Here is a 62,391-nt window from a genome sequence, read left to right on the forward strand (position 1 = left end):
TACAATGCTGGTGGTGGATGATCAGCGGAGGTTTGGGGACGATCCACTTTTGCAGGGTTGCTGTTGGCAGTCTTTTTGTGAAGTTCCGACGTACAGTCGGAAGGCAGGGACTGTGTCGTTGATGAGGCTGTACAATGCTGGTGATGGATGATCAGCGGAGGTTTGGGGACGATCCACTTTTGCAGGGTTGCTGTTGGCAGTCTTTTTATGAAGTTCCGACGTACTTAAAAACTGTTTAATCTATTATCTTTTTTGTTCCTATTATGTCTGGGTTGTAATAGGAATTGAACTTCTCCTGTTAGGATAGTGTTGCTAGGTTTTCGTCTCGCAGTGGCTGTTTCGATGGCGAAACGGTTACAGTGGGTTTCTTAGCAATGCTTGAACTCGCTCTCTCTCCTTTCCCTCACCCCGGTGAACTTTGGGATTTGCTGTATTTTCGTTATTCAAGTAATGGAAACTGGGTTAGCCCGGTTAAAAAAAAGTTGGTATGCTTGGAACGATGGATGTACGTGCAGCAACTTGAAACGATGAAAGGGAGTACGAAGAATGTTTAGTTGGATTATTGCACACAAGCTTACCCTTAATTGCTCACAGACATGCCCCACGTAGTAGTACATGTATAGTACTTGGCACTGTCATGTGTCCATCATTATTGTGCTCTCTGAACAGAGAATGTGTTTGGTAGATAACAGTGCAATTTCATCAGTGGAGTGTGTAGTACTCTGCGTTCCCTTAAGTGGTTCGATTAATGTATTCTACTCCCTCCATACCATAACGTAAGATGTTTTCTGACACTACACTAGGTTCGTGGTCGGTGGTTTTGTGTGGCCAATATGAGAGTGTTTGTCAGTTTTCGGGCTCAGTAAAGTCTAGGTTTAATACTTAACACAGTATAAATGCAAATACTCACATAAGCGTACATATACTCTTATAGACGTGCACATTTCTATCTATGTGCTCATTCAAGATACTGAACTGACATATCATGTTGAAATGTGAAATAAATCCAGAGAACTGCAACCATTTATGTTCAGTCCCATCAGTCAAATATACACTACATACTTCAGGTTTCGTCGATTGTTTTGGGGGGGGGGGGGGGGCAGGCGTTTACAGTTCGACGAAACAGGGTTTTGCGGGGAGAAATCGTGCGCCGCAGAATAGGACCCGTATATGAAACTGTATAATTTAAAAAACACTTTCGCAGGAAAAATTGCAACCCCACTAATCATTCATAGTTCATCACATACTACATGATCATATATACTACATTCTACTACTACTACTAGAGGGGGGTTGGGATCTCGCGACGGCGAGGCCGAGGTCGACCGAAGCTATCGCACAACGCAAAATAGAGCTCATCGGAGCTTGTGCGGTGGTTGTCCAGCGGCAATGCTCAGTCGTCGTCATCGTCGGAGGAGAGATCGGCGTAGATGCGTTCCTGCTCAATGGCTTCGCTGCGCCACTTCTTCCCCTTGTCGGCCATGTCAAGGGCCGACGTGACACCCTTCACGTAGAGCACGGTGTCGATCCCCTCGTTCCTTCGGCGGCGCTGTCGATCCTCTTCCGCCTCCCGCACACTACGCACTAGCAGCGCGGGCAAAAGGGTGTCTGCCTCCGCCGGGGGAGGAAGCCCTTCGGCCCGACGACGCCTCCGGCACGTCGCTTCGGTCCCGCCTCTGTGTCTGGTTCCATCTTCACCGAGGGGGGCTCCTCTAGCTCCCTCTTCAGCAGGGTGAGGGAGGAGCGTGAGCTCGACGCCTCAGAGGAGTTGCCGCTGTCGGAGAAGTGACGGTTGTGCGCGCTCGTACTCCTATATCTCACGGAGGAGGAACGACGACGGCGGCGACCGGCCCCAGCGCGTGTACTGCAGGGCGGCGCGCTTTCGTGTCGCGTCGGATCTGACGCAATGCGCCTTCTCGAGGTTGTCGTTGCCACGGTGACCGGAGTTGGCCATCTCGGGCGGTGGATTGGAGGGGCGAGGCGGCGGACCGGAGGCACGCGTGGCGGATCTAAGGCGTCGGCGGTGAGGGGTGGGGAGTTTTCACGTCGACGGAGGGATAGGGTTCGGACCCATATTCAGCAGCCGAACCCGCATATATAGTGGTCGCGGGGTCTCGTTTCGGGGCGACTGTAAAATATTTACGGCCCGGTCTTCATTTGCGGTGTTTTTTCTCGCAGGTAAAACGGCTCAAACCCGTATAATTGCCAGAGTTTTACTGTTCCAACAATTTTACGGGGTCTGCTAGAGATGCTCTAACTATCCACATTGTTCATGTTTTTACAGAAAAAAAAAAGAAATCAACCAATAGAAGATGTGGGGACATGTATGAATTCAATGACTTGAGACTACGAAGCACAACATGTAGTGTACATGTCAATTCTCTCCATGCAATGATATTAATTAGTAAATCAACATCAAGTTCTCTCGTTTTCTTTTTATCATGGTATGAAGGTAGTACTTTGCTTATCTCCTAATCCATCCAGCAACTAATTGACCTTTATTCAGCTTAGCAACGAATTAACCTTTTTTGGGAAAAGCAAAACCATTTTTCACGTTGTGTAGTACTAGCATTTTTAATTTCAAATTCTAACTTTTGTCATTTTGTAGTTTATACGTTGCTTGGTCCCAAGTTCCGAACATGTAATTGAACCTCTAGATGCTCAAAGTAGTCTTGAGGCAAAAAAAAATTTATTGCAGTCCTAATTAGAAGAAGAAAATGCAAAGAATGAACGAGAACCTTTCCCTAGCTAGCTTCCAAGTCATTGGGGAGAGACCCTGCCTCCACTGTCGCTCCCTTGGCGGGCGACAGGAGAGGCGCAACCCTAGCCGCCAGCCGCCTCGACTCCTCCTCCTCCACCTCTGTTGTCGTTTGGGGATAGCGTCGGGCAAAGACCGTGCGTACGATGGCGACATCGGAGGGCTGCTCCTCCTTTCTAGGTTGTAGGACGGCGAGGGCACTAGATTCGCGGGGTTGTGACTTCTTCCTCAATCACAGTCGCTCCCTGCGGAGGCGCTTGCGGGTGGAGATCGGGCAGAGGATGGAGGTGGGGCTGGGTATAGCTGGTGGCGGCCGGCCCAGATCCGATCTTGGTGGTGGTGGTGGCGACCACTCCGGTCCGGATCCGAACATGATGGTTGTAGCATCACCTTTGTCAGGGATGACGGACACGGACCAGGTGGTGCGTCCTTGTGACGACGAATCTTTGGATCCTGCTCCTACGGACGTCGCTGGATGCATGAGGCGGCCGAAGCTTTATTCGGCCGGCGTTGACAACGCTTGATGCTGGATCGCGGCACAAGTTGCCGATGTAGGGTTGGATGCATGGCAACCCATATCTACCATGTGTAAATGTTTAGGGTGTCCTTTTTAGTGCACGGAGTTGAAATGCCCTTACCGACTAAATGTTGGAATCAAACAACGTCGTACGCACACACTCCCATAGCCATAGGGTATGAACAAGCTGTCAGAGAAATAGGAAAAAATCGTCACGTACTACTCTAGTAAGTCTCAAAGTGTATGATGCTGCCGTACGTATATGTGGTTTCAAAACTAGGAAAAAAGTCCAAAACAAACCTTAAAGTTGTAGATGGAAGTTAGATGAAAACCGGAATACTCTGCTATTCTCACGTATGAGAATTTGGGCTGGCCAACTATGCCATAACGAGCATTCGTGAAGTTTCAAAAATGTTCGCAGATTTTTTTTAAATGTTACTGCTTTTTTAATTTGGCACAAATTCAATTTCCTTTTGTGTTCTCAAAAAATATTTGGAATTTTCAAATTATTTCCACTTTTTTAAAAAAACTGTCTGTTATTTACTAAATCCCATTTGTAAAAATGTCCAGAAATCCAATAACTTTTCACATGATATGAATAATGATTCGGATTTTTAAAAAATTGTGACACATTTTGAAGTAATATTTTTTGCAATTTTTTTAAATTATTTGTCTTTTGGAAAACACTGAAGCGTTGAACTCCAAGAACATTTTATTGGGGCAAACAAATATTGAAAACATAAATAATATTGGAAATGTCTGCACATTTTATAAAGTATATAATATTTGTGTGATTGAAACAAATGTTTCGTCCATTCAAAAAAGTGTAAAATTTCAAGCATGTTCATGATTTTCAAAAAAATGTGCTTGTGACATTGTCAGAAAGAAGTGTATGCAATGTAAAAAAATGTGTCATACCCTTAACAAAATATACGTGACATGTGTTTGAAAAAATGTTTAGAATTTAAAGAATGTGTAACAATGTAAAAAATCTTTATGTGGTTTTACAATATTTTATTGTCATTAAGAAATGTAAAATGTGTATTTGAAAAAATTCTACCATGTAAATGAAATAATATGACGAATTAAAACAATATGAAGAAAATCAAGAAAGAAAATAAAGTAAAAAAAAGTATAACAAAGAAAGAAAAAACAGATAAAACAAATGAAAAACCAAAGTATAATGAAGGAAAAAACCAAAGAACAAAACCCAAAAAAAATACCAGGGCAAGAGACTAAGCTAATGGGCCAGCCCAATTCACATATACCGACTAGATTCTTTAAAGGTTAAAAAGACCGACATCACAAAGTTAGATGTGTTGATTTCAGAGATTGAGAGTTTCACGATTGATTTAGCTTTCATCTATAAATTTAAGGTTTGTTTAAACTTTTTTCCAAAACGCCGCTTGATTTAGTCATTTCTCATTATATCGATCAGGGCCCTCGGTTACTTACTTACTTTGATTGTTTTATTTCGTGTTGGGTAACCAGCTTGTAGTACGTCGTGTACCGATGTCCATATATGATTTAACGTGCATTTTATTTATCGTGACTGGGCACTATGTAACTTGCATTAGAGCAACTCTAGCAGACCCCGCATCCGTCCGGCCCGCAAAACGTGTTTGCAGTTCGCGGAAAAACGTCTTTACGTGCCGGCGCGCACGGCCGCGGATGCAGACCCTGCATAACGGACCCGTAAAAAAAATATTCGTGGAATATGCTTTTTCTGAACCCGCACGGGCTGAAATATCCCTCCCATCAACCGTTTCCGCTTATATTCAGGGCACCGCAACGGCGAGAGGGAAACCCGTGAATACGCGGGTTGGGGCCGAGATTTTGCCGCGCCCCGAAAAATATTTACGGACCAGGATGGATGCGGGGTCTGATCGGGCAGGTTTTTCCGTCCCGACACGCATTTTGAAGGTTATTTTCCGGATCGAGACGGGATGCGGGGTCTCCTAGAGTTGTTCTTATTGCGTGCAAGCTTACCCTTAATCTCCCACACACATAGCACACCTAGTACTGGGTGTAGTACTTGGCACTGTCACGCGTCCATGATTGTTGTGCCATATCTATAGTGCACGGGTCTGGTAGTACTGTGTTGTATTCCAGGATATTTATAACAAGTGACGTAAACACATCCTCTCTTCTCTCGTGTACCACGCACAAAAACACTAATATGCGCACATTCGTTACTTTGGTGGGTAAATTTTAGATTCGCAAGATGTTTGGTCGGTAAGCCAAGGCCTTTCGACGCACGTGCGCCCACCTATAAAAGAAGTCGAAAAATGAACTGATCCTGCATCCACCAGACAAACGTCCACGCCAACAACGATAGAGGAACCATCTTCTTTACCATCCATAATATCCATTGACCCCTTCCCTTCGTCTTACCGCAATGCTTACCTTCCGATCAATCAACCAATTAGGCCCTGTTTGATAACAAAGAATTTTCGTAGTATTTTTAGAATACTGCAGTTTTAGAGATTATCATAGTTTTATTTACAATGAGGTGTTTGGTTGTCTCTAAGAATTGTGATTTTAAAACTGCAGTATTGAAAAAACTGTGGTTTTTTCTCTGCATAAAAAAAAGAACCCCATACCTCTTTTTAAAAAACAGAGAATGCGACAAGAAGGGGTGGGACGTCGTTATCTTCTTCCCGTGTACTTGCTCAATCTAAACTGCAGTAATATGTGGCGTAATCAAACAGTTTCTCTACATTGTGAATACTGTAAAAAAATGTTGTTATATTAAAACCATGGTATTTTCTATCTACACACTGCAGTTTTTAATACTTTAGTTTTTTTACTACTTTGTTATCAAACAGGGCCTTAATCTTCTTATTAATCCAACAACGCCAGGCCAGCAGAGACGGGCAACGCAAGCCAGGAAAGCCGGCTGTGTTGTGCATCGTGTTGAGTATCATACTAATGTGCCTTGTGTTGTACCCGACGAAACGTACTAGAGGCTGGATCATAATGTTTTTTTTTGCGGTAGGGATCATAATGTTGTTTTGCTACAGAGCTGGAGTATTTTGGATCCGAGTGAGTGCTTGAATAACTTTTCGCTCGCTTTTTGCTGTCATTTACACATTTTTCTTGTTGCAAGCTCATTATGCATCAAGTTGTGATCCATGATGTGCACTGCTCCTTTTAACAAAAATGATGTGCACTGCTTGATTCAGTCACCAATTTAATACCTCTGGCGGAGGAACCAAACTTATTTTCCAGTTTTCATTAATTATGTCCAGAGCATAATTGCTATTAGATCGTAACGGGTAGTATCATATAATAATATCATGCATATGATAGTAGTGTATGATAGCACACCGTACTGCATAGTATCATATGTTATTATCATATATTAGTTTATTTATTGTCATGCAAGATACATAATAACACATCATTTTATATGATACGGTATCATGATATGATACTCAACCCTCTTTTTTTCATTTAATTCGATATCACTTTATCGAAATTATTAAGTTGACATGGATGATAGTATCTATGATTCTTCCATTACGGACAGCCTTAAGTGTTTGGGTGAGATGCAGGCTAAAAAAAGGAATTTAGGACTCGTTAGGCTTTGTTTAATTAATTGTTTTTTTAATAGGTGAGATCTATCCTGTTAGGAACTGGGCAGGAAAGGTCGCTCGCTCCTTTCCGGCCAGCTCAGCTCAAGTTTAAGTGCATGGACTCCACTGAAATACTCTCCCTGATGCATTTATGAAAATAAAGAATGAATGGGAAGATAGCCTTTCCTAGCTTCAAAGTCATTGCTAGCAAATTTATTGACCAACACTGCAAGTCTCAAGACTAGTCAAAGGTAGAGGGAATTCTGTGTGTATCAAACGTCGCGACATAACTGAATGACTATAAAGATGATTTATAGGTATCTTCAAAGGTGTGTGTTGAGTTGACATGAATCAAGACTGGAATTTATCACTTTGTGTGATGAAGAGGTATCTCAAAACCTTGTCAAAAGTAGTGTAGATGGATAACTGATAAATATAAAAAAGAAAATAAATAAAAAGTAAATAATGACAACAATGTTTTTGGAGTTTTTGTATTTTTATTTATGAATAGACCCGGGGGCATAATTTTAGTTTTCGTTAGAGACTTCTCTCGTAGAAAGCATACAATAGATAAAAACAAATTAATGTCAGGCAATTAAAAAAAAGCGCATAGCTGTGTAATATTTATTCATGACAATGATTATTATATATAGGCATCATGACCATAAGTAAGTAAATTGACTTCTGTCTGTATTTACTACTATTATTTTACCTATTGACTGCTATCCAACATGCATCTTAAGTATTAAATAAAAATAAAATAATATTTAAAAAACAATGGCACGACGTAGACAGAATAAATCCAAATAATATGAATCAACCTCATCGTTTTTCCTTAGGTTGCCCGTAATGGTAATATCATGCATGTCAACTAGACAATTTTAATGAGGTGTTATAGAATTAAATGAAGAAAGAGAGGGTTGAGATGTACTACTATGTGTCTTGAATGACAATAAATGAATCATCCTATGATACTAACATATGATACTATGCATTACGGTTGTGATATAAAACACTAGTATCATATGCATGATACTACCCATTACAATCAGCCTTAGTGATAACAATACAAGTCTTTTTCAGTCATTGGAATTGACTTCTTTCCGCGTAAACCAATCCAATCCACCTGCGTTGTGTGGTCTCTGGCGATGTGCCTGGCGGAGAACATCGTTTTCGACCCATTTGGCCTCAGCAGCTCGGTCACTGGCGGTAGCAGTGCCACACCGGCAGGCTTGGAGATGCATGCGTACCGGCCGCCTGCTCGTGACATGCGTGCGCATGTCCTGCTTGTGCCGTGAGTCTTCTTTTTCATGCTAAACATATTTCTTCTATTTTAAAATATGTGTTTTAATTTTGTATTTAATCTAATACAATGATCTTGTTTGGATCCTAGGATTAGAGTTAGAGTGGGTTAGATTTGGATCATCTAACTCTTAAAAATCCAAACATGTGGGTTAGAGTTGGTTAGATGTATCTAATCCACCCAAAAACTCTAACTCATTCAGGAGGTGTTTTTTTGGGTTAGAGTAGGTGGGGTCCAGATAAAAAGAGAGGTCCAAAGTACCCAAATGATTGAGAAAGAGCATTTATTGTCCATCTAACCCTCTCATCCAAACACCTTTAGAGTTAGAGCTAGTTCAGGTTAGTTCAAGGGTTAGAATCTAACTTTAAATCTAATCAGGTTAGAGTATTCAAACAGGATCAATGCTATATGAAAGGTTGAAACGTTTATTTTAATATGAAAAAAGTACTAGCCGGCCGGCCAATCGACCCTGCAAAAACAAAACGCGGCTCCACTGCATTTTCCGTCATATTATATCGTTTGCAGATTGTTAGACGGTAATTCTATTGAATCAACGGTTGATTGCCTCCCTCGCAAAAAATAAAAAAGGGTTTATTTGTCTACCGCACGAGAGGTGCAAAGCTACATAGCCGCTTCGCGAGTGCAGCAAATGGACAAGCTTCAAGAGGGAGGAGGGAGGGTGGCAAGAAGCCGAGAACCATGCTTTCAGAGAAGTACAGGACCGAATACATTCTAGAAAAAAAATGACAACAAAGCTATATCATCTCTGCTGGCCAGTTTTAGCTGTGCTTGTGCTTGGCTTGGGCGTTACTTCCTCTGTTCCTAAATATAAGTCTTTAAAGAGGTTTTATTAGTGGACTACATACAGATGTATATAGACATACTTTACAGTGTAGATTCATTCATTTTGCTCCGTATGTGAACTATTAATAAAATATCTTAAAAGACTTATATTTAGAAACGAAAGGAGTACATCTGATCACAGAAGGATGGCACCTGGAAAGGACGAAGCAATGCCTACATACGACTATACGAGGGCAACATGTGTCGTACTATGTTTAATGCAGGCATCGGGCCTTGAGATCTGGTCCACAGGTGTCCGCACATCTAATCTTATCTTTGATATTGTTATGCATGCTTTCTTTGTTTCCCGGTGTGGAGAATCTGTGTCCAAAGCAATATTTTTTTATTGGACATTGTATAGAGGCTTTACCTATCAATTCGGATCAGAAAGAGTAAGAAAAATTACAGCGTGCAAAGGGTGGATACGACAATGACGCTCTGAACCAGCAGACAAACGACAAGAACGGTATTTCTTCTGTCCGTTTGACCATGCCAGAGGGCTGGAACAGGTCCAGTGCAAACGCATGCCCAACTACCATGCGCGTGCAGCTCGACTTTTCTTTGTTGACCGTCGTCTTCCATGATGCATCATACTCTTTCTATATCTAACTAATTGTAGTTACAGAAACTAAACTATAATTATTGTTAAGAAAAGTAGTCTAGTCTTTTAACTACAATTATTTAGGCACAGAAATGATATATCTATTTTGATATAGAAATGATCCTTGTATAGGACGCGCCGTTTCGGCTCTTGGATGCATATGCACCAGCGTCGACGAAAAAAATCAAAATAAATACTAAAAAAATAAAAAAAAATAGATATTTTGATGCGTGACGTTCGCTTTAAATTTTAAGTTATTTGGACATCTGAACAGCTCTCGGCAAAAAGATAAATTGGGGTCTGTAAAAAAGGTTTACTGTTCATGAACTTTTTTAACCCAATTTTTCTTTTTTACTGAGAGCTACTTAGATAGCCAAATAACTTGAAATTTGAAGCGAGCCTCACGCATCAAAATATCTATCACACCATTTTTTTTGAATTTGTTTAGTATTTATTTTGATTTTTTTTGTGAGAGGGAGCATCTGAGCTCGGGCTTAAAAGAGGATTTGCCTCCTTGTATATTCTTATTCTTCCACTCCTGGCCAGATGGTAATTGTCCGTATGGCTGCAGATTAATTTGGGCAGCTAGGTCCTTCAACTGATGATCTCAATATGAAATGAGAACCGTCGGCCTTAATCGGTTCGTCGTCTAGGCGTCTTTCTGGGGGGATTGTAAATGTCCAGTACGGCTGGACCGGACATGGGCAAACAAGGCGTGGATAAACATCTTGTTAGATAAAACGAGATCAACGAGACACGAGAGACACGGATTTTTTACGTGGAAACCCTTCCGGGAGAAAACCACGGACGTACGATGACGCAATCACTATGAGGGTGGAGTATTACAAGCACGAGACGACAGACCGTCTTTAGGTGCGACTACATGGAGTATATATGAGGGGCAATACATGAGAGTCCTTGGTGGACAAGTAAACGAGTTGTACTCGTACGCGTCGGTACCAACGCAAAGGCCCACACCGTTTGTACTACGTCTAGTCCAATACGGTAGAATTTGGATCACAATTTAACAATCTCCACCTTGAGCCAAATTCCCTCCAGTAGTCGAAGAAAGTGAATAACTCCATCCAGATCAACTTAAACACCTTGTGCGTCAAAGTCCATAGGACTAGTGAGAAATACCAACTAAGCCTGAGCAAAGCTCAAACTTATTGGTAGGAACTGGCTTTGTCATCATATCAGCTGGATTATCATGAGTACTTATCTTGCATACCTTCAAATCACATTTAGCAACAACATCTCGAACATAGTGAAATCTGACATCAATGTGATTTGTTCTCTCGTGATACATTGGATTCTTTGTAAGATATATAGCACTTTGACTGTCAGAAAACATGGTAGGGCAAGATGAATCTCCACAAAGCTCAGTGTACAAACCTCTCAACCAGATAGCTTCTTTGCATGCCTCAGAAATAGCCATATACTCGGCATCAGTAGTGGAACAAGCCACAATAGACTACAAAGTTGCTCTCCAACTCACAGCATAACCACCAATGGTGAAAACATAACCTGTGAGCTATCTTCTCTTATCCAAATCACCAGCAAAATCAGAATCAACAAAACCAACAAGTCCATCTCCAGTTTTCCCAAATTGTAAATAAGCATTAGAAGTACCTCGTAGGTATCTGAAAATCCACTGAACTGCATTCCAATGCTCTTTTCTAGGATTAGCAATGTATCTACTAACAACACTCAGTGCATAAGATAAATCCGGACGAGAACAAACCATGGCATACATAAGTGAACCAACTGCAGTTGAATAGGGAACTCTAGACATGTACTCAATATCTTCATCTGAATCAGGACATAAGGCTGATGATAATTTGAAGTGTGCAGCTAATGGAGTACTTACAGGCTTGGCATTATGCATATTAAAACGACGAAGAACTTTATCAATATATCCCTTCTGACTGAGATATAATTCGGTCTATCTCTGGATATTTCCATGCCAAGTATTTTCTTTGCTGCACCCAAATCCTTCATCTCAAATTCATTACTCAATTGCTTCTTTAGTTCATCAATCTCTGACATGCTCTTTGTAGCAATTAACATATCATCAACATAAAGGAGCAAATAAATAGCTGAACCATTGACAGTTTTCAAGTAAACACAGCTATCATAATTAGACCGTTTGAAACCTTGAGAGAGCATAAAGGTGTCAAATCTCTTGTGCCACTGTCGAGGGGATTGCTTCAATCCATAAAGAGATTTCCTTAACTTACAGACAAGCTTTTCTTTTCCAGGAATAACAAAACCTTCAGGTTGTTCCATATAAATATCCTCTTCCAATTCTCCATGTAAGAACGCAGTTTTAACATCCAATTGTTCAAGCTCAAAATCATTCATGGCAACAATACTAAGTAAAGTGCGAATAGAGCTATGCTTCACGACAGGAGAAAAGACTTCGTTATAGTCAATACCTGGAATTTGGCTATAACCTTTAGCAACCAACCTTGCTTTATATCTTGCCTCATCATTTTGAGAAACACCTTCCTTTATTTTGAAAACCCACTTGCAACGAATAGGTTTCTTCTCTCTAGGTAATCTTAACAAATCCCAAGTGCCATTCTTTTCAAGTGATTCCATCTCATCATGCATAGCAGTCATCCACTTATTACTATCACCGAAAATAATAGCCTCGGAATATGAAGAAGGCTCAACATTACCTTCAATTTCTTCTGCAACAGATAAAGCAAAAGAAACAATATTGCACTCCTCAATTAACCTCTCAGGTGCATTAATACTCCGCCTAACTCTGTCACGTGCGAGATTCCAACTGGGTGGAACAATAGGCTGATTTGGAGTGACATGTTCATCATAAAAGACGGGTTCATCATGTGCATCAACATTTTCCTTATCAGAAATATCACCTGAATCGATAACATGCTCCACCTGAACAGTAGGCTGCTGAACAGTAGGCTGCTGTTCACTCTCAATTGGAATATTAGTAGATGCAACATCATGTAACATAGCAGATTCATTAAAGATAACGTTCCTGCTAATAACAATCTTTTGTGTTTCAGGATTCCACAATTTAAAACCTTTAACACCAGATTTGTAACCAAGAAAGATGCACTTAACAGCCCTAGGCTCCAACTTTCCATTATCAACATGAGCATAAGTAGTGCAACCAAAAACTATCAACTGTGAATAATCAGCAGGTGAACTAGACCATACCTCAATTGGAGTTTTCTTATTAAGAGGAATAGATGGTGAACGGTTGATGAGATAACAAGGAGTGGAAGCGTCCTCAGCCCAAAAACGCCTATGCAAACCTGCATTGGACAACATGCAACGGGCTCAGGAAATAATGGTCCTGTTCATACGCTCAGCAACACCGTTGCGTTGAGGAGTATAAGGAACGGTGTGGTGTCTGACAATGCCTTCAAACTTGCAATAATTTCCAAATTGCTTAGAACAGAATTCCATACCATTATCAGTGCGAAGTATTTTTACCTTCTTTTCAGTTTGTCTCTCAATCATAATCTTCCACTCCTTAAAAGCTGAGAAAGCTTGCCATTTATGCTTCAAGAAATAAGGCCAAACCTTTCTTGAATAATCATCAACAATAGTCAACATGTAACGAGCACCACCTAATGACCTTTTGCGAGACGGTCCCCATAAATCAGAATGCACATAATCAAGAATACCTTCAGTTGTATGAGTCGAAGTGTTGAACTTCACCCTCTTGTGCTTGCCGAAGATACAATGCTCACAAAATTTCAATTTACCAGTTTGGTATCCTTTAAGAAGACCTCTCTTATTTAACTTTGCCAAACCAAGTTCACTCATATGTCCAAGACGCATATGCCAAAGGTTAGAAGCATCACAACCAGAATTCTTTGAAATAACCGGAGTAGCGTTACCTGAAACGGTAGAACCTCGAAGGTAATAAAGACCATTGGTCGAACTTAAGTCACCTTTCATCACAATGAGAGAACCTTTGGTGACCTTCAAAACGCTATCTCCACCTGAATACTTGTACCCCTTTGCATCAAGGGCACTCACAGAGATAAGATTTCTCTTCATCTTTGGAATATATCGAACATCTGCCAAAGTTCTGATTGTGCCATCAAACATCTTGATTCGAATGGAACCTATGCCTTCAATCTTGCATGATGAATTATCAAAACCCAAAACGGAACCAGCAGCAGTAATAGAATCAAAAGTAGTAAACCAATCTCTATGCGGGCACATATGAAAAGTACACGCAGTGTCAAGTACCCACTCATCATTGGTCTCAGCACATCCAGCAATAACAAGAGCATCATCGGAACTTTCATCACGAGCAACATTAGCAGAATTTTCACCTTGTTTGTTACCTTTCGGTTTGTATGTGCCATTCCTCTTTTCCTTGTTCTGCAACTTGAAACATTCTGAGATGTCATGCCCGTCTCTCTTGCAATACCTGCAAGACTGCTTCTTGTCTCTAGATTGCGACCGGCCCCTCTGGCCGTTCTTACTTTTGCCATGGTTTCCATTATGTGAGTTCTTCTCCTTTGTCCTACCACGAACAGATAATCCCTCGGCTTGGGATGAACTTGAACCATCATGAGGCACCATTAATTTCATCTTCTCCTTAGAGTTCAAAGCTTCATAAACTTCATTAAGCATGAGAGTATCACGACTGTATAATATGGTGTCTCGAAAATTGGTATAAGAACTTGGCAGCGAACAAAGTAACATTAAAGCAGTATCTTCTTCATCATACGTAACCTCCATTGCAGCTAGATCGGCTATGATCTCTTTAAATTCTGAAATATGATTCAAAACGTTACGTCCCTCGGGTAACCTGTGCATGAATTATTTTTGCTTCAGATGCATCTTGCTGGTGAAATCTTTAGTCATGCAAATTCCTTCCAGCTTTAACCATAGAGCGGCGGCAGTTGTCTCGCTCAAAACTTCCTGCAAAATATTATTATGCAAATGGAGTTGAATTTGTGACAAAGCCTTACGATCCCTTCTTTTCTCCTCAGCAGTCCAATCCTCAATTCTATTATTTCCAAAACTATCCAGTGCATTAATCATAGTCGGCCTGCGCCAACAACGCCCGCATCTTCACTTGCCATAGGGTAAACCTTGTGTCACGGTCCAGCAGTGGAAGGTCGTACTTCATCGATGCCATGAGTAGATAAATCTGTGTACACAAAGTAGTACAAGCCGGCAGGAAATTCTTGACAGAATTAATATGCGGATGAAACGAAATAGGATAAATAGCACCTGGTAGCTCTTCGGGTAGATATAGCAACCGGATGTAGCAATTGGAGAAAAAACCAAATCTGAACTTGTAGCTCAGATTAACCTTCACGTGAGGGAGAGATTAGATCTCGATTCCTGTGCGTGTGCGTGCAGGCAGCGGATGCTTCGCGTAGCTCTTCACGTAGCACAAATACGCAGTAGCTCCCGTATGCAGCCACGTCAAGGACCACGCGCTGGAACTTCTGCCGTCTTGAAGTACAAACGCGTAAATAAATCGTGGGTGCAGCAGACCTCGTCTCGGACTCGGCGGATAGCCCGACCGGCAGCAGCGGAACGCTAGCAGCGATTGAATCCCTGTCGAACTCGGGTTCGGCTTCTCGATCTGGCTTCGGATGGCCAGGTCACGTCGGTTGCGGCAGGATGTCGAACCCTAAATCTCTCGTCTCGATCTCGTATACGGTAGAACCTCAGCTCTGTATACCACTTGTTAGATAAAACAAGATCAACGAGACACGAGAGACACGGATTTTTACTTAGAAATCCTTGCGGGAGAAAACCACGGACGCACGAAGGCGCAATCACTATGAGGGTGGAGTATTACAAGCACGAGACGACAGGCCGTCTTTAGGTGCGACTACATGGAGTATATATCTGGGCTTTGGCGGGAGCCAAGCACTTGAGTCGCCTAATGTCGCGGGAGTAGTTCTTTTCTTTTTCGCCGCTTGCCGGCTATTGTCTAAACCTTCTCCTTAATTAATGAAATTGGCAAATCTTTTGCCTCGTTTAAAAAAAATACATGGAGTATATATGAGGGGCAATACATGAGAGTACTTGGAGGACAAGTAAACGAGTTGTACTCGTACGCGTCGGTACCAACGCAAAGGCCCACACCGTCTGTACTACGTCTAGTCCAATACAGTAGAATTTGGATCACAATTTAACACATCTTTCCGGTGGCAAAAGTGGTTGGTCCATTTGGCTTTGCCTTGTTCAGACCACACACCACACTTGGTGCAGCTGGTGGGCATCCAGGATTGCAGGCCGAAGGATCATAGTCCAAGGTACGAGATCATGTGGGAGCGTCATTGCGACAGCCCGAAACCGACGCTTCAGAAGATTCTTCTTTAATTTCATTGTTGTCGTATGACTATTTGTTTGTTGCACTCATCATCGCATCATCCGCATTGCATTAGCACTCCTTTGTCGTCAGTTTTCAAAACCTGCATCTTTTATTAGTTGTCGGTTCTCTCCGTGTTCGTCGTTGAAGAAACCGAATGCCCAACGGCTCGGACGGTGTTGCAACGACATGTTTCATGAACGTGGCAGTATTGTGACGATGGACATGTTTGCTTTAATGATGATGTGATGGTGTGCTTCGACGAACGTAGCGATGCGGCAATGGCGACACGGCTATCCCGGTGACACTTTGAAGAAACCGACAGACGCATCAAGAATGCTACATCGAAGCACCTTGACTCTTTGAGCTGCTAGTACCAAATCAAATCAAACACCCACAATCAATGTTGAGAAGATGATGTGCTACCTGGCAAGAGCACTGCGTGTGGAGTATATAGCTATAAAAAGGATAAAGAAAGTCACTGGACGCTGCTACAGGTCACAGACGCGTTACACGCCAGACGATCATATCGGATGAGACGGCAACATACATGGCTTACGAAAGCAACAGATCATCTGACTGATCATCCCACATGGCTTACGAAGGCAACATGTTGCGAAAGATGATGCGACGGAGCCGTCGTGTTGCGACGGCATCTCGACCGCGACGGCGTTGCTCCAATGACGGCTCAACTGATGCGATTGATGTTGCGATCAACGACGCCACCGTGCTGCGACGACATTTCGACCGCGACGAGTTGCTTCGATTGCGGCTCAACTGCCGCGACATATGTTGCAATGATGGATCCCGCGAAGGCGGCTCGGACTACTCTCGCGATGGTGCTGTGACGTCGGCTTGGGCTGTGACGTCGGCTTGGGCTGCTCCGACCATATCAGAGTTAGATTAAAAATCAACCATCAAAACCTCCGTTCATCGGTTTCTAGCACCGATATGTACCAGCTAGTTTCATGGCAGTATGCTAGTACCTCCAGCTAGTTTCATGCCAGCCCCACGCACGCGTCAAAAACGAAACGGTGTGTTTTGTGCAGCGTGCGTACCGTGCTAAATCTTCTTCATAGACGAGTCGACCGTTTTTTTGTTAGAGACGTGTTAAACGTATGAGGCAACTTACTCATCCAATAGATCAACCGGATGTTTATAATCATTTTCCGGGGCCTTTGGATGACCTATCAAAGTGAGTGATCGCAGCGATCGCTACCCGTAATAAATCACAGGTCTGCTAGGCATCACATGTGAGTGCGAGGAAACTGTTCGGGGCTTAAGGCATTAAACACAGGCTCTCCTTATTGGGGGAGCTCCTAGTAGGCCCCTTCAGCGCCGGCTAGGAGAACCAGCGTCCACTTGCCCTGCATAATGGGCCGGCTCAATTTAGGACGGATTTTTTTTATAAACAAAAGCAAAAAAGAAGTGAACACAAAAGTTTCGTAAAAGCGAAAAAGGTTCACAAATTTTGAAACAAAACAGTTCATGATTTTTTTTAAAAAAAAATCACTGTGATCTAAAGAAAAGTTTACAAATTTTTCAAAAGTTCAAGGAATTTCAAAATTAGTTCATGAATTTGAAAAAAGGTTTTAAAAAGTTCGTTGAACTAGAAAAAAAGTTCAAGAATTTTCAAAAAATTCACTGTGATCTAAACAAAAAGTTCACAAGTTTCTAAAAAGTTCACAGAATTTAGAAATTAGTTCATGAATTTGAAAATAGTTAACAAATGTAAAAAAAGTATATCATTTTTGGAAAAATCATCCATTTGAAAAAAACTTCATCAAATATCAAAAAAGTTCATCAAAATTTGGAAAAAGTTCATCAATTTTCAGAAAAGTTCATAGAATATTAATTTTTTTTTTTGAAAAGAGTTCATTTATTTGAAAAATATTTGTTCGTTTAAAAAAGAGTTAATAAAAAAATGGCTGCGTTTCTTCAAAAAAAGAAAAAATATATAAAAATTAAAATTAAAATTAAATTTAAAAATTAATGAAAAGAGTAAAGAAAATAAATAAAGCGGAAAAAAATAAGCCAAAGAAAAGCAGTCTTGGAAAAACCAAAATGAAAAAAAAACATCTAGGAAGATTCCAGAATCTTCACAAAACCGGAACCCACCTCCTCTCGCTGGGCCGGCCCATCTGCAGGCGTCGGTTAAAAAAATTGCACTTTAACCGCGACTGCAGCGTTAAATAAGATTTGCCCCTTATTAACCGCTTATGCGCCAAATAATAGCTATTTGGTACATAGATTTCTTAGCCTTGTTCCGTAGTTCCTATGTGGGCTGGTCCATATATTTCATAGCCTTTTTTTCCTTTCTTGTCTGGTTTCTGTGTCTGCTTTCTTTTGTTTTCGTGCAGATTTTCTATAATATTTTGTTTTGGTGTTTTATTTCACTTATTTTTTTTCCTGTCTATTTTTTACATGGACTTTTTTTATGAAACTTTTAATAATTTTCCATCGATTCCTGAAAATATTTATAATTTATTTATTTATTACTAAATCCATGATCTTTTTAAGTAATTGTGAACCTTTTTTCAAATCATGAACCATTTTAAAATCCATGAATTATTAAAATCTGCAAAAAATGAAAATTCATGAATACTTATCTACTCCCTCCGTCCCAAAATAAATGACTAAAAAATGACCCAATATTGTACTAAAATAAAGTAGAGTCATTTTTGAGTCACTTATTTTGGAACGGAGGGAGTAATATTTATGAGGATTTAAAATTCATGTTTTGCTATTAAAATACATGAAAAAATGCAAATGTTTTTCTAAATTGCCACATTTTTTTAATTATTGAACAGTTTTAAATTCATGAATTTTTTTAAAATTCATGAGCATATCCTTGTAGTGCAAAACAAATAGAAAATAGATATGTAAATAATGATATCAGGTGGCACGCAGGGAAAAAATAATTGCATGAACCCACTTCATCACTAGATGTGGTGCTCTCCTCAAAAGTCAAAACACTCGCTATTTGACAAACCATCATCAGGATCATAGTTGAGTTCATTGCCAAGACTTCATGATCTCCGCTCCACAAAATCCACAGCCATACAACACATAAAAAAAGGTCAAATCATGCAAAAAAATGGTGACAAACAATCAAAAATATTGATTGGTTCACAAACCTGAATAAAGATCACAAAAATGCAGTTTGAGAACATCCATGTCAATATGTTGCTCTCTTAATGAAAATAGTACTAAAAACAGAGAGAAAACATAACAGAACCAAGTGTACTGGTCTGAGACACAACCGTGTGACCAACAACCTCAAAAAAAGTAAAAAATCCATAATCTATATCTACTAATAAAGCGGCTATTGCTTCCGTCAAAAAACCCACTGATTCCGTGACAGCACACCTTCTCCTGCAGCGGCATCAGAAGAATGCTGCTAGCACTCTCCGGCAATCGAAACTAGAAGAGTGTTGTTGACGGCCCACCATCGCGTGGGATCGCAGCAGTTTTCGAGGGTAGAGTATTCGATCCAAATTTGTTGGTTAGCCAGACAAGAGGTGAGAGGATACTCTCGAGTATTAATAGTTGAATTTATCAGATTCAACCAGGGCCGGCCCTGGGCCAGGGCAGCAGGGGCGACGGTCCGGGGCCTAGCTAAACTAGGGGCCCCGAGCTAGTGCTGCAACCTCTAGTCAGATACAGGGCCCGAGCTTATACGTATTAATGGCCCAACTCGTCCAGAACGATTTCTTATTCCTGCACAAGGCGATCGACCTGATTCCTACATGCCGACGCCGGTTCCTTTTCTCGCCTGTTCGCCTCCAGCCCTCCACAAATCGGCCGATCGGGGCAAGGGGCGATTCCTGCAACAGCGGCCGATGCAGGGATGCAAGGAGTTCCTTCATGAGAGAAAGCCAACGAGGTAAATCTCTAGATAAATTTATCTTATCTAAAGAAACCTCATCTGAAAAAACATCTGAAAACCTATGTAATGGTATGAACTTCAGGGGCTGTGGTTCGGAATAATCTACGGATGTTGTTGCTGCTGCCTGCTGGCCATTAACATCCACCAAGTCGTGCAGATCAGCAGATGCTGCTGCTGCCTGTTGACTACTTCTACTGAATACGTAAGTACGTACATGCTTCTACTAAATACGTAAGTACGTACAGGCTTGAGTACGTAATTGCAGGGATAAATCTACATGGAGAAACTTACATAATTGCTTACAACAACCTGCAGACTTGTGCTTCTTGTTTCTTTGATGATTGGAACCAATTCTGTTGCTTTTTACAACCTGCAGGCTTGAGTACTATAACCAATTCTAAAAAGTTGTGATGATAGATGTTGCAATTAATTCCCTGACCACCAGATTTGATGAGCTTAAGTCATTTGGGAGTATATTTGGCTTCTTATTCAACTCTAAAAAGTTGAAATACTTGGATGAGACTGATTTGAGAAGATGTTGCACTAATTTTGCAAAGACCTTTTTCTCATGAAAATTCGGGAGATGTTGACTTAGATGATTTTGTTTCTGAACTAAAGTGTTGCAGATGACATTGCCAAATACACTCATGCCGGCTGATCAAATATATGAGTTTGACTATGGTATATGGTGAAGTATGACGTTGTTATCATATATTAGTTAACAAGGAAAATTACGACTGTTTATTGTAGCTTTGCAAAAAAAAAAACTATCAATATATGGAATCTTTTTTTCCTCCTATGTCGCCTTGGGCCCATTTATTTGACTTCGCCCCGGGGCCTCCGAAACTTCAGGACCGCCCCTGGATTCAACCACACCTGAAAGATTAGTATCTGCAAGCAAAATAGTAGCAGTGTAACGAGTAATAGCAGTGGCAAGGAACAACAGTAGTGACAGCAGTAGCAAGTAGCAACAGTAGCAAGCGACAGTAGTAGCATAGCAAGATAAGTATCAGCAGCAGAGCAAGACAAGTAACAACAGCAGAGCAAGACAAGTAACAGCAGCAGTAGGACAAACTCGTAAGCAATGGGTCGGTGATTTGTTTGGATGATATTCATCATGCAACAGTTATAACACGGAGAGATTTGTGGCTAGCCCCCCTTCGTCAATATGATGTAGGCATGCATTCCGTGTGTCGTCATACGTGTTTAGGGAAAAGAACTTGCATGACATCTATTGTCCACCCCTCCCGTGGCAGCGGGGTCCAAAAGGAAACTACGGGATATTAAGGTTCTCCTTTTAATAAAGAACCGGACCAACGCATTAGCACTTGGTGAACACATGAACTCCTCAAACTATGGTCATCATCGGGAGTGGTTCCGGTTATTGGCACTCCCGGATTGCCGGATCATAACACATAGTAGGTAACCACTTGCAAGATCGGATCTAAAACACACATATATTGGTGACAACATAATAATTTCACATCTGAAATCATGGCACTCGGGCCCTAGTGACAAGCATTAAGCATGGCAAATTAGTAGCAACATCAATCTCAGAACATAGTGGATACTAGGGATCAATCCTCATCAAAACTAACTCGATTGCATGATAGATCTCATCCTACTCATCAGCGCCCAGCGAGCCTACGAATAGATTACTCACGAACGACGAAGAGCTTCATGGAATTGGAGAGGGAAGAAGGTTGATGATGACGATGGCAACGATTTCCCCTCTCCGAAGCCCAAAACGGACTCCAGATCTGCCCTCCAGATGAAGAACAGGTTGTGACGGCGCCTCCGTATCGCAAACGCGACGAAATCTTCTCTCCTTATTTTTTTTTCTGGGACGAAAGTGAACTTATAGAGCTGAGATTGGTGGCGGCAGAGCCGTGTGGGCCCCACAAGCTTGCCCACCGCCACCAGGGGGTGGCGGTGGCAGGGCTTGTGGCCCACTGGCCCACCCCCTCAGGTGGATCTTTGCGCAGGTATTTTTCATATTTTCCAAAAATGTTCCCTGTAAATTTTCAGGACGTTTGGAGAACTTTGATTTCTGCACAAAAATAACACCAAGGCAATTCTGCTGAAAACAGCGTTAGTCCACGTTAGTTCCATTCAAATCTTGCAAATTAGAGTCCAAAACAAGGGCAAAAGTGTTTGGAAAAGTAGATACGATGGAGACGTATCAACTCCCCCAAGCTTAAAACATTGCTTGTCCTCAAGCAACTCAGTTGACAAACTGAGAGAGAAAGAAAAACTTTGACAAACTCTGTTTGATCTTGTTGTTGCAACTATGTCTAACTCATAACCAGAATTCCAGCAAGATCACAAGTTAACCACATAAGCAAGTGACACAAAGGTCTCACGGTAAACTAATATCAATGGCATAATCAGCTAACGAGCAAATAATAATGAGTTTCAAATACCAACACTTCAATCAAAACAAGCATGAAGCAATATGAATAGGTGGTATCTCGCTAGCTTTTTCTGAGACCGCAAAACATAAATGCAGAGCACTTTCAAAGATCAAGGGCTAACTAAACATTGTAATTCATAGCAACGAAGATCCAGTCATACTCATACTCAATATCAATCAAAAGCAAAGCATAAAAATGACCGAGGTGCTCTCTAATTGGTGCTTATATAAGAAGAGGATGACTCAACAGGAAAATAAATAGACAGGCCCTTCGCAGAGGGAAGCATTGATTTGTAGAGGTGCCAGAGCTCAAGCTTTGAAAACAGAGATAATAATTTTGGGTGGCATGCTTTCATTGTCAACGCAATGACCAAGAGTTCTCAATATCTTCCATGCTACTCATGCTATAGGCGGTTCCCAAACAGAAACGTAAAGTTTTAACTCCCCCACCACCAATCAATCACACTCCACGGCTAGCCGAATCCTCAGGTACCGTCCATACTAACATCAATCCGGGGGGAGTCTTGTTTTACAGTTATGTTTTCGATTTAAGCATGGAACTGGGCATTCCAATTACCGACCCCTTTCTCGTGAATGACAGTGAATAAACACATGTCGAGGATAATACTCCTAGCATGGAAGCTACCAATAGCCCCATGTCACCACATGAGCGGTTCGGGCATGCAAAACAGATTATTTCTTGAAGGTTTAGAGAGTGGCACATACAAATTTACTTGGAACGGCAGGTAGATACCGCAAATAGTTAGGTATGGTGGACGCTCATGGAAAAACTTTTGGGTTTATGGAAGTGGATGCACAAGAAGTATTCCGCTTAGTACAAGTGAAGGCTAGCAAAAGACTGGGAAGCGACCAACTAGAGAGCGACAACAGTCATCAAGATGCAATGAGTTTGACTAACATTGAATGCAAGCATGAACAGGATATAAATCACCATGAACACGAACATCATAGAGGCTATGTTGATTTTGTCTCAACTACATGCATGAACATGCGCCAAGTCAAGCCACTTGAATCATTCAAAGGAGAATACCATCCTATCATACTACATCATAGTTGTTGGGGGAACGTCGCATGGGAAACAAAAAAAATTCCTACGCGCACGAAGACCTATCATGGTGATGTCCATCTACGAGAGGGGATGAGTGATCTACGTACCCTTGTAGACCGTACAGCAGAAGCGTTAGTGAACGCGGTTGATGTAGTGGAATGTCCTCACGTCCCTCGATCCGCCCCGCGAACAATCCCGCGATCAGTCCCACGATCTAGTACCGAACGGACGGCACCTCCGCGTTCAGCACACGTACAGCTCGACGATGATCTCGGCCTTCTTGATCCAGCAAGAGAGACGGAGAGGTAGAAGAGTTCTCCGGCAGCGTGACCGCGCTCCGGAGGTTGGTGATGATCTCGTCTCATCAGGGCTCCGCCCGAGCTCCGCAGAAACGCGATCTAGAGGAAAAACCGTGGAGGTATGTGGTCGGGCTGCCGTGGAAAAGTCGTCTCAAATCAGCCATAAAACCTCTGTATATATAGGTGGGAGAGGGGGGGGGCCTTGCCTTGGGGCTCAAGGAGCCCCAAGGGGGTCGGCCGAGCCAAGGGGGGAAGGTCTCCCCCCCCCCAAACCGAGTTGGACTTGGTTTGGTGGGTGGGAGTCCTTCCTTCCCTTCCCACCTCCTTTTTTTTTCTTTCTCTTTGATTTTTCTTCCAATGCGCATAGGGCCCTTTTGGGCTGTCCCACCATCCCACTAAGGGCTGGTGCGCCACCCTCAAGGCCTATGGGCTTCCCCGGGGTGCGTTGCCCCCCCGGTGAACTCCCGGAACCCATTCGTCATTCCCGATACATTCCCGGTAACTCCGAAAACCTTCCGGTAATCAAATGAGGTCATCCTATATATCAATCTTCGTTTCCGGACCATTCCGGAAACCCTCGTGACGTCCTTGATCTCATCCGGGACTCCGAACAACATTTGGTAACCAACCATAAAACTCAAATACGCGTAAAACAACGTCGAACCTTAAGTGTGCAGACCCTGCGGGTTCGAGAACTATGTAGACATGACCCGAGAGACTTCTCGGTCAATATCCAATAGCGGGACCTGGATGCCAATATTGGATCCTACATATTCTACGAAGATCTTATCGTTTGAACCTCAGTGCCAAGGATTCATATAATCCCGTATGTCATTCCCTTTGTCCTTCGGTATGTTACTTGCCCGAGATTCGATCGTCAGTATCCGCATACCTATTTCAATCTTGTTTACCGGCAAGTCTCTTTACTCGTTCCGTAATACAAGATCCCGCAACTTACACTAAGTCACATTGCTTGCAAGGCTTGTGTGTGATGTTGTATTACCGAGTGGGCCCCGAGATACCTCTCCGTCACACGGAGTGACAAATCCCAGTCTTGATCCATACTAACTCAACTAACACCTTGGGAGATACCTGTAGAGCATCTTTATAGTCACCCAGTTACGTTGCGACGTTTGATACACACAAAGTATTCCTCCGGTGTCAGTGAGTTATATGATCTCATGGTCATAGGAACAAATACTTGACACACAGAAAACAGTAGCAACAAAATGACACGATCAACATGCTACGTCTATTAGTTTGGGTCTAGTCCATCACGTGATTCTCCTAATGACGTGATCCAGTTATCAAGCAACAACACCTTGTTCATAATCAGAAGACACTGACTATCTTTGATCAACTGGCTAGCCAACTAGAGGCTTGCTAGGGACAGTGTTTTGTCTATGTATCCGCACATGTAAATGAGTCTTCATTCAATACAATTATAGCATGGATAATAAACGATTATCTTGATACAGGAATTATAATAATAACTATATTTATTATTGCCTCTAGGGCATAATTCCAACAGTCTCCCACTTGCACTAGAGTCAATAATCTAGCCCTCACATCATCATGCGAATTACATTGTAATAAATCTAACACCCATACAGTTCTGGTGTTGATCATGCTTTGGCCGTGGAAGAGGTTTAGTCAGCGGGTCTGCTACATTCAGATCCGTGTGCACTTTGCATATATTTACGTCCTCCCCTTCGACGTAGTCGCGGATGAGGTTGAAGCTTCGTTTGATGTGTCTGGACTTCTTGTGAAACCGTGGTTCTTTTGCTAAGGCAATGGCACCCGTGTTGTCACAGAACAAGGTTATTGGATTCAGTGCGCTTGGCACCACTCCAAGATCCGCCATGAACTACTTCATCCAGACACCCTCCTTAGCCGCCTCCGAGGCAGCCATGTACTCCGCTTCACATGTAGAATCTGCTACGACGCTTTGCTTGGAACTGCACCAGCTTACCGCACCCCCATTAAGAATAAATACGTATCCGGTTTGCGACTTAGAGTCGTCCGGATCTGTGTCAAAGCTTGCATCGACGTAACCTTTTACGACGAGCTCTTCATCACCTCCATACACGAGAAACATCTCCTTAGTCCTTTTCAGGTACTTCAGGATATTCTTGACCGCTGTCCAGTGATCCACTCCTGGATTACTCTGGAACCTACCTGCCATACTTATGGCCAGGCTAACGTCCGGTCTAGTGCACAGCATTGCATACATGATAGAGCCTATGGCTGAAGCATAGGGGACGGAGCGCATATGCTCTCTATCCTCATCAGTTGCTGGGCACTGAGTCTTATTCAATCTCGTACCTTGTAAAACTGGCAAGAACCCCTTCTTTGACTGTTCCATTTTGAACCTCTTCAAAACTTTATCAAGGTATGTGCTTTGTGAAAGTCCTATCAGGCGTTTTGATCTATCCCTATAGATCTTAATGCCTAGAATGTAAGCAGCTTCTCCTAGGTCCTTCATAGAGAAACTTTTATTCAAGTAATCCTTTAGGCTCTCCAAAAACTCCACGTTGTTTCCAATCAGCAATATGTCATCCACATATAATATTAGAAACGCCACAGAGCTCCCACTCACTTTCTTATAAATACAAGATTCTCCAACCACTTGTATAAACCCAAATGCTTTGATCACCTCATCAAAGCGTTTGTTCCAACTCCGAGATGCTTGCACCAGTCCATAAATAGATCGCTGGAGCTTGCACACCCTGTTAGCATTCTTAGGATCGACAAAACCTTCGGGTTGTATCATATACAATTCTTCCTTAAGGAAACCGTTAAGGAACGCCGTTTTGACATCCATCTGCCAGATTTCATAATCGAAAAATGCAGCTATTGCTAACATGATTCTGACCGACTTAAGCATCGCTACGGGTGAGAATGTCTCATCGTAGTCAACTCCTTGAACTTGTGAAAAACCCTTTGCCACAAGTCGAGCTTTATAAACTGTCACATTGCCGTCAGCGTCCGTCTTCCTCTTAAAGATCCATTTGTTCTGAATAGCCTTGCGGCCCTCAGGCAGTACCTCCAAAGTCCACACTTTGTTCTCATACATGGATCCTATCTCGGACTTCATGGCCTCTAGCCATTTGTTGGAATCTGGGCCTACCATTGCTTCTTCATTATTTGCAGGTTCATTGTTGTCCAACAACATGATTGATAAGACGGGATTACCGTACCACTCTGGAGCAGTACGTGGTCTCGTCGACCTGCGTGGTTCGACAGAAACTTGAACCGGAGTTTCATGATCATCATCATTAAATTCCTCCTCAACCGATGTCGCAATGACAGAGGTTTCCCCTTGCCCTGCGCCACCATCCAGAGGGATGAGAGGTTCGACAACCTCGTCAAGTTCTATCTTCCTCCCACTCAATTCTCTCGAGAGAAACTCCTTCTCGAGAAAAGCTCCGTTTTTAGCAAAAAACACTTTGCCCTCGGATTTGAGATAGAAGGTGTACCCAACTGTCTCTTTTGGGTAACCTATGAAGACGCACTTTTCCGCTTTGGGTTCCAGCTTTTCAGGCTGAAGCTTTTTGACATAAGCATCACATCCCCAAACTTTAAGAAACGACAACTTTGGCCTTTTGCTATACCACAGTTCATATGGTGTCGTCTCAACGGATTTTGATGGTGCCCTATTTAAAGTGAATGCAGTTGCTTCTAATGCATAACCCCAAAACGATAACGGCAAATCGGTAAGAGACATCATAGATCGCACCATCTCTAATAAAGTACGATTACGACGTTCGGACACACCATTACGCTGTGGTGTTCCAGGCGGTGTCAACTGTGAAACAATTCCACATTGTCTTAAGTGAGCACCAAACTCGAAACTCAAATATTCACCCCCACGATCAGACCGTAGGAACTTGATCTTCTTGTTACGATGATTTTCAACTTCACTCTGAAATTGCTTGAACTTTTCAAATGTTTCGGACTTGTGCTTCATCAAGTAGACATAACCATATCTACTCAAATCGTCAGTGAAGGTGAGAAAATAACGATATCCGCCGCGTGCCTCCACGCTCATCGGACCACACACATCGGTATGTATGATTTCCAACAAGTCACTTGCATGCTCCATTGTTCCGGAGAACGGAGTCTTAGTCATCTTTCCCATGAGGCATGGTTCGCACGTGTCAAGTGAATCAAAGTCAAGTGACTCCAAAAGTCCATCAGCATAGAGTTTCTTCATGCGCTTTACACCAATATGACCTAAGCGGCAGTGCCACAAAAATATGGCGCTATCATTGTTAACTCTAACTCTTTTGGTCTCAATGTTATGTATGTGTGTATCGCTATCAAGATTCAATATGAACACTCCTCTCACATTGGGTGCATGACCATAAAAGATGTTACTCATAGAAATAGAACAACCATTATTCTCTGACTTAAATGAGTAACCGTCTCGCAATAAACAAGATCCAGATATAATGTTCATGCTCAACGCAGGCACTAAATAACAATGATTTAAGTTCAGAACTAATCCTGATGGTAACTGAAGTGAAACTGTGCCGACGGCGATTGCATCAACCTTGGAACCATTTCCTACGCGCATCGTCACTTCATCTTTCGCCAGCCTTCGTCTATTCCGCAGTTCCTGTTTCGAGTTGCAAATATGAGCAACAGAACCGATATCGAATACCCAGGCACTACTACGAGAGCCGGTTAAGTACACATCAATAACATATATATCAAATATACCTGATTTTTCTTTGCCCGCCTTCTTATCTGCCAGATACTTGGGGCAATTGTGCTTCCAGTGACCCATACCCTTGCAATAGAAGCACTCTGTTTCAGGCTTAGGTCCAGCCTTGGGTTTCTTCGGCGGATTGGCAACAGGCTTGCCGCTCTTCTTCGAATTGCCCTTCTTGCCTTTGCCGTTTCTCTTGAAACTAGTGTTCTTGCTCACCATCAACACTTGATGCTCTTTACGGATTTCAGACTCTGCAACTTTCAGCATCGCAAACAACTGGCCGGGAGACTTGTTCATCCCTTGCATGTTGTAGTTCAACACAAAGCCTTTATAGCTTGGCAGTAGTGATTGAAGGATTCTGTCAGTGATAGCCTCTTGCGGGAGTTCAATCCCCAGCTCAACTAGACGGTTTGAGTACCCCAGACATTTTGAGCACATGTTCACTGACAGACGAGTTTTCCTCCATCTTGCAAGCATAGAATTTATCGGACGTCTCATACCTCTCGATCCGGGCGTTCTTCTGAAAGATAAACTTCAACTCCTGGAACATCTCCAATGCTCCATGACACTCAAAGCGACGTTGAAGTCCCGGTTCTAAGCCATACAAGACTGCACATTGAACTACTGAGTAGTCCTCCTTACGTGCTAACCAAGCGTTCTTAACATCCTGATCAGCCGTAGCGGGTGGTTCATCTCCTAGCGCAGCATTAAGGACTTAATCCTTCTTCCCAGCTTGTAAGATTATCTTAAGATTACGAGCCCAGTCTACAAAGTTGCTTCCATCATCTTTCAACTTAGCTTTCTCTAGGAACGTATTAAAATTCAGGGTGACTGTCGCGTGAGCCATGATCTACAACACAAATATATTCAAAGTGGACTTAGACTATGTTCAAGATAATTAGAGTTTAACTTAATCAAATTATTCGCCAAACTCCCACTCAAAAAGTACATCTCTCTAGTCATTTGAGTGGTTCATGATCCACTTACACTAGCTCAAGTCCGATCATCACGTGAGTTGAGTATAGTTTCAGTGGTAAGCATCCCTATGCTAATCATATCATCTATATGATTCATGATCGACCTTTCGGTCTCATGTGTTCCGAGGCCATGTCTGCACATGCTAGGCTCGTCAAGCTTAACCCGAGTGTTCCGCGTGCGCAACTGTTTTGCACCCGTTGTATGTGAACGTTGAGTCTATCACACCCGATCATCACGTGGTGTCTCGAAACGACGAACTGTAGCAACGGTGCACAGTCGGGGAGAACACAATTTCGTCTTGAAATTTTAGTGAGAGATCACCTCATAATGCTACCGTCGTTCTAAGCAAAATAAGGTGCATAAAAGGATTAACATCACATGCAATTCATAAGTGATGATATGGCCATCATCACGTGCTTCTTGATCTCCATCACCAAAGCACCGGCACGATCTTCTTGTCACCGGCGCCACACCATGATTTCCATCAACGTGTCGCCATCGGGGTTGTCGTGCTACTCATGCTATTACTACTAAAGCTACATCCTAGCAAAATAGTAAACGCATCTGCAAGCACAAACGTTAGTATAAAGACAACCCTATGGCTCTTGCCGGTTGCCGTACCATCGACGTGCAAGTCAATATTATCTATTACAACATGATCATCTCATACATCCAATATATCACATCACATCGTTGGCCATATCACATCACAAGCATACCCTGCAAAAACAAGTTAGACGTCCTCTAATTTTGTTGTTGCATGTTTTATGTGGTGACCATGGGTATCTAGTAGGATCGCATCTTACTTACGCAAACACCACAACGGAGATATATGAGTTGCTATTTAACCTCATCCAAGGACCTCCTCGGTCAAATCCGATTCAACTAAAGTTGGAGAAACCGACACTTGCCAGTCATCTTTGAGCAACGGGGTTACTCGTAGCGACGAAACCAGTCTCTCGTAAGCGTACAAGTAATGTCGGTCCAAGCCGCTTCAATCCAACAATACCGCGGAATCAAGAAAAGACTAAGGAGGGCAGCAAAACGCACATCACCGCCCACAAAAACTTTTGTGTTCTACTCGAGAAGACATCTACGCATGAACCTAGCTCATGATGCCACTGTTGGGGGAACGTCGCATGGGAAACAAAAAAAATTCCTACGCGCACGGAGACCTATCATGGTGATGTCCATCTACGAGAGGGGATGAGTGATCTACGTACCCTTGTAGACCGTACAGCAGAAGCGTTAGTGAACGCGGTTGATGTAGTGGAATGTCCTCACGTCCCTCGATCCGCCCCGTGAACAATCCCGCGATTAGTCCCACGATCTAGTACCGAACGGACGACACCTCCGCGTTCAGCACACGTACAGCTCGACGATGATCTCGGCCTTCTTGATCCAGCAAGAGAGACGGAGAGGTACAAGAGTTCTCCGGCAGCGTGATGGCGCTCCGGAGGTTGGTGATGATCTCGTCTTAGCAGGGCTCCGCCCGAGCTCCGCGGGAACGCGATCTAGAGGAAAAACCGTGGAGGTATGTGGTCGGGCTGCCGTGGAGAAGTCGTCTCAAATCAGCCCTAAAACCTCCGTATATATAGGTGGGAGAGGGCGGGCCTTGCCTTGGAGCTCAAGGATCCCCAAGGGGGTCGGCCAAGCCAAGGGGGGAAGGTCTCCCCCCCCCCAAACCGAGTTGGACTTGGTTTGGTGGGTGGGAGTCCTTCCTTCCCTTCCCACCTCCTTTTTTTTCTTTCTCTTTGATTTTTCTTCCAATGCGCACAGGGCCCTTTTGGGCTGTCCCACCAGCCCACTAAGGGCTGGTGCGCCACCCTCAAGGCCTATGGGCTTCCTCGGGGTGGGTTGCCCCCCCGGTGAACTCCCGGAACCCATTCGTCATTCCCGGTAACTCCGAAAACCTTCCGGTAATCAAATGAGGTCATCCTATATATCAATCTTCGTTTCCGGACCATTCCGGAAACCCTTGTGACGTCCGTGATCTCATCCGGGACTCCGAACAACATTCGGTAACCAACCATAAAACTCAAATATGCATAAAACAACGTCGAACCTTAAGTGTGCACACCCTGCGGGTTCGAGAACTATGTAGACATGACCCGAGAGACTTCTCGGTCAATATCCAATAGCGGGACCTGGATGCCCATATTGGATCCTACATATTCTACGAAGATCTTATCGTTTGAACCTCAGTGCCAAGGATTCATATAATCCCGTATGTCATTCCCTTTGTCCTTCGGTATGTTACTTGCCCGAGATTCGATCGTCAGTATCCGCATACCTATTTCAATCTCGTTTACGGGCAAGTCTCTTTACTCGTTCCGTAATACAAGATCTCACAACTTACACTAAGTCACATTGCTTGCAAGGCTTGTGTGTGATGTTGTATTACCGAGTGGGCCCCGAGATACCTCTCCGTCACACGGAGTGACAAATCCCAGTCTTGATCCATACTAACTCAACTAACACCTGCGGAGATACCTGTAGAGCATCTTTATAGTCACCCAGTTACGTTGCGACGTTTGATACACACAAAGTATTCCTCCGGTGTCAGTGAGTTATATGATCTCATGGTCATAGGAACAAATACTTGACACGCAGAAAACAGTAGCAACAAAATGACACGATCAACATGCTACGTATATTAGTTTGGGTCTAGTCCATCACGTGATTCTCCTGATGACATGATCCAGTTATCAAGCAACAACACCTTGTTCATAATCAGAAGACACTGACTATCTTTGATCAACTGGCTAGCCAACTAGAGGCTTGCTAGGGACAGTGTTTTGTCTATGTATCCACACATGTAAATGAGTCTTCATTCAATACAATTATAGCATGGATAATAAACGATTATCTTGATACAGGAATTATAATAATAACTATATTTATTATTGCCTCTAGGGCATAATTCCAACAATAGTCATCTCAAAATCTATGTTGGCATTCAAGACAAACCATTATAAACTCTCAGCTAAATAAGCATGGCATCAGAAACTATGATCTCTAAGTTGTCATTGCAATCATGGTTCTCTCACAACAAAGCTGAATCTGGGATGACAAGCTAGTCATATTTACAAAAACAAAATAGATAGAGTTCATACCAGCTTTTCAGTCTCAGTCACTTCATCATATATCATCATTATTGCTTTTCACTTGCACGATCGAACGTTGAGAACAATAATAAAAGTGTTCGTGTATTGGACTAAGCTGAAATCTGTAGGCAAAAACAAAGGAGAAGACAAAGTAATATGGCCCTTTTGAAAGCTAAAGAGGTATGCATGCAAGAACCACTAAACATTGTAACCAATATCTTCTACCTTGACCCAAAGAAAAAGAAAACTAGTTACACGGGAAAGCTCCCAACAAGCAAAATAAGAAAGAAAAATATTTTTGGGTTTTTTCTCAAACTAGACAGACACACGAAAAGAAAACGAGAAAAAGAAATAAAGTAGTATGGATGATACAGTGGCAAAGTGCGAACACTGACGAACAAAGTGAAAGCATAAGCATGAATATAAAGTCGGTGAGAAACACGTACTCCCCCAAGCTTAGGCTTTTAGCCTAGCTTGGTCTACTCCCATGGATGGTCGTCGCGAAACCCAAAATCATAATGGCTGTTATACGGGAGTGTTGCAGCCACTGCCTAAATAGCTGCCTCACGAAGTCGAGCAGCCGTCGCCTCCCTCTCATACTCCTCTGCCTCTCCTATGGTTATGTAGTATCTTCGTTTTACCTGAAAGTCAAAGAAAGCAGGAGCAGGAAGGGTAATATGGAAAACACGCTGCCAGTTAAATATCAAGAGGTATAGGAGGGATCCATGATCTCTCTCAAGGAACTGGTAGCGTGTTAGAGCGACACGATCAAGGTAGGCTGTACGGATAGGAGGGTCTTCTGAACGGATGGGTATTCCAAGAAAATTTACTAAGCGTGTAGCATAAACTCCACCAAAGAAATCCCACTCACTGGCATTTTTATTCAGCCTCCTTGCTATTATAGCTCCCATACTGAAGTTCCTGTCACTTGTTACTGCGCTCTTAAGGATACTAAGGTCGGAAGCGCATAGGTGACAATGTGCACCCTTGCCGTTAATGCACCTACCTATGAAGAGGGCAAAGTAGTGCAAGGCAGACAAATGGATGCTTCCTATGGTGGCTTGCGTAATATCTCTGGTTTCTCCAACAGTTATACTGGAGACAAAGTCTCTGACCGAAGACTTAGAAGGATCATTAATACTACCCCCATCGGGTATCTTGCAAATCCTATTGAAATCCTCCAAATCCATGGCATAGGATTTATCATACAGATCAAATAGTATGGATGAGTCACGGCCAACTGAAAATTTAAATCTACGCACGAAAGAGGCAGTGAGCATAGCATATCAGACATTGCAGACATATCTGAGAAGAATTCTTCTAACCTGGCATTGCAGACAAGTGTATCAAACTCATCCTTGAAACCTGCTTCGATCATGAACTCATCGGAAGGCCATTCACATGGTTGTACTGGTGCGTCCCTTAGTTGAAAAGGTTCGGGGGGACCCTTCTTACTTGAGGAACTACCATGAAACTTCCTCCTGAACATAATTTCCTTTTGCTGAAATTTTTGAAGTTCAAGAGAAAAGTGAATAAAGACCAACCACACCTTGTAGCAACTACTGCTACTAGTGCCTAGAGACCATATCACGCGCCAAAACTACTTCGAACCAGCTAAAATCAACCTTTCTAGCTCAAGACAGGGTCACCATGGTAGAAAGAATACGCGAAGGATAAAGCACTAGAGCAAAAACTAATTGGACCAATGGAGGAGTCACTTACCAAGGAGTAATTTCCCCAAAACGGTTCGGAGAATGGTGCTTTGAGCAAGGAGATCGAAAATCACAGCCAAATGAGGAAGAACACGGGTTTGAGCTGCAAAAACAATTTTTTCTGGAGGTGGAAGAAGAGGATGGGAGCTGGAATGAGTGGAGGGGGTCCCTGTGGGCCCCACAAGCTTGCTAGCCGCCACCAGGGGTGGCGGTGGCAGGGCTTGTGGCCCACTGGTCTGGCCCCCAGGCCAGCTCTCAGGCCCAATATTTTTCAAATATTCCAGAAAAAATCATACTAAATTTTCAGGAACATCGAAGAACTTTTATTTTCGAGGTATTTTTCTCCGGGACACTAAAACAGAAAACAGGAAAAACTAAACTAAATCTATCATTTTTCTTCTAAGCAATAGAAAATAAAAGCTCAAAGCAAAGGTATGTGACTCTTTGGTTCATCCATTTCATGGTCATCGAAAGAAATCCTTTAATGGGGTTGATCAAGTCCTCATGACAAAACCTTCTCGAATCGCAAGAGAGAACGGAGAATTTTCGAATAGCCACTAAGTCACCTCAATGGGGATATGTATCTCCCCAACAAGCAAATCATACTTCATCTTGACACGAGGAATAGGGCATTCAAATCTCCCAATAAGAATCGATGAAGTCTTTTCGATGGCATTGATGCAATGTACTTGATATCGTTTCTTCGGAAAGTGCACTGTGTGCTCCTTACCGTTGACATGGAAAGTGACATTGCCTTTGTTGCAATCTATAACAGCCCCTGCAGTGTTTAAAAAGGGTCTTCCGAGGATGACAGCCATGGCATCGTCCTCGGGAATATCCAAGATAACAAAGTATGTTAAGATAGTGGTGTTAGCAACCACAATAGGCACATCCTCGCAAATGCCGATAGGGAAAGTAGTTGATTTGTCGGCCATTTGCAGAGAAATTTCAGTGGGTGTCAACTTATCCAATTCAAGTCTACGATAAAGAGAGAGCGGCATAACACTAACACCGGCTCCAAGGTCAGATAAGACAGTTCTTACGTAGTTTCCTTTAATGGAGCAAGGTATAGTGGGCACTCCAGGATCATCAAGTTTCTTAGGAGTTCCACCTTTGAAAGTGTAATTGGCAAGCATGGTGGAGATCTCATGATCTGGTATCTTCCGTTTATTAGTCATGATATCTTGCATGTACTTGGCATACGGAGACATCTTGAGCATATCAGTTAACCGCATCTGCAGAAAGATGGGTCTTATCATCTCAACGAAGCGTTCAAAATACTCATCATCCTTTTTCTTGGATGGCTTAGGAGGAAAAGGCATAGATCTCTGAACCCATGGCTCCCTTTCTTTACCATGCTTCCTAGCAGTGAAGTCATTCTTATCGTATCTCTTAGGTTGTGGGTTATCAGGATTAACCGAAGGTTTAATCTCCACATCCTCATCATTGCTAGGTTGAGCATTATTATGAACATCACTGTCCATATTGTCACCAGGTTCATGTTCATCACCAGATTGTGTTTCTGCATCAGACGTAGAAATATCATTAGGTTCTTCATGTGTGATAGTATTTGGCGAACTGGCATTTAGGTTTCTATCATCATTCTTCTTCTCCTTAGGATGACTGGGTGTATCAGCATTAATTCCTTGAGAATCTTGATAAATTCTCTTAGGATGACCTTCAGGATACAAAGGTTCCTGAGTCATTTTGCCTCCTCTAGTAATGACTCTGACAGAGTTGTCATTTAATTCATTGAGCAGGTCATTCTGAGCTTTAAGTACTTGTTCTACCCGAGTAGTAATCGTAGAGGCATGTTTACTCAGAAGCTTCAGATCATTGACATTTCTGTCTACACAAGCACTTAAATGGCTAAGCATACGAGTACTTTGTTCCAAATGTCTGCTAACATAATCATTGAAACTCTGTTGTTTGGCAACAAAGTTGTCAAATTCATCAAAGCATAGGCTAGCAGGTTTGTCAAAAGGAATATCACTCTCATCAAACCTACGCAGAGAATTCACTTCTACTACTTGTATCGGGTTATCGAGACCATGGATCTCTTCGATAGGTGGTAGATTTTTGACATCTTCAGATCTAATGCCTTTCTCTTGCATAGATTTCTTGGCTTCTTGCATATCTTCAGGACTGAGGAATAGAATACCTCTTTTCTTCGGAGTTGGCTTAGGAGGTGGTTCGGGAATAGTCCAAGCATTATCGTTGATCAAGATGTTATTCAGTAGGGTCTCAGCTTGTTCTACAGTTCGTTCCCTAAAAACACAACCGACACAACTATCTAGGTGGTCTCTAGAGGCATCGGTAAGTCCGTTATAGAGGATATCAAGTATCTCGTTCTTCTTAAGAGGGTGATCAGGCAAAGCTTTTTGTAGCTGGACGAGCCTCCCCCAAGCTTGTGGGAGACTCTCTTCTTGGAGTTGAGCAAATTTGTATATTTCCTGCAAGGCAACTTGCTTCTTATGGGCAGGGAAATATTTCTCGCAGAAGTAATAGACCATATCCTCGGGACTACTCACACATCCAGGAGCAAGAGAGGTGAACCAGGCTTTAGCGTCATCCTTTAGCGAGAAAGGAAACAGCTTAAGGATATAGTAGTGGCGGATCTTCTCCTCATTAGTGAAAAGGGTGGCTATATCGTGTAGTTTGGCAAGATGAGCTACGACCGTCTCAGACTCGTAACCATGAAAAGGATTAGATTCGACTAGAGAGATTATCTCAGGATCGACAGAGAATTCATAATCCTTATCGGTGATAAAGATAGGTGAAGTGGAAAACTTCGGGTCGTATTTCATCCTAGCTTTCAGAGATTTTTCCTTCCACTTGACAAGTAATTTCTGAGCGTCATAGGCATCCTTACACGCAAGAAAATCCTCAGCTATCTCTCCCTGCATAACATAACCCTCAGGTATATCAGGCAATTCATATCTAGGAGAGCTAGATCTAGCAGGAGCAAAAGCAGGTTCTATCTCAATAGTATCGGCAGTTTCAGAAGCATCACGAGCATTGGCAGTAACTCTAGCAATATGAGCATCAAGGAATACCCCTAGTGGAACATCAGGCAAAGTAGTATCTCTAGCAGTATCAAGCATAGCATCTCTAGCAGTATCAGGCAAAGCAGTATCAGGCATAGTATCAAGCATAGCATCTCTAGCAGTATCAAGCATAGCATCTCTAGCAGTAGCATCATAAGCATCATCAAGCATAGGCGACATATCAAGATTTCTAGCAGGAGGTGATGTCGCAAACTTACTCATAACTGAAGGTGAATCAAGGGCAGAGCTAGATGGCAATTCCTTACCTCCCCTCGTAGTTGAGGGCAAGACTTTGGTTTTCGGATCCTTCAGATTCTTCATAGTGATCAACAGATATAAATCCCAAGTGACTCAGAGAATATAGCAATACCTCCCTAGCAACGGCGCCAGAAAAATGCTGATTCCGTGACAGCAGACCTTCTCCTACAACGGGACGAGAAGAATGCTGCTAGCACTCTTCGGCAATCGAAACTAGAAGAATGTTGTTGACGGCCCACCAGCGCGTGGTATCGCAGCAGGTTTCGAGGGTAGAGTATTCGACCCAAATTTGTTGGTTAACCAGACAGGAGGTGAGAGGATACTCTCGAGTATTAGCAGTTGAATTTATCAGATTCAACCACACCTGAAAGATTAGTATCTGCAAGCAAAGTAGTAGCAGTGTAACGAGTAATAGCAGTGGCAAGCAACAGCAATAGTGACAACAGTAGCAAGTAGCAACAGTAGTAGCAACAGTAGGAGCATAGCAAGACAAGTGTCAACAGCAGAGCAAGACAAGTAACAGCAGCAGAGCAAGACAAGTATCAGCAGCAGAGCAAGACAAGTAACAGCAGCAGTAGGACAAACACGTAAGCAATGAGCCGGTGATTTGTTTGGATGATATTCATCATGCAACAGTTATAACACGGAGAGATATGTGGCTAGCTCCCGTTCGTCAATGTGATGTAGGCATGCATTCCGTGTGTCGTCATACGTGCTTAGGGAAAAGAACTTGCATGGCATCTATTGTCCATCCCTCCCGTGGCAGCGGGGTCCAAAAGGAAACTATGGGATATTAAGGTTCTCCTTTTAATAAAGAACCGGACCAACGCATTAGCACTTGGTGAACACATGAACTCCTCAAACTATGGTCATCACCGGGAGTGGTTCTGGTTATTGTCACTCCGGGGTTGCCGGATCATAACACATAGCAGGTAAATACAACTTGCAAGATCGGATCTAAAACAAACATATATTGGTGACAACATAATAATTTCAGATCTGAAATCATGGCACTCGGGCCCTAGTGACAAGCATTAAGCATGGCAAAGTAGTAGCAACATCAATCTCAGAACATAGTGGATACTAGGGATCAATCCCCATCAAAACTAACTTGATTACATGATAGATCTCATCCTACTCATCACCGCCCAGCGAGCCTACGAATAGATTACTCACGAACGACGAAGAGCTTCATGGAATTGGAGAGGGAAGAATGTTGATGATGACGATGGCGACGATTTCCCCTCTCCGGAGCCCAAAGCGGACTCTAGATCTGCCCTCGAGATGAAGAACAGGTTGTGGCGGCACCTCCGTATCGCAAACGCGACGAAATCTTCTCTCCTTATTTTTTCTGAGATGAAAGTGAACTTATAGAGCTGAGATTGGGGACGGCAGAGCCGTGTGGGCCCCACAAGCTTGCCCACCGCCACCAGGGTGGCAGGGCTTGTGGCCCATTGGCCCACCCCCTCAGGTGGATCTTTGCGCAGGTATTTTTCATATTTTCCAAAAATGTTCCCCGTAAATTTTGAGGACGTTCTCAGAACTTTGATTTCTGCACAAAAATAACACAAAGGCAATTCTGCTGAAAACAACGTGAGTCCAGGTTAGTTCCATTCAAATCTTGCAAATTAGAGTCCAAAACAAGGGCAAAAGAGTTTGGAAAAGTAGATACGATGGAGACGTATCACCCACCGTGACATTTTTATTAAAAAGCCCCTGTAATTTTTGTTATTCAACCCGCGCTCCATCATTTATCTGCAACGCAAATGGAAAAATCGATTCGCTGCAAAAATTATGCCAGTACGCATCGCCTCCTCCCGTCGACCCTGGGCCACCCTGGCCTGTGCCCAGGCCGCCACCACACCACTCGCCGCCGCAGCCGACTTCAACCGCCACCGCTGCCGATCTCAACCCACCCGCCTCCGCTTCCGTACCTGTCCCCGCTCACTGCCCCCGTTGCGGTGCTCGAGCGCATCGCGTCGATCCTGGTCCACCCTGGCCTGTGCCCAGGCCGCTGCCACACCACTCGCCGCCGCGACCGACTTGAACCACCATTGTTGGTGATCTCAACCCACCCGCCTCCGCGGCCGTACCTCTGCCCGCTTGCTGCCCCCGTTTCGGCGCTCGAGCATAGCTTCTGGATCAAATCAACACGACAACTACAGTGATTGGGGATGATGCGTCTGCTCGATGCAGAACGGCGGTGGCTCGGCGGAGCGAAGTACTTACTAGGTGGAGGCGGGCCCCCATGGCTCACACGGGAACTCCGAGGTTATGGCGCGGCAACGGCGACTCCTTATGGCCAGATAGAGACACCTAACCCTTGCTCCCCTCATCGTATCCCCTCCTCCGGCAGGAACTCATCATCTGGTGAGATCCCCTCCCCATGCCTCCAACCGTGTGCCAAGCACCGGCAAGAAATTGTGTTTTGTGAGGATTTGTTTGCTGATGAATGAATGTATTGAATGTAAGATTGTATTGTTGTAGAGACAGAGAATGGAACACCACCTTCAGTTTGTCATCTGATCCCACATTCTCTATCCCATGAGTGAAATAAGATAACAGTCCATTGATGAATTCACGTAGCCTCTTTGTTTTGCTTTGCTTGTCCCGCTCAATTTCTCATCATGGTGGAATTAACAGTGGATGGGTTGATTTCTCAACAAAATAGGATAGGGCTGACTACATTAGTTAGTTAGCTTATTATTTTAATAAATCAAAATGATTATAAAAAGATTAAAAGCGTGTGATATTTTTTTCTCCCGTTGCAAAGCACGGGCCCTTTTGCTAGTCTATACCTACTAATAAAGGAAATATATATGGAAGACACCCCATGGGTCAGATTAATATGGGAGAAGCATTATCAACATGGTCCACCTAGTGATGCTAGGGTGGGATCCTTCTGGTGGCAAGCACACATTGCACTTCTAAATGAATTTAAGGATATCACCACATGCAAGATTGCTTTTGGAAAGACTACTCTATTTTGGCAAGACAATTGGGTAGAGGAATCACTTCAATCAGAATTCCCAGAGCTCCGTTCATTTGCTATCAATTCTGAAATTTTTGTTCAGCAATTCTGTGGGACCCCAGATTGGACTGAACTATTTCATTTTCCACTATCAACTGAAGCCTTCAATCAACTCAACATGTTGGAAGATTTGGTACGAGAACTTGCACACTCTGAAAAGGATCAATGGAGCCATGGGGTACATCAGACTAGTTATTCTTCCATGCAGATTTATAACATGCTGATAACTAGCACAGATGAACGTCCAGTTTTCAAGTTAATTTGGAAGAGTAAAAGTAGACTCAAGCATAACATTTTCTTCTGTCTAATTGTTCATGAAAGAATAAATGCTAGAGCTCTACTACAAATAAAAAGAATGCATTTGGAAAACCCTTCCCGCCCTAATTGCATCAAAATGCTGAAGAGATTGTCATGCATCTTTTGTGGGATTGTATTTGCACAGGATTGTTGGAACTCACTATTGCGTGGAAACAGGAGAGGAACATCACTCTATGAAGAACTCATGCATTGTGACAACCCGATGCCGACGCCCCAGAAGATTCCCCTTTATTTCTGTTTTCGTCGTGTGGTTATTTTTGTTTGTTGCATTCATCTTGCGCATCATGGCATCATGCATCATCTGTTGCGTGGTGTGATCTGAGTTCTGAGTGCTCTCAGAGTCTTGCAATAGGAAACTCCCTTCTCTCCTCTCTTATTCTGTTTTGTGGCTGCTTTAAAGATTTCAGTTTTAACCCCAATATAAAATGTTAGTCTTCTTTTAAAAATCCTTTTATTAAATGTGGAGGCAATCCCTTGGGTTTCCTTTATTTCTCCTTTTGTTTTTATTTCAAAAACAGAGTCTCATTTTATTTATAAAGGGGGTTTCATTTTTATTCTTCAAAAAAAGGTTCCATTTTTATTCGTAAAAAATGCCCAATCTATTTTTATAGTTGGGGTATATTTTTCAAGGAGCCCAAAAGCAATTTGTTTTTATTTTGTCAAACCTTTTCTTTTGGTGATTTTTCTGTTTAAAAAATAAAGGCATAGCACGGAGAGAGGGTCTTGCCAGCTTGGGCCAAGCCTCGCCAAGGCCCAGCCAGCCCAAGACCAACCGGCCCAACCCTAGCACAGGACCCCCTCGTCCCAATCCATCCTCCCCGCGAGCCCCTGCGTGTTGGGGAACGTCGCATGGGAAACAAAAATTTTCCTACGCGCACGAAGACCTATCATGGTGATGTCCATCTACGAGAGGGGATGAGTGATCTACGTACCCTTGTAGATCGTACAGCAGAAGCGTTAGAGAACGCGGTTGATGTAGTGGAACGTCCTCACGTCCCTCGATCCGCCCCGCGAACAATCCCGCGATCGGTCCCACGATCTAGTACCGAACGGACGGCACCTCCGCGTTCAGCACACGTACAGCTCGACGATGATCTCGGCCTTCTTGATCCAGCAAGAGAGACGGAGAGGTAGAAGAGTTCTCCGGCAGCGTGACGGCTCTCCGGAGGTTGGTGATGATCTCGTCTCAGCAGGGCTCCGCCCGAGCTCCGCTGAAACGCGATCTAGAGGAAAAACTATGGAGGTATGTGGTTGGGCAGCCGTGAGAAAGTCGTCTCAAATCTGCCCTAAAAGCCCCATATATATAGGAGGAGGGAGGGGGACCTTGCCTTGGGGTCCAAGGGACTCCCAAGGGGTCGGCCGAGCCAAGGGGGGAAGGACTCCCCCCCCCAAACCGAGTTGGACTTGGTTTGGTGGGAGGAGTCCCCCTCCCTTCCCACTTCTTCCCTCTTTTTTTTCTTTTCCTTTGATTTCTTTATCTTGGCGCATAGGCCCCCTTGGGGCTGTCCCACCAGCCCACTAAGGGCTGGTGTGTCTCCCCAAAGCCTATGGGCTTCCCCGGGGTGGGTTGCCCCCCCCCCCCCCCCCGGTGAACTCGCGGAACCCATTCGTCATTCCCGGTACATTCCCGGTAACTCCGAAAACCTTCCGGTAATCAAATGAGATCATCTTATATATCAATCTTCGTTTCCGGACCATTCCGGAAACCCTCGTGACGTCCGTGATCTCATCCGGGACTCCGAACAACATTCGGTATCCAACCATATAACTCAAATACGCATAAAACAACGTCGAACCTTAAGTGTGCAGACCCTGCGGGTTCGAGAACTATGTCGACATGACCCGAGAGAATCCTCGGTCAATATCCAATAGCGGGACCTGGATGCCCATATTGGATCCTACATATTCTACGAAGATCTTATCGTTTGAACCTCAGTGCCAAGGATTCGTATAATCCCGTATGTCATTCCCTTTGTCCTTCGGTATGTTACTTGCCCGAGATTCGATCGTCAGTATCCGCATACCTATTTCAATCTCGTTTACCGGCAAGTCTCTTTACTCGTTCCGTAACACAAGATCCCGCAACTTACACTAAGTTACATTGCTTGCAGGGCTTGTGTGTGATGTTGTATTATCGAGTGGGCCCCGAGATACCTCTCCGTCACACGGAGTGACAAATCCCAGTCTTGATCCATACTAACTCAACTAACACCTTCGGAGATACCTGTAGAGCATCTTTATAGTCACCCAGTTACGTTGCGACGTTTGATACACACAAAGCATTCCTCCGGTGTCAGTGAGTTATATGATCTCATGGTCATAGGAATAAATACTTGACACACAGAAAACAGTAGCAACAAAATGACACGATCAACATGCTACGTCTATTAGTTTGGGTCTAGTCCATCAAGTGATTCTCCCAATGACGTGATCCAGTTATCAAGCAACAACACCTTGTTCATAATCAGAAGACACTGACTATCATCGATCAACTGGCTAGCCAACTAGAGGCATGCTAGGGACGGTGTTTTGTCTATGTATCCACACATGTAAATGAGTCTTCATTCAATACAATTATAGCATGGATAATAAACTATTATCTTGATAGAGGAATTATAATAATAACTATACATTTATTATTGCCTCTAGGGCATAATTCCAACACTGCGCACCTCCAGCATCCTCCCGATCCCCTTCTTCCCCCTCTCGTCCTATCTCCCTCTCCTCCCGATTCCCCCTCTCCTCCACCTAGGTCGCTCTCGTGCTCGCCTCCCCATGGCGCCCTCGCCGCGCTGCGACCGATCCCATCTCCCAACTCGCCTCCCTGCCTCATCCCGGTCGCCAGCCCCGCGCACCAGCAGCTCCCCTCGCTTGCGCAGCTCCCGCCCCCGCCGGCCTCAGCCTCCGCCGTCCGTCGCCCTGGATCAGCAGCAGCCCCCTGCCGCGTGCGGGTCGCCGTTCTCCTCGGAGCCCTCCGCCGCCGCCCCAAGTGCCCTGTGCCCGTGCCAGGACCGACCGGAGCTCGCCGCCCGTCTCGCTCCCGGCCGGCCCGAGGCCCTTCGCCGGCACCGCCTCGTTGCTCGTCCCGCGCCGGTTGCTGTTGCATGCTGCAGGAGCCGCGGCCCCATGCCGAGCCCGAGCACGCCTCCTGGTTCCCCTCGTCGTCGCCTGCTGTGGCTGCCGCCATTGCTTGCTGTTGCCCGCCGATAGCTGCTGCTGTTGCTGTTGTTTGTGCTGCTTGCTAGCTGCTGCTTGTAGATGCTGCCAGCTGTTGTCGTAGCTTGCTGCTAGTTGCTAGGCCCAGTTAGATTTCTAGCTAGCGTTGCTAGGAGCCAATGTTGTTGCTAGCTTGCCATGTTACCTAGCTGTTGCTGCTGCTTGCGCGTTGCTGCCTACCGTTGTTGTTGTGCCTGCTAGATGTTGTTTGCTGCTAGGCTAGGTTGCTAGATGCTAGTTGCTGCCACTTGTAGCCGTGGCCTCCGCTCGCCTTTGCATGTGCTGCCTGCCGCTATGTTGCTCGTCGCCGATGCCTGATGTTGCCGAGAGTTGCTGCTTGCTTGCGTAGCTTGATGCTTGCTGTCGTTGCCTGCCTGCCGCCAATGCTAATTGATGTCGCTTGCCTGCCTGCCGCCAATGCTAGTTGATGTCGCTTGCCTGCTGCCGCCGCTATAGTATGCTAGTGCTAGTTGCCGCTTTGCTGTTCCTGCTTTCCGTTGTGTCGCCGTTGCATGCTGTTGTTGCTGTTGTAGTCGCGTTGCTGCTGTCGCTGGTTGCCGTCGCCGAAGTTCGCAAGCACCATCCCCGCCACCGTAGATCCGACAAGATCGCCGAGCACCACTACTCCGAGGACGTCCTCGATGACCCCCGGACATCTACGGAACCGCGAACGACTACCGTCGACGAGAACCGACTTCCACTACGCCCACGACGACCTATGTTTTCACCGCTCCGATATGCACGCTTCGAAGGTATACCAATGGGACCTGCCGTGACCGTGTGCATGTGATGTATGAGATAAATATGTTTGCGCCTTATATGTTGTCTGTTGCACGTGTTCCTCTTTTGTTGTGCCCCCGACACATGGGAACCCGGTAACCGGGATCACCCCATCGTTATTTAGCGTTCCCGCACACGCTTCCAGTTCGTTGGCACCAACATCTCGTTGAGTATCGGGATAGGAACGTTGCCGTGGCATTGTTTCTGTTTTGCCGCCAAGGTACCCTTTCGTTCGCCGTGGCGACACATGCTTCTTTCTCTTCTTGCCCGTGTTGTTGTAACTTGCATGCATGACACATTCATGGCATGATATCTTGTGTTGCATGTTTCTTGTGACGTAGCTCCGATCTATGCTCCACGTGTTAACCGTCTAGGATGACAGGTAGAATCACCCGGTTCACCCCTTGCCATGTTAACAACAATTTAATATTGCCGTGTAAATTAACGGGAGTGAACTAAACAATTAAATGTGGAGTTTCGTCGATATGCAACTCGTTGCATATCGAGCTTCACTTAATGTGTAGTGTTTGTGTGAGGTGAATTGCCATGCCATCCCTTGCATCAGTGAACTGATCATGCATCGTAGTAGGTTGTGCATCATGTTGTGCGTCGTGAGGTGAATATCTGTGTTGACGCTTGTTGCCGGTTTGCTCCGTCTCGATAGAGTTCCGCAAGCGTGTCGGAATTTGAGGACCCGTTCGACTACGTTGGTTCGCCGACTTCTCGGAGTTGTTCTTCTTCCAAGCGGGATCTCAGGCAAGATGACCATTTCCCCAGATACCATTACTATCATTGCCATGCTAGTTTTATCTCTTCTATCGATTATGTCTCGTTGCCTACCACCTGTTAAATAACATCCTCTCAACAATGCCATGAAACCTTCAACCTAGCAAACCACTGATTGGCTATGTTACGCTTGCTTAACCATGTTATTAGCGTTGCTAGTTGCAGGTGCAGATGCTTCCATGTGATAACATGGGTTTCTTGTTATATCACCATATTAATTGCTATTTAATTTAATGCACCTATATACTTGGTAAAAGGTGGAAGGCTCGACCTTTCTAGCCTGGTGTTTTGTTCCACCTTTGCCCCCTTAGTTTCGGCTACCGGTGTTATGTTCCATATTTGAGCGCTCCTAACACGATTCAGGTTGTTATGGGGACCCCCTTGATAATTCGTTTTAGATTAAAGCTGGCCTGACAAGGCCCAACTTTGGTACTACATTTGCCTAATAACTAATGAACCGCATAGGGAGTAATTAACTCGAGGAAATTTAATCAACCCCCGGGTCAGTGCTCCTCATGAGTGTTGGTCCAAACTGGCAAACTACGGGGCCACCGTGGGGCAACCCGAGGTTTGGTTTCTCCTAGTGTGACCCATCCGTCGTGTCCTGAGAACGAGATACGCGGCTCCTATCGGGTTCGTCGACACGTCGGGCGGCCTTGATGGATTAGTTTTACCTTTGACGAAATATCTTGTGCATCGGGATTCCGGTGATGCTTTGGGTAAACTCAGAGTTGAGGTTTTCCACTAGGGAATCCGACGAGATCGCGAGCTTCGTGATTGAGGATTTCTATGCGGCTTGTGGTAATTTGTGATGGACTAGTTGGAGCACCCCTGCAGGGTTAAATATTTTCGGAAAGCCGTGCCCTTGGTTACGTGGCAACGTGGAAACTTTGTTTAACACTGGTTCTAGATAACTTGAAGTTAACTTAATTAAAACTTGCCAACTGTGTGCGTAACCGTGACTGTCTCTTTCGTCAGTTCCTTCTCCGATCGAGGACACGGTGGGGTTATGTCTGACGTAGGTAGGTGTTCAGGGTCATTCACTTGATCATGAGTAGTTCACGTCCGTTATGCGTATATAATCCTCCTCTTTATTCTTGTACTCGTAAGTTAGCCACCTCATATAATGCTTAGACGCTGCTGCAACCTCACCACTTAACCATACCTCACCCATTAAGCTTTGCTAGTCTTGATACCTTTAGAAATGAGATTGTTGAGTCCCCTGTGGCTCGCAGATTACTACAACACCAGTTGCAGGTACAGGTAAAAGTTACTTGACGCGAGCGCGTTGATTGTTCATTTGGAGTTGCTTCTTCTTCTTCATCATCATCGATCTAGGATGGGTTCCAGGCCGGCAGCCTGGGATAGCAAGAATGGACGTCGTTCTTATTTTCTCGTTTGTTTTCGTCCATAGTCGGACCCTGCTCTTATTCATGATGTTGATGTAATGTACTGCTGTGACTCTGATATATATCTTCTTTTCAGTACATGTACTTGTAACGATATCCATTCTTGCGACACGACGAGATGCGCTTCTATCCCTGACGAGGCCCTCGTGCCAAATTGAGGATAGGGTCGCATCTTGGGCGTGACATGCATGCATCTGAGAAGCTTCCTAATAAATTCTACACAAAAAATTTCATTGTTGGGCGCTGGAACATCTGGATTCAAAGAAATGGCAAAGTTTTTAGAGGGCAACCCCACACTCTGCAAGGATGGAGAGTCCTCTTTAGGCAGGATCTCAATTTACTTCAATTTGAGATCAAAGAGAAGCATATTCAGCATTTTAGGCTATGTATAAGTAATAATTTGTAATATGATTGATTATCTCCCTAGAGAAGGTGTAGGTTGAATCATTTAGAGACTTTGGCCTCTTGAAGGCTTGTGATTGTTATTGATTTTCTTTTAATTAATATACCTTCTCTAGGGAAACTCGCTGAAGTTTTTGATAATCAACCCGCAATCCACTTTTAAGTCATATTTTGCCTTTGCGGAAAACTCCCAAATGTTATTGGTAATCAACCTGCATGGCAATTATAAGTAAAATTTTCGCATTTGTAGTAAACAACCTGATAATTGGGCTAATCAATCCGTAGTACATATCAAATGTTTAAAAAAATATTCATATCTTTTAAACTATGACTCCAAATTAAATGTTGGAGATATTGTTTATCGAAAACTTATCGGTCCACCTAAGATAAACGGTAAATCAGCCGGTTTATCGGCATATAGGACGATTTATCTTATCGGTAAGACGCTGGTAAGAGATAAATTGGCCGGTTTATCGGAATATCGGCTGATATCTTCAACATAGCCAAATTTAACATGTTATATATGAAATTTGATTAGAAAAATGAGTATAATTTTAATCTGATGTTATTTTACATGTTGACCATTTTAAGAATGTTACTTAGGATGCAACCTTAATGAATAGCGCATGCCACGTCTTTCTTTTATACTGGTGCCGGTCTGAACTGAAAATAAGCACCTGAGCAAAAAGAGCACTCGACACGAAAAAACTCAGCTATAACCATGTGTGCACATCTCACCGAAATGCCACGGAAAACAATAATTTGATTTCCCATCTTATGTCGAGAGAGAGACGACTTAGGTCATCGTTGGCGAGGGTGGGAAGAAGGATAATTGAATGGATAGATGGGATACCATGTGTCTAAAGGAAGGGTGTGGGCTTATTTGGGTCTTGATTCCTCGTTATTGGATAAGGGATGTGTGACATTTTTTTCTCACGTTGCAACTTACAAGCTCTTTTACTAGTCATTTAAAAAAATTACAAAACAAAAATCTTGAAGCTGGACAGAGGAAAATAATAAAGAACTGCCAGATTTATACCGGAGATAACTTGACATCTCACGCAACAGTCATACATAAACCAAAACAATAATGACAAGAGAGCTCGGCATCTCTACTCTAATGGGGTGAGACAGCCCAAAGAAATTAGGTCCCGGAGGAGACGAATCGAGACGCTACGGTTCCATAATCGTTGGACAACCGACCCAAAATAAAAGTTGACAACGACCTAAGATTGGGACATGAAAGAGCAATCAAACTAGAAATGGTATCCCATCAGATTCTCTTGAAACAAATGTAAAGAATGAGGCAAAGGCAAATAAAACAAGCAACCGTTGAGAACGGATGAAACGACATGAGAATATATTAGTAGGGGTAGGGAATGGCAGGGAGCTCTGAAGGAATCATTATGGAAGAGCGCATCTTCTCCTTGCTCAAACTTCTACGCCGCAACAGCCGTTCCTGAATTGGAAGAGAGCAACTTTTCTGAGGCCAAGTTCATCTGCACCTCTATTAAATAAAAAAATAAAAATAAATACAAAAAAATATTTGGGTGATATATAATTTGATGTGTGAGGTTCGTTCTAAATTTTATACAATTTAAACGTCTCGGTAAAAAAAGACAATTCGAGGTCTTTAAAAAAGTTTACTGTACATGCATCATTTTAATCCGATTTTTCTTTTTTATCGAAAGCTATTCAAATATTCAAATAATATAAAAATTAAAACAAACCTCACGTATCTAATTATCTATCATCCAAAAAAATTAATTTCTTTTTAAAAGCAATATTTTTTTATTAAACAGATGCAGATGAGTCCGGATACCAAAACATCAGAACAGCAAAGGTGATAGGGGCTAGAGAGGGGACTTGTAGTTGAGTGGTCTACGAATCTCATGTAATTTTCGATTACTTCTATTTTGATGGATAGTTTGAAAGTTTTTCTTTTTTTCTAAATGATCGATTTATCTTGAATAATTGCATCGACAATTTTGCCCACCCCAGAAATATCTGACGGGGTGGCTTTCTTCTCCCGGTGAAAATCATCATCCGTCTGATCCAGAAAAAGAAACGGTCAACATCATCAGATCGCGCTGCCCACCCCGAGACAGCACGTCCTCTTCACGGGCGAAATGGATGTGGATGTGGATGCGGATGGATGCTACTCCGGCCAACACGTACCACAATCCGCAGTCACACGAGACCACGACTATACCACAGTTCTCTTTCTTCTATTATTTCCCACCGTAAAACTCGCCGGGTTTATCCTCTTTCCCAACACACACCGCACGCACACACCAGTGCCCGCCCGCCATGGCTCGCCGCGCCGAGCTCCTGCTCCTGCTCCCAGCAGCCATCCTCCTCCTGCTAGCTGCCACGCCCGCGCTCTCCGCCGCCGCGGCCGGCACCATCGTCTTCACCACGCTCGGCCGCAGCCGCTACGCCTTCGACGTCTACGCACTCCCGCTCGCCCCCTCCCTCTCCATCCCCGCCTCCCCTGCCGCAGAGCTCCGCCTCACCGACGGCGCCTCCGTCAACTACAACGGCAACTTCGCGCCCTCCTCCGACGCGCTCCTCTTCGTCTCCGAGCGCAACGGCTCCCTCAACATCTACCTCTCCCCCGCCCCTACCTCCTCCTCTGCCTCCCGCCGCGAGGCGCTCGAGGTCGACGACGGCGACTCGTCTCCCGCTGCGCCCCCGACGCCGCTGCTGCCCTGGGACCCCGTCGCGCTGCGGGACCGACCGGCCCTCACCCGCGACGGCTCCCGCCTCGTCTACGTCTCCACCGCCGTCCCCGCGGCCGCCCCGCGCCGGAGCTGGGCGGCCGTCTACGCCACCCACCTCCCCTCCGGCCGGGCGACGCGCCTCACCCCGCCTGGCGTCGCCGACTTCAGCCCCGCCGTCTCGCCCTCCGGGGACTGGGCCGCCGCCGCCTCCCCCGGCGAGCACGGCTGGGCCGGCGAGGTGCAGGACCTCCGCACCGACGTCTACGTCTTCCGGACCACCGACGGCTCCCGGCGCACGCTGCTCGTCAAAAACGGCGGCTGGCCCTGCTGGGCCGACGACGCCACGCTCTTCTTCCACCGCCGGGACAGCGACGGCTGGTACGGCGTGTACCGCGCCAAGATCGAGGTCTCCGACGACGGGCTCCTGTCGGCGGCCTCCGTGGAGCGGATCACCCCGCCGGGGTTCCACGCCTTCACGCCCGCCGCCTCGCCCGGCGCTCCGGGGCTCGTCGCCGTGGCGACCAGGCGGCCCGGCTCCGAGTACCGGCACATCGAGGTGATCGACCTGAGCGCCGGCGGCGGCATCGAGAACGCCGCCTACTTCGAGGTGACCAGGCCCGTGGCGCCGCGCGCGCACCACTTCAACCCCTTCGTCTCGCCGGACGGCGCGCGGGTCGGGTACCACAGGTGCCGGGGCACCGGGAACGGGGACTCGCCGCTGCTGCTGGAGAGCCTCAAGAGCCCGGCGTCGGAGTCGCTGTTCAGGATCGACGGGTCGTACCCTTCCTTCTCACCCGACGGCAGGAGGATCGCCTTCGTCGGGCTGCCGGGGCTGTACGTGGTGAACTCCGACGGCTCCGGCGGCCGCCGGAAGATCTTCTCGGGGAACGCATTCCCCACGTCGTGGGACTGGAAGAGGAAGGGGGTCATCTACACCAGCATCGGACCAGACTTCGCGAGCGAGAGCACCGAGGTGGACGTGGTGGCCGTGTCCCTCGGCGACGACAACGACGACGACGGCAGCATCTCTCAGGTCTCCATCAAGAAGCTCACCGTCGGAGGCGAGAACAACGCGTTCCCGTCGCCATCGCCGGACGGGAAATGGCTGGTGTTCCGGTCGGGGAGGTCCGGGCACAAGAACCTCTACATCATGGACGCGGAGGAAGGCGAGGCCGGCGGCATCCGGCGCCTGACGGACGGCCCATGGACCGACACCATGTGCAACTGGTCGCCCGACGGCGAGTGGATCGCCTTCGCCTCCGACCGGCACAACCCGGGAGGCGGCAGCTTCGCCATCTACATGGTGCACCCGAACAGCACCGGGCTGCGTAGGGTGGTGCACAGCGCGGACGGCGGCAGGACAAACCACCCTTGGTTCAGCCCGGACTCCAAGCGCATGGTGTTCACCTCGGACCTCGCCGCCGTTTCCGCCGAGCCCATTTCGAACCCGCACCACTACCAGCCCTACGGGGAGATATTCACCATCAACATCGACGGCTCGGGGCTCCAGCGGCTCACGCACAACTCGTTCGAGGACGGCACGCCGTCGTGGACGCCGCACTTCCTCGAGCCCCGGGACGTTGGCGAGACCCTGCGCGCCTCAGGGAGCTGCGGGTTCCAGGACTGCCACTGGCTCAGCATTGAGGATGATGCCCAGCCTGCAAGTGTTGGCCTTCGCTATGCTCATGGTAACAACAAGATCGGTTGCTAGAAGCTGTGTCCTGATGATACCAAGGAGAGCATGCCTGCTGTATAGTATAAATGTTTGCCATGCCTGCATTTTGCTTAATTAGTACTGTATCTGTATTTGCTCAGGAATAAGGCCATGTAAAGTGAGGCAAATATGAACCAAATTGCCATTGGGATATGTATGTACTATATGAAGCTATGTTCACTTGTTAATTTGTAGCAAGAGAACTGTGGTTTGAAGCAATGCTACAACAATTCTATTGCTGACTCGGACTGTCAAGAAGTGCATACAGTGGGAAGAACTGAGGCAAGATCATAAAGAAAAACTCAACTCTACAGGCTAACAAGAATTCTTCTTATCTTACAATCATACACACACTACAAATACCAATATAACTCACGCGAACCAGGTATAATCTCATAGGATGCCGCTGCAGGGGCTCTACCGACGATCTATCTAGCGAATGACCTTCGCCACCATACCTGGAAGGCTCGGCTAAGGTTCGGGCATTCCGCGCCGCTAGACGCGAAGCACTGGAACCATTCCTCGAACAGGCTCTGCTGCTCCCGGAGCGGAAGGGTGAGAAGGGCTTGCCCCAGGCTATCCTCCAGCGCTCTCGCATCCAGCCCCTTGGAGCACCTTTGAAGCCAGCCGAAATCGGTCAACATGGGCGTGAACCATCCCCGAAACAGTTGACTCCTCAGATCGCTGGGGCACTGCACTTTCCCTTGCCCGAGCGCGATGAACACACCCGCTGATATCCGGCTCAGCTCGTACCTGAACATCGGTGATGCCTGCTCGTGCATCCTGATGAGCTCGTCTTGCCCAGCCCACAGCACTACGAAATTCTCCGCCATGTCATTGTTTACCAGGATCTCAAATAGCCAGCTGAGGTTCTCACTTTGCTTGCTGACTCTTTCAATCATGGGTTTACTGTGCCTAATTTTCAGTGCCTGGTCTGTGTGCCATTTTGGCTCCGGGTCTTCCTTAAAAAGTTCCACCAGTAGGTTCAGACAGGAGCAACAAATCTGGTAAAGGCTCCTTTTGTTTAATCCGGACAAATCCTTTTGATATACTGAGCTTTTGCTTAGAAGACCATTGATCAAAGACTGCATGTCTTTTCTTGCACTGTTGTTTGTGCTGCTGGTGACGGATTGGATGAGCTGATCTGTCAGGTCTTCCGAGCTGCTAGACGGTTGTGTTTGCAATCTTGCCAATACATCTTTTGATAACGCTTCGTCGAAAGTGCATCTAGCAAAGAGGTGCTTTAATTTCTCTTCCTCATTCTCAGTCCATGGAACTGCTTCAATGTACTCCAAACATGATCTGATTCCTTTGTCAAACATAATCGAGGAAGCCACCTATTATTCAAAATTAAAACAACATCTATCAGAGTAGGTAGCGTATCTTTCTTTTGCAAGAAATCATACCAGAAAGAAAACCCGTAAAAGAACTAAGAGGTATAGCAAGGTAATATTGGTAGCATCTGTAAACAATGCTGTATTATTATTTGATGTTGCAATACAACTGCAAACCTACTCTGTAATTGGTACCACTCTGTAAATGGAGACCACCAGGCACTGTGTTACAAGAGGTTCAATATAAATAACGTACAGAGTAACTAGCATCAGCTTAAGGACCAAACAATGTGTCACGGAACAAATGCAATTCGTCCAAAGTTAAAATAATTTGTCACAACATTCTATGTTGCAAACATTCCTTACCAATTTCAGTACCACTAAAATTAGTACTCTGCTAATGTTTCCATCTTGATCAGAGCTTTTATGTTGTCGTGCTGTCATACTACTATACTATCAATGCGCTGACTTCAGATCCAAGGACACCCTATCCGCACACACATTACTGATTTGTCCTCCCATAATTACACTCAATAGATAGGACCATGATATCAGCTGATTAGGCAGACAAAAATGTTCCATATAGAAGAATCAATTCTTTCATTTAATTAAATAGCTAAGAAGTGAAAGCACTAGCTAACTATAAATTACTTCTTGGTTGGTTTCACACTCCCACCTATCCAGACCTAGCTTATCTGGATACATTGTTTGGTGTTGTACCCTCACCGCGCGACAACTCAAGCGCATGCCCAGCTAACTTGCGCCCATAGCCTTAGAAGCCTAAGTAGTACAAATGATCAATTTATGAAAGGTGGCACTTGTATTTCTCAATAGGACATGTTACTGGTCTCAGCTTTATGGGCAGTATAATCCCAAAAGAAATAGGACCATGATAACGGCTAATTAGGTAGGACAATGTTCCATGTAGAAGAATCAATTCTTTCATTTAATTCACTGGCAAAGAAGTGAAAGCACTAGCTAACAATCAATTATTTCTTGGTTGGTTTCACGCTCCCATCTGTCCAGACCTAGCTTATCTGGATAAATTGTTTGGCGTTGTACGCACACCACGCGACAACTCAAGCGCCTGCGCAGCTAACTTGCGCCCATGGCCTTAGCAGCCTGACTACTAGTACAAATGGTCAATTTATAAGTTCTTAAGGTGGCACTTGTATTTCTCAATAAGACATGCCGGTCTCGGCTTTATGGGCACTATAATCCCAAAAGAATTGTATGACTTGCACCAGCAAAATTGTCAGTATAACTCCTATCATAACAATTGTGGCTTCGCACAAACCACGTATGACGTGATATGAATGCAATTCCTTCCAGTGATTTCGCCATAGGAAGCGAAGTTCTTTTTCAAACCGTTACAACAAGCTAAAATCCAAAAACATGTGCATCTATCTAGTTACTAATAGACTAGTTAAACAAAACATGACCATCAAGCAAGCTCAGAACAATTCAAGAGGGGCAATCAATTTGCACTATACTAAACCTGCAATGTGCTGCCAGCCTATCACGGCCACCACGGCCTGCCTATGAGAACTGAGCTGTACAGCAAAAAATACTGCGTTCTAGGAAAGGATGCGCATCTCATTCTCACCTCGAGGACGCCGATGGCCCTGGAGACGCCGGCCCTGGCGAGCCAGGGCGGCGCGTCGGCCTGGAACATGAGCTCGACGGCGTCCCTGAAGGCGGCGACGTTGTCGACCCCGTCGACCTCGATCCTCCTGGCCCCGCCGGCGGCGTTGGGCTCGGGCGCCATGGCGGCGAAGAAGGCGCTGCTCCCGCAGAGCACGGAGGAGTCGAGGTCCATGACGACGACGCAGCCGGCGCCGTCCCTGCCGCGCAGGCAGAGCCTCAGATCCAGCCCGTCCCCCTGGCCCTCCTCCTCCTCCTCCCGCACCGCGACGAACGGGGCCATCGCCGGCTGCTGCTGCTCCGGGGGGTGGGTGATGGGGGTGGGGGTGGGAGGGTGCGGGTGGGCGTCGGGGTCGATGGGGGAGACGCGGCCCGGGGAGAGGATCCGGCGCGGGTAGTCGATGAGGCCCGCCAGCTTGGAGGAGGGCGAGCCGTGGAAGGAGGAGGGGGATTTCGGCGGCAGCTGCTGCGGCGGCGGCTTCCGCGGGCCCTCGGCGGCGACGGATCCTGGTTGCGCTGTGGCGGCGTCGGGGAGGGAGCGGTGGTGGAGGGTGCGGTGGTCGGGGCTGGGCGGGACGCCGGCGAAGGAGCAGCACCAGCCGGCGACGGGGCCGCGGCGGCGGAGGTGGCGGGCCGCGTGCTCCGCCATGCGGCTGCGCGCGCGAGGAAGGGATCTAGGGCTCGGGGGAGGAGCGCGTGGGCGTGGCCACCATTGGGGGTGGGGGTGGGGTTGTGATGGGTGTGGAGGGAGGCTGGGGAGCAAGTGTGGCGTGGTGTGGTGTGGTGTGGTGGGGAGTGCCACCGCGGAGGTAGCGGAGCAGAATAATTGCTGCGGCGGGGGCGATGGGAATGGGATGGGCCGGGCTCTGGTCAGGTGGGGCCAGAGTGGAAGGGGCTCAGAATGAAACCCGCACCTACTCCGGCGGTGCGGCGCGGGCCCCTTGCGGCGGTGTGACTGTGGTGTGGGCCGTCTCACTCGCGCGCGGGGCCGAGACATGCGGTGCGTGCTGGGCCTAGAAGACGTACGCGTGGGTGGGCGGAAAACGGCGGGACCGGCGGTGTGTGCGCTGGAGTGGAGTGGCAGTTTTCTGGCGCGTCCGTACGATCGGTCTGGGTATGCTTTCTTTCCCGTGCCGTGCCGTTAGCAGGGGGGTTTGTTTGTTTTAGCGCAACAACGACCAACGACGGGCTGATCCGCCTTCATCACACATACTCCCCCTTCGAGGATTACTCGTAGCATAAACGAACCAAAACAAATGTATGCAAAACTAAAATATATCTAGAAACATCCGACACGTATTTTTCGATCAAGGAAGTATGTGTTCAGAGCAAACAGATCGGCGATCACAATACCGCAGAACGCTCAAGTAATAACACAACAGATCCTATAAATAGATGCTACATCTTTAAAAGAGGACTACGCGCTAAATAAGGTTGTTCATCCCACCACATGTGTTATATGAAATATGAACTCCGCGCCTAAACCACACCTTTTTCTTCTTCGACCACCATTGTTTTCTTCGCAGCGACGAGCTCATCGTCGATATTTTGTCCCCTCTTGATATGCAGATAGACATGCTCGTCGAACACGTCAAAATCGGCCCAAAGTCTTCGGTCGCCGCCCGCGGTCACACGCCTGCCTCCGCTACTATTGTTCCACGGTGCAATTGGAGCTGCCGGTCTTCGAGTATTGTGATGCACCCTTGTTCGGGGCCGACCCGACACGACCGCCACGGCTTCCACCAACGCTGCCCACCATCGAGGAGGCCAAAAAACAAAGTAGAAATTGGTTCGAGTATATAGCAACATAGGGACTGGATTTCTAGGCCACCCTAAAATGAATAAATGATTAGGGTCCGGGCTGACATGTAGTTCTGTCCGGACCGCAAAATGTCTCAAACCCGCATACTGGTCGATTTTTTTCCTTCGAAACGATGGCCTTTTATGCGATCTACTAATGATGCTCTAAGAGCAACTCTAGCAGACCCCGCATCCCGCCACGACCCGCAAAATAACCGTCAAAGTGCGGGTCGGGGCGGAAAAACCTGCCCGATCAGACCCCGCATCCTGCCCCGCCACGCAAATATTTTTGCGGGGCGCGGCAAAATCCCCCCCCCCCCAACCTCTAGTTTCACGGGCCGGGAGGCCGACCCGAGCTCAACCTCTATCCGCAACAAGATTTGGCGGAAGGGACATTTTCGCGCGGCATTTCCCGCTTCCCCCACCCGCCGCCACCATTGCCTCGCCACCGCACGCTCCGGTGCATCCTCCGTGGCCGTCCTCACCGCCATGGATGCCTCCTTCCCGTCGCCCGTCACCGTTGAGGTCGCGCACGTTCCTTCCCGACCTCTCGTCGCCGCCCATGTTGACCCCGCTATCGCCGGCCATGTTTGCCCCGTCGTCGCTCATGCTAGCGCCGCTCCTTCCCCGGCTCTCGTCGCCGGCCATGTTGTCCCCGCCTGCGCCGTGTCGGGCGGAAATCCGACAGCCCCCCGCCGTGAAGGCTCGCGCTTCGGGGGCTAAGGATGTTGTGCGATCTCGGCCGGCGGCGGAGAAGGTCACCAAGGCCGCGGGGGTCAAGAGGAAGAGGATTCAGGCTCCTCCTTCATCCTCTCCCTCCATCCCGGAAAGAGATGCCTTCGCCGGCACGGTCCGACGGCGTGGAGGCGATCACCGGCGAGCTCCTGGCTGCCGTGGCCCTACTGTTGCCTGAAGAAACAAAGAGACAAAGAGAGTTCAGAGAAGAACGGGGGAGGAATAAGAAAGAAGGATGAGGAAGGAGAAGGGGCTCGATGTTGGCCTGGATGTGCTGCTGGTCGTCGGCTCGAGGAGGCACTGGAGAGGGCTCGGTGCTGCCTGGGCAGCTCGGTTGGGGAAGACGGCACAGGGCGGGGCTCATCTACTGGGTGCGCCGGTGACGGGGAGAACGAGGGAAAGGAGCTGAGCTTGCTGGCAGCTGGTGCCGTAGAGACCCCGGTCGCGGGCACCTTCCGGAGGCTAACGGCGCAGGGGAGCTGGCGCTGCGGATCCCCTCACTTCCGGCAACATGGGCGCGAGGGCGAGCTCGGGACTATGGGTGGGTTGGCTGCACATGAGCCGGTGAGAGATGGAAGCTTGCGTGGTTGACTCGGTTTGCATCTGGGGGATCCCGAGGTGGGAGACAGCAGGTGGCGGCGGCTGTTGGGACAAGGCTCCTGGGAGTTAGGGTTTGGTCCATATAAGAAAATAAACTAGCTTAGGACCCTCCGATCGTAATCGAACGGTCACGATAAAATAGATTAGGGTCCAATGGACAAACCGATGACGGTTTGCGGTAAAACGGGGTTGATCTGGACCCCACGGTCACGACCGTGTGTTTCGGGTGCCGGGAGGTTTTCGGACTAGGTTGCGTGTAGGGTCGGTGCACTGTGCAGAGGGGCTAGGCGGAGATGAGAGGGAAAACGGACAGCCCGGCAACGAGATTTAAAAATATCGGAAAACTTCGGACGATAGACCGAATACGGTGCCGCTACGGTCGACCGTTCGGGTACCAGACGGACTCTGATCGCGACGAAATTCGACAGGCGGCCTAGCTATAACTAATCACGACCGCATGCCAAGTTTCACCTTGATTAGAGAAAGTTTTCAACACACTTTTAAACACAGGGTTTTGACGATGCCGCGGGCGCGTGCGTGTGCGGTCGGGCTCAGAACGGACAACGACGCGAACCGGCAACTAACAACGGATGCAAGTTTTGAAAACGGGCGGCAACGGAATGCCGATGCAATGCTAATGATGCGCATGATGCGACAAATGAAATTACCCACACGACGAAAACGGAAAGAAGGGGGAATCTTCTGGAACGTCGACATCGGGCTGTCACACATGTTGACCCCGCTATCGCCGGCCATGTTGGCCCCGCCGTCGCTCATGCTAGCGCCGCTCCTTCCCCGGCTCTCGTCGCCGGCCATGTTGTCCCCGCCTGCGCCGTGCCGGGCGGAAATCCGACAGCCCCCGCCGCGAAGGCTCGCGCTCCGGGGGCTAAGGCTGTTGTGCGATCTCGGCCGGCGGCGGAGAAGGTCACCAAGGCCGCGGGCGTCAAGAGGAAGAGGATTCAGGCTCCTCCTTCATCCTCTCCCTCCATCCCGGAAAAGAGATGCCCCGGCGATGCCGTTCAACGGTGTCGCTCACCCCGCAAGCGAGGTGTTCGACGAAATGGCCGGAAGGTATGCGTCTTCGGTCATGGTCATTTCCTTTCGTTTGCGCCATTTGTTGCGATAGCTCGTGACTTGTCAATCCTTCAAAGATCGAAGAACTACACGATCTTGGAAGATCAATCTTTGATCCAAGCATGGAGTGCAGTGTCTCTTGATGTATGCACGGGTACATTTCAAACCGTCAAGAGATATTGACAAAGGATCGAAAATCAATACTTCCGCATTATGGCAAAGTATCCCAATACGGCTCCACGCACATTTCCGCGTAAAACTGTGTTATGTTTGTTTGAATTTGAACTTATTTGTGTCAACCTATGTCAAATGCGAGAATTGAGCGTTTTCTGTTTGCGGGTCGTCGCGGCCGTGTCCGAACAGACCCCGCAGAAGCCGACCCGTAAAAAAGCATAACCTACACGTACGCGTGGGGTACCCGTAAAAGTGATTTTGCACGAACTGCAAACGCGTTTTACGGACCGACATTATGTGGGGTCTGCTAGAGTTGCTCTAACATCCTCAAGCACACCAACACTTGCGTGGGTTCTAATAAGATCACTAGACCGGCGCATGAGCAGCCTGGGCCGACAACAAGAACAAACATGGACAATTTTTGAAATTCCTAAACATTTTGAAAACGAGGGTTGTTTTTGAATTTATGTCCGGGCTGAAATGTTGAATATTTATAAGCACAGACATTTTGAAATTTCTAGAGGTTTTGAAAACCAGGATTGTTTTTGGATTCATGTTCTTTTCATACATAAAAAATACGAACAATTTCGAGAAAAAAAAAGTTACCAGAAGGAAAAAAATATTGCTGTTGAAAAAACGAGTCCGGAACTACAATGCGAGCCCCAAAATCCGCAGCAGGTGGTGGGCGCGTCCAGCGAAGAGGCAGAGCGAGCCCCAAAATCCATGGCAGCAAAGCTCTCGAAAGCCTGTGCATGTGCAATCTTGCGATACTATTCACGGCCGGCGTTGGAAAGTGGCATCCTCGGATGCTCTTCACGCTGGCTGGAAGCGACAACATGTCCAAAAGCGATTGGAACTGCGTTCGAGGTGGCCACCGCCCACCGGGGAAATCATCGTCGAGGCTCCAGAGTCGAGACAGGCGCCGAGCCGTCGAGGAAAGTGGGCTCAACCGCTCGATGCAACTTTTTTTTTTTTGCTGCCCAGTGCCCACACTAGTGTGCTTGTTTCGCTGGCTCCGCTCTTCTTTCTTGTAAACAAACAGGTCCGTACAACCTGTCTAAATACTTGTAGCTGGTGGAGTATATGCATTAGCTGGACATAATGGTGCCGCATGGATGCACCATGTACTCTACTCCCTTAGTTCCCAAATATAATGTGTTTTATAAATTTCACTACTAGTTGGACACGAATGTATATATAAACATATTTTAAAATATGAATTTATTCGTTTTGCTCCGTATGTAGTAGTTTATAATAAAGTTTTAACAAAAAAATATGTTTTAAAAGGGAGGAAGTTGCTAGCGGTTTGAGCTGCACCGACCCAACCGGTGCGGTCATTCTGAAAGGGAAAAAAGACTTCTACTAGCCCGAGGAATAGTAAACAGGTGAATAAACAAAACGAGAAAAATGTGGCTTCGCCCGGGTTCGAACCGGAGACCTTCAGTGTGTTAGACTGACGTGATAACCAACTACACCACGAAACCGCTGATGGCAGAAACGCAAGGTGAAATATTAAATATGCAATCGTCGATCCTACTAAGGAGGACGAACACAAATATTCTCCGTCAAAGAGCTGCTGCACGGCCTTCTTTCTTGAGACAAATCAAACCGGGCCCTCATCAAGCTGCTTCGTGCTCCTACTCCACCGAACTGTATGAGGGAGGAAAAACAACCCGCAAAAAAAAGTTTATAGGAAAAACTATCAGACAACTACAATGATGATCACTGTAGAAAAAAATTTCCTACTCCACCGAACTGTAATCAGCAAAATAATGTATTTTTTTGGAACAATTCGTTTGATCATTGTGAGCTACTGTGCTCGATTTGCCTTCCTCTCGACGAACGAATTCTTCTTCTGTCTTGGTTAATGGCCCAGGGCTCGGAAGGCCCAAAGTCTGTATAAGGTAAGCTAATGGGCCCTGGGCTGGAAAATTCTTGTTTTACCTGTCGCAATTTCCATTGAAAAAACTGTTGGCACCCCTCCTTGTAGTAGCTCAGCTCCGGCCATCTGAATTTTGTTACTAGTATCACTTATTCTCAGGGGAGTTTGCTTCTCCTGTGGTATTCAGCAATTTTACTGAGCTCCCAAGGAGGTTCCGCGTCAGGGGGCTGTTCGATTCGTCGTGTGTACTGTGTAGACTGTAGAGAGTCTGGCATCTATATTACTGAAGGTTTGTTCCAGTCCTGAAAGAACACCAGGCCTTGCATTGCAATCGATGGCTACGGTCGTCGAGGTTGTCAGGAATTCTTCTACGCATGATGCTCATTATGCAGCTGCAAGGCAGTGTCTGCATTTCAGGATTCAGAAAACACACTGAAAGATCAATGCTGCTTTACGGTTTACCGATTTCGAGACAATTTTCTTTGCCCTTTTTTGTCACCGTTGTTAAGTAGAACTGTATTTTTCTCAACTTAATCTTTGTGTGTGTGTGTTTCTAGCTGACATGATTAAGGCTCTGAACCTGATACTATTTTCAGGATTTGGGGTGCTTCACTGCTACAAAGCATGTAACCTGATGGAAGAAAATACAAGGAATGATCTAAAGCAAAACAATGGGATTTGGCCCAACCGAGGACGCATTTCCCCATTCTAAAACTGCCGTTGCTTCCACTCCTAGGATCCTACAAGTTGCTGCTAATTAGTGTGTGGGCTGCAACTTTGTCAAGCATCAAATGCGTCCATGGACAGCTTTGCTCAACAACCAAAGAACGAAAGAATTGACAGAGAGGGGGAATGATGACTGCTCACATGTATCCTACGTATAACAAGCAGGCGGGCCGATGTGGATGTAAGAGGGCGGCTGTCCCCCTCCTTGTTAGACTGTATATACGTAGCCCTGTATGCATACACTGTATATTGTATTATACCCCTTGGGTATCCTTATATAATGAGATAGCCACATCCCGTTTAAGGTGTCGAGCACTTTCCAAAACATTACGTCTTACATGGTATCAGTTTAGGTTACGATATCTTCCGCTGCACCGCCGCCGCCACCACCGCCGCCGACCCTTGGCGCCGCGCCAGCCTCTGGCGCCGCCCCGACTGCCGTGGCGCTGGCCCTCGCCCCCGCGTCGCCGTTCCTCGCCTCCCGGCCCCTGGCAACCGCCTATGGGGCCCCGACGTCGCCCCGCCATCCGGGTGGATCGGATCTCACCGCCCAACCTGGGGCTGCTGCCTCGTCTGGTGCGCCTCACCCCGGCCATGGCGCCCCGCCGCCATCGTCATCC

At 45.9% G+C, this 62,391-nt stretch overlaps 2 protein-coding genes and 1 non-coding gene across 3 annotated transcripts; 1 reads left to right on the forward strand and 2 right to left on the reverse strand.

The window, feature by feature from the left end:
- The first annotated feature begins 49,553 nt into the window (after nucleotides 1-49,553).
- On the forward strand, nucleotides 49,554-52,044 carry LOC123394985. The gene has a single exon (XM_045089893.1). The coding sequence runs from the start codon at nucleotides 49,676-49,678 to the stop codon at nucleotides 51,797-51,799; it is 2,124 nt and encodes a 707-aa protein (XP_044945828.1). The 5' UTR covers nucleotides 49,554-49,675; the 3' UTR covers nucleotides 51,800-52,044.
- Nucleotides 52,012-55,529, reverse strand: LOC123394986 (BTB/POZ domain-containing protein At2g13690). The gene is made up of 2 exons (XM_045089894.1): nucleotides 54,743-55,529; nucleotides 52,012-53,139 (listed from the first exon to the last, which is right to left on the reverse strand). The coding sequence occupies exons 1-2, from the start codon at nucleotides 55,427-55,429 to the stop codon at nucleotides 52,231-52,233; spliced, it is 1,596 nt and encodes a 531-aa protein (XP_044945829.1). The 5' UTR covers nucleotides 55,430-55,529; the 3' UTR covers nucleotides 52,012-52,230.
- A 5,044-nt stretch (nucleotides 55,530-60,573) lies between these two features.
- TRNAV-AAC lies at nucleotides 60,574-60,647 on the reverse strand. Its single transcript has one exon. It is a non-coding gene; the product is annotated as a tRNA-Val (tRNA).
- Nucleotides 60,648-62,391: the final 1,744 nt, after the last annotated feature.

This window comes from Hordeum vulgare, chromosome 5H (genome assembly GCF_904849725.1).
Source record: "Hordeum vulgare subsp. vulgare chromosome 5H, MorexV3_pseudomolecules_assembly, whole genome shotgun sequence".
NCBI classification, from domain to species: Eukaryota; Viridiplantae; Streptophyta; class Magnoliopsida; order Poales; family Poaceae; genus Hordeum; species Hordeum vulgare.

Excerpts from the sequence above, each read along its gene's own strand:
- LOC123394985 (XM_045089893.1), top strand. The coding sequence starts at position 49,676 with ATGGCTCGCCGCGCCGAGCTCCTGCTCCTGCTCCCAGCAGCCATCCTC.
- LOC123394986 (XM_045089894.1), bottom strand. The coding sequence starts at position 55,429 with ATGGCGGAGCACGCGGCCCGCCACCTCCGCCGCCGCGGCCCCGTCGCC. Across the intron at positions 53,140-54,742 it reads GGGCCATCGGCGTCCTCGAG|GTGGCTTCCTCGATTATGTT; the intron begins GTGAGAATGAGA and ends TTTGAATAATAG.